The sequence below is a fragment of the Prionailurus bengalensis genome, chromosome C1 (genome assembly GCF_016509475.1).
Source record: "Prionailurus bengalensis isolate Pbe53 chromosome C1, Fcat_Pben_1.1_paternal_pri, whole genome shotgun sequence".
Taxonomy (NCBI): Eukaryota; Metazoa; Chordata; class Mammalia; order Carnivora; family Felidae; genus Prionailurus; species Prionailurus bengalensis.
The window spans coordinates 137,985,744-138,057,832 of NC_057345.1; positions in this window are offsets into that span (position 1 = coordinate 137,985,744).

A 72,089-nucleotide genomic window follows, 5' to 3' on the forward strand; every position below is an offset into this window, starting at 1 on the left:
TTTCCAGATAATTAAATTGTTAAAATTAAATCATGAGTAGGCTATGTAAGAACATGACTCATCAGGCTATACAGACCATAGCCATGCCCTATGAGAAGCAATAAGAAGTTTACTCCAACCAAAGTAATATCATATTGAATATGTATTATTTAGTAAATTTTCTGCCTAAAGCACTGTTTTTATCTGTGTATAAGTCACATTCTAGGTCTTGATATAATTTTATTGTCTTATGTAAATACCAGGATTAAGAATACTCAGTGACACTTATTTTACTGAAGTATGTATTTTTTGATAACATTTATCATAATTTCCAAGTTTAAATACTTTTTAGAGCTTGTTTTGAGGAAACAAATTACAATAAATTAATGGAAAACTAATTATTGGGAAGATGCTACTTGTTTAATTTACCTTGGTTTGAACTAGAACTTTCTATGTGACTAGCTTAATCTTAAAGAAAAACAAGAGTATTAGGGAGGGCTAATGGGGTAGAAGTTAGTTTCTGCAATACACTAAAATGAAAAATAAAGTTCTTATTTTCATACATTTTTAATGTTTTTTTTTCAAAAATAAAAATAATTGTGTTTTCAGTATGGTAATCTCCATTTTCATTTCTCTTTTATTTAGTTGCAGTTGAGAGCAAGCCTAATATAAATATTTTGATCACATCATGCTTTCACACGATTATTTTGAAATCAGCTTCCTCATTTAAAGAATAAATGGCCTAATTTATCTCCTTTATCTCCCTTAGGTCTATAGTGATGCAAGCTTTATGTAGTCTTTAAATAGAAGATAGTCACCTGAAAACAGGCATTACTTTTCATACCCATATATACCCTGTTAAGAATGTAAAAGGTACCAAGTCCATTACATCAAGAATGGAATTAAAGAGCCAAACAGATCAAACATTCAACGAATTTCTGAGAGACTTAAGGCACATAACATATTACTGTAGAATAAACCAGAGTTGAAAAAGCTGAGATCCACACATGACAAGGCTGCAGCAAAGATGACAACGGGCAAAAAAAAGAATGTATACTCAAGACAGGTAGTGACTTTATCTTTTAAGATGGGAGACACTTGAACTTGTTTAATTTTTGATGGAGAGGATCCAGCTGTAAGAGTATAATCAAATAAACCGAATACAAATTGAAAAACCATTTGAAGTCTGAGTTAAAAAATTTGTGGGTGCCACTGATATATTCTGTTACACAATTTTCTCCACTTATGGTGGTAAACTCAGAAATGGGTGCAGAAAACAGAGATAGCAGGGATCATCAGGTCTGAGTTTTCATGGAGTATGATGAAAAGACAGAAGGTGGAAGTTAGTTATTGGCAATAATGTTCTTAAAATCATGGATCATGAGACTGAAGTCACATAAAGATATGAACACATAAAGATATGAAGAAGGGGGAAAAAGGAGGACCGATGGATCTGGACAAAGCAAAAGAGTTCATGAACTGGAGGTTTTGAGTGTGTCATTGAAGAATATACTTGCAGAGTAATTGAAAATGCAACTGAGAAAGCTCCATGACAGAGTCAACCAAGTATGAAGGAAAACAAGTGAGTTTCAAATACGCGACAAGTTGGAAATTGTACTTTGCACATTTGTGCTAAAAACTTATTTGATGTCTTCCAATAAATTAACAAGGAATCTATGGAAGTCGACATCATAGGATCTAGGAAAAAAAGGGAATTCACCCAGAAACATGAAAGAATTCCCAGCTTGACAATTTGGCCACAGGTCTGAAGCATAATCAATATAAATGAGAACAGGAAACCACGGGGCTCTTTGTTGAATGTTTTCATAAAGATAGAGAAAACTTTTTCTAAAAAGTGTGATTAAGAATCTGGATGCTCTTGGGTATATAATGAGGAAGGCAACTTTCTTGTCAAAAAGTCACACACAGAGACAAAGAAATTGATTGAAATTTCAGGCAAAATGGAGTTTCCCAGGAAAATCAAATATGAATAAGATGGAAATACAGTATATTTTAAACATTTAATATATTATATGCTACTTCATTCTTCACTGAATAATATGTAAAACAATAATATAAGTAATGTATTTTTTTTAAGTATATGAAGTTAAACAGTAACAAAACAATATATATGGTGTAAAATTGGACAGTGTAACGTAGTATATATAATTGAAATTGTGTCTGGGATGAAAAGGAAAGTATGAGCGGATAGATGAGACTGTAGCAAAAAATTTTAAAAAGCAGAGGTTTAATTTATGACATAAATACAGATATAGTTATTAGAAGAATTAAAAATAGTACCATAAGTAACCAAAATTGAAGCAAGGAAGTAATGAAACTAGGCAGTAATATATTTTATCTTACTTCCTCATCCTCCAAGTAGAAAATGCATAACATGATCACCTAGGTTTCAGAGGTAAAACACTAACATGCAGAATTGTTTCTTTGTAAACAGAAAATGCTGTAAGTTTTAACATTTTTGACACAGAAAAGGAGACAAGGTGTGAATCTGAATCTTTACTTTCAATTACTATTATTTTTTATAGTCTTTGGTTATGTGTTTATAATCTATTTATTTATACTCAAGTAAGAAGATAATACACTTTCTTTTTTTTTTTCTGGTTCCTTGGAACATTTTCACTCTATTTTAGTTAACTGCAATCCATTCTTTCTACAAACAGCACCCAAAATTTAGAGATGGAAAATTGAATGAGTACTTGCTCAGTGGTTTAAGGTATGGTAAAGATCTACATTAAAGAATAATTGCCCATTTTACTCTAGACACAAATGCACAATGTAAAACTGTGTTTCATAAATCCCTAAATAACTAGGTTCTAAACTGCTTTTGAGATTAGGTTCCACACAAGGTTCACTTGAGATATTATGACTAGCTATGCTACCGGCAGTTCCCAAATTCCATCCTTAGGGGATTAGAGACAGAATGTCTCCCATGAAGGACCCTCTCTCATGACTGCATTAATCAGTATTCTCCAGAGAAGTGGGACATACATAGGACATATACACATGCATGTGTGTATGTGTGTGAAGAATGAGAGAGACAGAGACAGAGAAATGTCTTTAAATTAAGGAATGCAATTGTGAAGGACAACAAGTCCAAAATCTGCAGGGCAGGTGGTCAGGCTGAAGGTGCAGGCAACAGTTAATGTTGCAACTTGAGTTGAAGATAGCCTGGGGGCAGAATTCCTTCTTCCCTGAGGGACCTGTCTTTTTTTCTTAAGGCCTTCAACTGATCAGATGAGGCCCACCCACATTTTGGGAGATGATCTGCTTTCCTCAGTGTCTATTAATTTAAATGTTAATCTCATCTAGAATATATTTTCACAGTGCTATTTAGACTGGCGCTTGACCAAATATCTGGGTACCATGGTTTAGCCAAGTTGATACATAAAGTTAACCATCACAATGACAATTACTAGATATGACTACTTTAATTTTCAAATTACCATTTAAGATATCTACCAGAAAAGGCACAAACTAAGAGATAAATTAATTAATGCAAACAGGGCACTGAATTTCAGCAATTATCACAGACCACACTAAAATACTGCAAACATGTTGGGGTGCTTGAGTGGCTCAGTCGGTTGAGTGTCTGACTTTGGCTCAGGTCATGATCTCGGGGTTGGTGGGTTTGAGCCCCGCAACAGGCTCTGTGCTGACAGCTCAGAGCCTGGACCCTGCTTCAGATTCTGTATCTCCCCCTCTCTGTCCTTCCCCCCACTAGTGTGCTCCCTCTCTCTCTCTCTCTCTCTCTCAAAAATAAATAAATAAATATCTATTTTTTAGAATACCACAAACATGCAACTGGCATAAGTCTTGCTCATGGATCTCAAAAATGTGTGTGTGTATATATATACATATATATGTATATGTATATATGTGTATATATATGTGTGTGTATATATATATATATATATATTTATATACATATATATATTTTTTCCCACAAAGATAATATTTGCTCCACTTTTCCTGGCTTCTGGATAAATGTGTAAAGGCTATCTGAAAATGAGTAAAGTGAACAAATGGAAATTTGTCCCACTTTTTATTTCTTGTTGTAACTTTCATAAGGTTCTCATGCTTGGTTTCTCAATCTCTGTTCCTTCTATCCTGTGTAAAAAATTGGCTAGTAAAACTTTGTACTTAGATCAAGCCTACCTTTTGACTTTGTCTGTTCCTATATAATGCCATTTTTAAATTTATACACTTAAAGCAAAACAGTTGTGGTATAGTTTAACACACTTTCTAACTTCCACTGCAAAAATAAATTTTCACTGTAAACATTTTATTTCTTAATGTGAAATGAGAAAAACTATTTTAGAAATAAGTGCCTATTACTTTTTATCCACTTGGCAGTAAAATTGACAAAAATTCCCACCGATCTGCCAGATTTGTTTTACGTGCTAACACTGAAGCAGAGTTTGATTAGAGATTCTTATTTACTTTCCCTCATTGTGGACTTCTGTGTACAGTGAAATGGATGTCTTGTTCTGATTCTGGCTCAAGGGAATATAAACTTTGGGAGAGTAAATGAGAGAAAAATGTATGTGCACACAGTCAGTATATATATGCACACTCTGTGTTTTGTGTTTGTGTGTATGTGTATACATGTGTAGCTATGCTTATAACTACTTATGTAGTCTCTCCAGCTTCTACAAGACGCATGTATTCCATTTGTGTGCACATATTTGTGGAAAAATGCCACTGTTCCAAATGACTCAAGAAAATATGATATCAGTATATAAACCTCTCTATATAGAGAGGAAAAAAATAGAACAGGCACCCATCAGGTTTCTAATCTGCATATGAATTATAACTTAGGAGACAAAATTATTCAGTGAAACATTTATAAAAGGTGGAAGTTTGTAGAAAATACACAAACTATCTTGTTGAAACCATTCATCTTTAAGCCAAGGACTCTAAAGCTTATGAAAGTTGCATGATTTGTCCATAATGATACATGGAGTCAGTGGCAGGACTGAAATTAGTAGCACAATTTCTTGAAGATTAGTTCAGATCCACATCCCTATTCTGCTGAAACTCAATTTTCATATGATGCTTCATACTTGGTAGATTTCCTGTGCAAAGAGATTCAGAATGATTCTAAAAGAACTTGGTGGGGCGGGGGGAGGGAGCAACTGTCTTCATAAGAACAGATACAGTTTTTGTTCTATTCCTGAACAATAAAGAAGATTGGTCAGATATGTAAGACATGATTAATAAAAACTAGTGAAGCCATATGAAACATATCAAACAAAATATCCAAGTAGAAAGATTAAAACAAATCTTTTGTTTATGTTGCATGTTCCACTGTGCTACAGAAACAGTAATGCATGTTCTGACTCACAAAATGATATCAAACATTGTACTGAGCCATAGCCAGCTCTTCCACAAGAGCCATAAAGTTTGAGGTTCTACAGCCAAAAAGTTAGTTTAAAAATGCAGATATTCATCAAAAAGCTAAACATGTTATGATTGGCCAAGAAATATACCTTCTACTGATTTTAAGTTCTGAAAAAATCTTTCAGAAGTGACTTAATAATTACAGTTTCAAGTACACCAAGGGTCCTTGTGAAGGAAATGGGTGATCACCTGTTTTCTAAAAGTATACATAGAGCATGCATACATGTGTACATGTAGTTTTATGAATATATAATACAATAAAACATGTTTAAGCAATACCATGAAGGCTCTGTCAGTTACATGACAACATTAATAGTAATGCTTGGTATAGCTTGAATTCAGAGAAGAAAGAATATTCTGAGTTCTTCAAAACTGGAAGAGAATTTTAAAAATGGAAGAAAACCTTGGTGTGATATGGATTAAAAATGGTATGACAGAGGGGCACCTGGGTGGCTCAGTTGGTTAAGCTTCCAACTTCAGCTCAGGTCATGATCTTGTTCGTGAGTTCGAGCCTTGCATCAGGCTCTGTGCTGACAGCTTGGAGTCTGGAGCTGCTTCGGATTCTATGTCTCCCATCTCTCTGCCCCTCCCCTGCTCACACTCTGTCTCTGTCTCTCAAAAATAAATAATAAACATTAAAAAAAGAATTTATTTTAAAAAAAATGATACGACGGATACCTGCTTGAGATCCTTTTGACTCTACGACTGCCCCATACTTGAATAGTATTATATCTCAAGAAGTGCTTTTCCAAGATCTCAAATGGAAATTAGATTTTGTGTGAAATGAGGCAAGTTATTAAAACTCCTGGATCTCAGTTTTTTCTTCTGTAAAACGAGGAAGTCAAGCTAGACAGGGATTTTCAAAATGTGTCATAACCAACTGAGTTAAGATTCACAGACTCTCCTTTACCTCTACAGTCTGATCTTAGCTGCAAAAACTAAAAATTCGCTTTTAGTGGCAGCAAAGTACAGTGAAATCAGTTCTGATTCCAGTTATGACCTGGATTCAGGTACAGTCTAAAATGGGACAGGAGCCTTAACCTCTCTGAGTCTTGGTGTCCTCGTCTATCAGTACCTATAATAGCATCTCTCGAAGGCAAAATGCCATAGCAAACGGAGAATCTCCTTACCTCTAGCCTTACCGTCTGTGGTACATTATTTTTGCTTCTCTTTTTGCTGGAATCACTATCATTTCTCCCAAATGTGTTTTTATCCCAACTGAGTAAAGCAACAAACAATCAAACAAACAAAAAAAGAATGCCATCCTTCTATGATTACAAGACCTGGACAAACACTGTTTGTTGGTATAAGAATATATATCCAACCATGTTAGAACAGCTCCAAAATACAGTCTTTGAGGTACTCTGGGACCAGTGCAAAGTAAATCTTTGAACTAACTATCATAAACATTTATTCAACTATAACACAGCTATTATACATATTATATTACTACATTTTGTCTGTGTATATATGTATACACATATGTATACCTCCTTATTGTCTCCCACCTTATTTTCCTACTTATTTCTAATTTGCTTAAAAAGCTAGACCTCAATTTTCAAGTACTTGAAGCAAAAGGGAAAGTAGACAGGGAAAAATGTGTATTATTGGTAATAGTGGGAACCCCAAAGGTACCTGACTCACCCATCCTTTGTATTATGTTTCTTCCTACCTCCAATCAGCTCTTAATGACTACAACTTGTGTTTCACTACAGGTCATCTACAGCCTGCTCAAGCTTTAGGGAGTTATGAGTAATTACTGCATGTATTATCAAGCATGGATTAAACATACACACTAAAAGCTGTGACTCACATGTTAAGTTTTAGGGAAAAAAAATTACTCAAGCATTTTGCAGAAGGCATAACCATTCTGAATAACTCCAAAAGATCATCATAAAAAACAACCAATGAGGTGTTTTACCCCCCAAACCATGAAGGAAGATACTTAATAGAATAGAAAATAATCAGAGATAACATGTCTTGAAGGCCTAAATGAAACAGCTTAGTCCAGAACTCCTAAATTTTCAGGAAGTGTAATAGAAGTCATCGTCCTTGGGACAAGCAACAATGGGATCTCCACTGACTTGGGATTGAATTGTGATTTTATCTCCCCGAGAGGGGCCTTTCTACTAGAATTGTAATAAGTAAACTAGAATTTTTATCTGTTTCGATAAATGTTGTAGTTCTGATTGTGTGTGTGTATGTGTGTGTGTGCATGTGTGTGGGTTTAGGACTGAGTTTATTTTATTTTATTTTTTTTTATGATTTTTTTTTCTGAAATTTATTGACAAATTGGTTTCCATACAACACCCAGTGCTCATCCCAAAAGGTGCCCTCCTCAATACCCATCACCCACCCTCTCCTCCCTCCCACCCCCCATCAACCCTCAGTTTGTTCTCAGTTTTTAACAGTCTCTTATGCTTTGGCTCTCTCCCATTCTAACCTCTTTTTTTTTTTTTTCCTTCCCCTCCCCCATGGGTTCCTGTTAAGTTTCTCAGGATCCACATAAGAGTGAAACCATATGGTATCTGTCTTTCTCTGTATGGCTTATTTCACTTAGCATCACACTCTCCAGTTCCATCCACGTTGCTACAAAAGGCCATATTTCATTTTTTCTCATTGCCACGTAATATTCCATTGTGTATATAAACCACAATTTCTTTATCCATTCATCAGTTGATGGACATTTAGGCTCTTTCCATAATTTGGCTATTGTTGAGAGTGCTGCTATGAACATTGGGGTACAAGTGGCCCTATGCATCAGTGCTCCTGTATCCCTTGGATAAATTCCTAGCAGTGCTATTGCTGGGTCATAGGGTAGGTCTATTTTTAATTTTCTGAGGAACCTCCACACTGCTTTCCAGAGCGGCTGCACCAATTTGCATTCCCACCAACAGTGCAAGAGGGTTCCCGTTTCTCCACATCCTCTCCAGCATCTATAGTCTCCTGATTTGTTCATTTTGGCCACTCTGACTGGCGTGAGGTGATACCTGAGTGTGGTTTTGATTTGTATTTCCCTGATAAGGAGCGACGCTGAACATCTTTTCATGTGCCTGTTGGCCATCCAGATGTCTTCTTTAGAGAAGTGTCTATTCATGTTTTCTGCCCATTTCTTCACTGGGTTATTTGTTTTTCGGGTGTGGAGTTTGGTGAGCTCTTTATAGATTTTGGATACTAGCCCTTTGTCCGATATGTCATTTGCGAATATCTTTTCCCATTCCGTTGGTTGCCTTTTAGTTTTGTTGGTTGTTTCCTTTGCTGTGCAGAAGCTTTTTATCTTCATAAGGTCCCAGTAATTCACTTTTGCTTTTAATTCCCTTGCCTTTGGGGATGTGTCGAGTAAGAGATTGCTACGGCTGAGGTCAGAGAGGTCTTTTCCTGCTTTCTCCTCTAAGGTTTTGATGGTTTCCTGTCTCACATTTAGGTCCTTTATCCATTTTGAGTTTATTTTTGTGAATGGTGTGAGAAAGTGGTCTAGTTTCAACCTTCTGCATGTTGCTGTCCAGTTCTCCCAGCACCATTTATTAAAGAGGCTGTCTTTTTTCCATTGGATGTTCTTTCCTGCTTTGTCAAAGATGAGTTGGCCATATGTTTGTGGGTCTAGTTCTGGGGTTTCTATTCTATTCCATTGGTCTATGTGTCTGTTTTGGTGCCAATACCATGCTGTCTTGATGATGACAGCTTTGTAGTAGAGGCTAAAGTCTGGGATTGTGATGCCTCCTGCTTTGGTCTTCTTCTTCAAAATTCCTTTGGCTATTCGGGGCCTTTTGTGGTTCCATATGAATTTTAGGATTGCTTGTTCTAGTTTCGAGAAGAATGCTGGTGCAATTTTGATTGGGATTGCATTGAATGCGTAGATAGCTTTGGGTAGTATTGACATTTTGACAATATTTATTTTTCCAATCCATGAGCAGGGAATGTCTTTCCATTTCTTTAAATCTTCTTCAATTTCCTTCAGAAGCTTTCTATAGTTTTCAGCATACAGATCCTTTACATCTTTGGTTAGATTTATTCCTAGGTATTTTATGCTTCTTGGTGCAATTGTGAATGGGATCAGTTTCTTTATTTGTCTTTCTGTTGCTTCATTGTTAGTGTATAAGAATGCAACTGATTTCTGTACATTGATTTTGTATCCTGCAACTTTGCTGAATTCCTGTATCAGTTCTAGCAGACTTTTGGTGGAGTCTATCGGATTTTCCATGTATAATATCATGTCATCTGCAAAAAGCGAAAGCTTGACTTCATCTTTGCCAATTTGGATGCCTTTGATTTCCTTTTGTTGTCTGATTGCTGATGCTAGAACTTCCAGCACTATGTTAAACAGCAGCGGTGAGAGTGGGCATCCTTGTCGTGTTCCTGATCTCAGGGAAAAAGCTTTCAGTTTTTCCTCGTTGAGGATGATGTTAGCTGTGGGCTTTTCATAAATGGCTTTTATGATCTTTAAGTATGTTCCTTCTATCCCGACTTTCTCAAGTGTTTTTATTAAGAAAGGGTGCTGGATTTTGTCGAAGGCCTTTTCTGCATCGATTGACAGGATCATATGGTTCTTCTCTCTTTTTTTGTTAATGTGATGTATCACGTTGATTGATTTGCGAATGTTGAACCAGCCCTGCATCCCAGGAATGAATCCCACTTGATCATGGTGAATAATTCTTTTTATATGCCGTTGAATTCGATTTGCTAGTATCTTATTGAGAATTTTTGCATCCATATTCATCAGGGATATTGGCCTGTAGTTCTCTTTTTTTACTGGGTCTCTGTCTGGTTTAGGAATCAAAGTAATACTGGCTTCATAGAATGAGTCTGGAAGTTTTCCTTCCCTTTCTATTTCTTGGTATAGCTTGAGAAGGATAGGTATTATCTCTGCTTTAAACGTCTGGTAGAACTCCCCTGGGAAGCCATCTGGTCCTGGACTCTTATTCGTTGGGAGATTTTTGATAACCGATTCAATTTCTTCACTGGTTATTGGTCTGTTCAAGCTTTCTATTTCCTCCTGATTGAGTTTTGGAAGAGTGTGGGTGTTCAGGAATTTGTCCATTTCTTCCAGGTTGTCCAATTTGTTGGCATATAAGTTTTCATAGTATTCCCTGATAATTGTTTGTATCTCTGAGGGATTGGTTGTAATAATTCCATTTTCATTCATAATTTTATCTATTTGGGTCATCTCCCTTTTCTTTTTGAGAAGCCTGGCTAGAGGTTTGTCAATTTTGTTTATTTTTTCAAAAAACCAACTCTTGGTTTCGTTGATCTGCTCTACAGTGTTTTTAGTTTCTATATTGTTTATTTCTGCTCTGATCTTTATTATTTCTCTTCTTCTGCTGGGCTTAGGCTGCCTTTGCTGTTCTGCTTCTAGTTCCTTTAGGTGTGCTGTTAGATTTTGTATTTGGGATTTTTCTTGTTTCTTGAGATAGGCCTGGATTGCAATGTATTTTCCTCTCAGGACTGCCTTTGCTGCGTCCCAAAGCGTTTGGATTGTTGTATTTTCATTTTCGTTTGTTTCCATGTATTTTTTAATTTCTTCTCTAATTGCCTGGTTGACCCACTCATTCGTTAGTAGGGTGTTCTTTAACCTCCATGCTTTTGGAGGTTTTCCAGACTTTTTTCTGTGGTTGATTTCAAGCTTCATAGCATTGTGGTCTGAAAGTAAGCATGGTATAATTTCAATTCTTGTAAACTTATGAAGGGTTGTTTTGTGACCCAGTATATGATCTATCTTGGAGAATGTTCCGTGTGCACTCGAGAAGAAAGTATATTCTGTTGCTTTGGGATGCAGAGTTCTAAATATATCTGTCAAGTCCATCTGATCCAATGTCTCATTCAGGGCCCTTGTTTCTTTATTGACCGTGTGTCTAGATGATCTATCCATTTCTGTAAGTGGTGTATTAAAGTCCCCTGCAATTACCACATTCTTATCAATAAGGTTGCTTATGTTTATGAGTAATTGTTTTATATATTTGGGGTCTCCGGTATTCGGTGCATAGACATTGATAATTGTTAGCTCTTCCTGATGGATAGACCCTGTAACTATTATATAATGCCCTTCTTCATCTCTTGTTACAGCCTTTAATTTAAAGTCTAGTTTGTCTGATAGAAGTATGGCTACTCCAGCTTTCTTTTGGCTTCCAGTCGCATGATAAATAGTTCTCCATCCCCTCACTCTCAATCTAAAGGTGTCCTCAGGTCTAAAATGAGTCTCTTGTAGACAGCAAATAGATGGGTCTTGTTTTTTTATCCATTCTGATACCCTATGTCTTTTGGTTGGCGCATTTAATCCATTTACATTCAGTGTTATTATAGAAAAATACGGGTTTAGAGTCATTGTGATGTCTGTATGTTTTATGCTTATAGTGATGTCTCTGGGACTTTGTCTCACAGGGTCCCCCTTAGGATCTCTTGTAGGGCTGGTTTAGTGGTGACAAATTCCTTCAGTTTTTGTTTGTTTGGGAAGACCTTTATCTCTCCTTCTATTCTAAATGACAGACTTGCTGGATAAAGGATTCTTGGCTGCATATTTTTTCTGTCTAGCACCCTGAAAATCTCGTGCCAATTCTTTCTGGCCTGCCAAGTTTCAAAAGAGAGATCAGTCACGAGTCTTATAGGTCTCCCTTTATATGTGAGGGCACGTTTACCCCTTGCTGCTTTCAGAATTTTCTCTTTATCCTTGTATTTTGCCAGTTTCACTATGATATGTCGTGCAGAAGATCGATTCAAGTGACGTCTGAAGGGAGTTCTCTGTGCCTCTTGGATTTCAATGCCTTTTTCCTTCCCCAGTTCAGGGAAGTTCTCAGCTATTATTTCTTCAAGTACCCCTTCAGCACCTTTCCCTCTCTCTTCCTCCTCTGGGATACCAATTATGCGTATATTATTTCTTTTTAGTGTATCACTTAGTTCTCTAATTTTCCCCTCATACTCCTGGATTTTTTTATCTCTCTTTTTCTCAGCTTCCTCTTTTTCCATAACTTTATCTTCTAGTTCACCTATTCTCTCCTCTGCCTCTTCAAGCCGAGCTGTGGTGGTTTCCATTTTGTTATGCATTTCGTTTAAAGCGTTTTTCAGCTCCTCGTGACTGTTCCTTAGTCCCTTGATCTCTGTAGCAAGAGATTCTCTGCTGTCCTGTATACTGTTTTCAAGCCCAGCGATTAATTTTATGACTATTATTCTAAATTCACTTTCTGTTATATTATTTAAATCCTTTTTGATCAGCTCATTAGCTGTTGTTATTTCCTGGAGATTCTTCTGAGGGGAGTTCTTCCGCTTGGTCATTTTGGACAGTCCCTGGCGTGGTGAGGACCTGCAGGGCACTTCCCCTGTGCTGTGGTGTATACCTGGGGTTGGTGGGTGGGGCCGCAGTCAGACCTGATGTCTGCCCGCAGCCCACTGCTGGGGCCACAGTCAGACTGGTGTGTGCCTTCTCTTCCCCTCTCCTAGGGGTGGGATTCACTGTGGGGTGGTGTGGCTCGTCTGGGCTACTTGCACCCTGCCAGGCTTGTGATGCTGGGGATCTGGCGTATTAGCTGGGGTGGGTAGGCAAGGTGCTCGGGGGCAGGAGGGGCAGGCTTAGATCGCTTCTCCTTAGGTGATCCACTTCAGGAGGGGCCCTGTGGCAGCGGGAGGGAGTCAGATCCGCTGCCGGAGGTTTGGCTCCGCAGAAGCGCAGAGTTGGGTGTTTGCGCGGAGCGAGCAAGTTCCCTGGCAGGAACCGGTTCCCTTTGGGATTTCGGCTGGGGGATGGGCGGGGGAAATGGCGCTGGCGAGCGCCTTTGTTCCCCACCAAACTGAGCTCTGTTGTCAGGGGGCTCAGCAGCTCTCCCTCCCTTTGTCCTCCAGCCTTCCCGCTTTCCGAGCAGAGCTGTTAATTTATGACCTCCCAGACGCTAAGTCGCGCTTGCTGTCGGAACACAGTCCGCCCGGCCCCTCCGCTTTTGCCAGCCAGACTCGGGGGCTCTGCTTGGCCGGTGAGCCGCCCCTCCGCCCCGGCTCCCTCCCGCCAGTCCGTGGAGCGCGCACCGCCTCGCCGCCCTTCCTACCCTCTTCCGTGGGCCTCTCGTCTGCGTTTGGCTCCGGCGACTCTGTTCTGCTAATCCTCTGGCGTTTTTCTGGGTTATTTAGGCAGGTGTAGATGGAATCTACGTGATCAGCAGGACGTGCGGTGAGCCCAGCGTCCTCCTAAGCCGCCATCTTGCCGCAACTCTAGGACTGAGTTTAGATAAATTTCACTAATAATATCTGATATAGGACAATCTTAATTGGATAGTCTCATTTCTATGAGTTTGCTACCTGGATCTGAGGAGGAGAAAGCATTTCCAAATTCTGGCTGATAGTTCAGCTAGAAGGTCACTTCCTTAAACGATTTCAAATTCAATAAACCATGTAGTCCTCCTTTCAGCACTGGAAAACTCAGAGCCTGGCATATGGTAAGTGTTTAAAACATAATTGTTTCAGAACATAAATAATTATTATTTTGCTAAAGTTTTAGATTATCTGTCCTCTACAAGAATCCAAAGCTAATTTCATTACATATAAACTATATAACAACATCACAAAAAAAGTTTGGAAAATAGGAAAGAATCCTTCAAATTTTGTTTAGAAAACAAAAGTAGTACACTTTTTATTTGAATCTCAGTATTTTTTCATATGACTGTTTCCAGAGTTTAAATGATAACACAGTGATACTTTGTATTTCCAGCTTCTCATTTTGTGACACCATTTCTCATACTATCATTTAAATTTTATATTATGTTATAGATGAGTATTAGCATTATTTATTTTACCATTTCCAACAATTTTGCCAAGGATACATATATATCTTTAGCTTTTCTTATCTTTATCTTATCTTATCTGGTTTTTCCATTGTATATATTTATAGAAGTGGCATTATTAGATTAAAATGTTTAAAAATTTACATGATTAATGATATAAATAACAAAATTATTTTAAAAATGTTATACATTATTCACCAGCAAATACTGAAATCCCAATTTCATAGCAATTTCACATGTACTGAAACTAACTTAAACTTTATTAATGTAATTGGAAAAAAATGCACTTTGTTATTATAACTCTATTTCTTGGATTACTGTAGTAGAAAATCTTTTTTACTATAAGTTATATTTTGTCTATGATAATTTATATGGGCTGGTTATATGTGTGTTTATCAGAAAATAGTAGCTAATATTCATAGCTAAGAGTTTTGCATGTATTACCTCAACTAATCCTTACACAACCCTATGAAGATTGCACTTTTTAAACTCAGTTTATAGATAAAGACACTTAGCCTGAGGGACATAAAGTCACATAGTGCATATATGCTGCAGCTCAAGTAATCAGAATGATCCAAGTATAGAAACGGGATGAATGAGGACACACAAACTCCCTGTGGAGTCCTAGAAGTCTCCTGACTGGACTTTTACTGTTGTTGCTTTGCTGCAGTTGGTGTTTGTTAGCTTCACTGTTTTAAAATTCCTCTATACTCTACTACCATCTCTTGAAACTGACAGGTCACTTGACATTCTAAAGAAACCAATATGCAAAAGTCTCTTCACCCTCAGAACCAACACTGTAATGATCTATAATATCTTGTAGGTGGCGGAAACCTCATGGGATGGTTAAAGGTCAACACAGTTACAAATTTGCAGTTGAGTAACTTTAGAGCAAACAGGTCAAGAGAATTGGCCCAAATCTCAGTAAGTGGCAGAGCTGCCGCCTTTTGTTACCCCACATTTCCTTGTGTTAGCTTGCTGTTGATTCTTCTTTATATGGAAATGTTTGCCTTGATGATGGCAAACATAATGTCAGAATCCTTTCTCTATGGTTCGAATTCAATTTTATACACTTTTCTAAGTGAGCTGCTAAATCCCCATTATTCTATGGCCTCACCTGTGCATTAAATCCTCATGCAGAGGCAGAATATAGGAGTGTAATACATGCTTCCAAGGAGACAATTAACCCCATCCCTATTTGTACTGCATGTCACATGGTCACATTAAAAGATTTTATTGTTTTGCAGATAAAGATTGTTTGAGGCATCCGACGTTCATCTTGAATTATTCATGAAATATCATTATTTATTCATTAGTTCCTGAGCAATCTTGCTTAGCCCAAGTACCTATACTCTTTTGTTTCTTATATGATGTGTCAGGATATTAGCCTTATAGGAGATGTGCTATATTATAGGGCAGCTTCTAAACATTTAACGTGGCACGGGCACTTAGAGACAGGGCTCACTGATAAGGAATATATACAGAATTAAGATATGGAATGCTAATCAGAAACAAAGTCAAATCTTTTTGCACTGACGGGCAATTGTTCAAATGTTAGTGTCTCACAATTAATGATGCTCATTTCAAATCCAGTATCAGATTCTCTGGAAGGACTAAAGAAACTCAAAGTACCAATTTTTGACAAGGGAAGTATTCAAAACCTTAGTTCAGAACGTATTTAAGTGCTCTCAAATAATGTCTTATCAACCTGTTGACTTGAGAGTAGCATAAGGACTTTTGGGGGAGAATATAAAACAGTTTTATGAAGGATGCTATACCAAGAAGTAGTCTATGTGAATGAGAAATTGAGCAGTTAGAAGGAAAAAGATACAAACAGAAATACAGGAAAAATAAGGTAGGAGGGACTTAAAAAGGTGTCCATACGTTAGAAGATACCTCCATTTATGAGACTTAAGATATGACTTAAGAAAACTCACAAAAAAATAGGCATATGTGATTATAGATGGAATAATCACATAGTATATTTTCCAAACTGGTCCCTTTTAAAAATGAAAGGGAGGTTCTCTATTATCCTGGGATAACAGGCATAAACTAAGACTGTAAATCAAGGCATGTCATTATACTAAACAAAGAGGACTTAAATGAATACTTTCAATAAATAGTATTTTGTATTTATCATGCCACACTGGAATCTACTGAGCACGTTCAGGGTACCATACTTTAATAGAAATAATGCTCAGCAGAGTACATTTAAAGCAAAAAGTCTAGGAAAAAAAATATATATATATATGTGAAATGCCTGAAGGAACTTAAAACATTTAGCCTGGGTTAAGTAAAGACATGAAATAAATAATCATCATAGTCAATTTTTTATACTTTGAAGGCATATCACACTATCTTTGCATGAGATTTACTTGGCCTACACACATAGTCTAAGACTGGAACCAATGCCTGGGTGATAAATGAAATATTCCAATACAACATAAAAAAAGAGCTTATGATGTGGTGTCATATTTTAGGGAGTTTGAACTTACTTAGGTTGGAATCATAGCTTGGCTATTAATTATCTGGATGACCTTAGGGAAGTTACTACCTCTTTTTCTCAATTTTCCCATACTAAGGGAGTGACTGCTCTAAGGCTATGCATGTAGCCTTCTGCTCATATTCTCCACTACTAACCACATAGGGAAAATCTTTACATAAAGAGACGTAGTTACAGCATCAACGCCCCCACCCCGCCTCAATATTGGTTAACAAGATGTCACTGGGGCATCTCTCTCTAATTAAAGTTACCATCACTCCTCCTTAGAGTTGGACACATTGCTTTTCCTTTAATATTTATCCCATGTGGAGGTAAATAGTCCAGTTGGTACAGCCTGGACATCTATGCAAAACTTGAGTAAGAGGTAGATGTTAACACAAGGAAGAGGGAATAACATAAAACAACGTAATCTAGTTTTTAGTAAATTGGATATAGGTTCAACTTGGGAGTCCTGCAGTAAAAAGTTCTCAGTCTGCCTTCATTTGACAAGTGCCATCTTTAACAACACTAGGTCTACCCTCTGTCAGTGGTCATTATTTCAATATATTATAAGACAGAGTTTTATACACTTTTTCAACCAAGTGTCCCTGGGAGAACAAAAGACTAATGGGGTTATGTGCATGTGTAAGTGTGTGTGCATATGCAAACTTTGGTGGAAGGCTATATGTAATGGTACGTGCAGTTGTGTGTGTTTATGTTTTATCAGGCTGATATGGTTTACAAAAACATAATATTTTCTTTAAAGTCTTACATATTTTTAAATCCATAAAAAATATTGTATGTATTCTATATCTGTCTTGTTTTCAAATACATGATATAAAATAATGTCTATGATGCAGGAAGATGTGCAGTTTTTCCCAGGGAATCTCATATACTTTATATTCCTTACAACTTGCATAATATCTGCTTAGTCAGTTAGGGCCCTTGTAACAGAATACTATAGACAGAGTGGCCTATAAACAACAGTTCTCACAGTTCTGAAGGCTGGAAAGTCCAAGATCAAGGCCCCAGGTAATGGGGTGTCTAGTAAGAGTTCATACCCTAGTTCATAAACAACTGACTTACTGTCTACTCACATGGCAGAAGTAGGGAGGGTGCTCCCTAGGCTCTCTTTTATAAGGGCACTGAGCTCATTCATGAGAGCTCTACCCTCATGATGTAATCACCTCCTAAACACCCCATTACAAGAAATCTTACATTCTGATCCTCTTGGTCAAGGAGTCTCAAAATTCCATCTTAGAAGTATTTTCTTCATTCTTGCCAATACATGCCAGTTTAAATCTTTCAATTCTTTGAAGATATAGTCCTTATCCTCCCTTATCAAACCCAACACATCCTCAGCCAAATTATGCTGGGATTTAATCCTACTTTTTGCCTGGCCACCATGAGAGCACGTGAGAACAGCTTCTGAGGGGACTATCTTTCACCTGTGGCAGAGAGACTACTGTAGCATACTCCAGCACAGTTAAGTGCCAAGTCATACTAAGGAAGGGTGGACTGACTATTTCTGCAGGCCTTCGGGATCCAGGAAAGCTGAAAAATCAACATTTTTAGGGACATCCATACTTATATGTCCACATATTTCAAGATATTAGATTTCCTTCACTCTTTACAAAATAGATCTGTTTTCCTGAGCAGGCAAATGTCTCTAGAGTGCTACAGTCCTAATAATTAGGTCTTCAGTTCACTGCTCATGTGTGTCAACCTGTCCACTATAGGAGATAATGCCCTTTGTGACTCTTACATTAACTGCTAGTTAAAAGCTCTCAGTCTGTCATTATCCTCTGCAGGCCTTCAACACAATGTAGCAGTAACTAGCCAACTGCACTATCTCTGTAGGCATTGTTACTCTCATAGGTTTCAACTTTCCACAACTTTATACCTCCCATTGCATTCCCTTCATGGGGCAACTTTCCCAGATTACTGTTGGTAAAAATTTCAACAGTTGAGCCACCACATTTTGCTTGGTAATATAAATGCCTTACCCAATAGCCAAGATGTCATCTTGCCTGTTGAGCAGTGAATGAGTCATTCCCCAATCCCAATCTTGTAGTCTGTTTCCTCAGACTATCCCAGGAGCTGTGTTAATCTAAGCCTTTCAAGTAGCAGATATAACGATGGGATTAAACACACAAGGATTTCATTAGAGGAAATGTCTGTGAGAGAAAACAAGGATAAAGTTTAAAAAGGCTGGGAAGACCAGCAGGCCACACAGTACAATTCTGGTCCTGAGTCAAGGAGAAAGGAAAGTAAGTTTCAGTGGAAGCATCAAATATTCCAGGAAGTTTAGGAATGATTTAGCAAGTCTATCAGGAAGAGTTTAAGCCCAAGTCTACCACCAGAAAATGTCTCCTGTTTCCAAGACTGATCCAGTGTTATCATTGATTTTTACTGGGCTTAATCATTGGCTGGTAAGAGCAGTGGCTGGTGTGAAGATTGGCCTTGTTGGAAATGAGGCGGCGAATTTAGATGGCAGCAACTGAACTTTTAGACAATAAATCTCCCTTGTTGGTGGTAGTCTTTAGGCAGTCTCATGGCTGCCAATGGTATCATCAATTCAAGTCTAGCAATTGATCAAATTAGATTTATTATAGAGGTATGAGAGTATTTCAACTCCAGATAATCTATTAACATAGCTAATTAAATCAATAAATTAAAGAAATAAGAAGTCATCCATGCCAACATTTCTTAGTATAACATACACTGTAAGAATAGGAAAAAATGTATATGGAAAATAATTGTATATGTCATTTTCATAGAGAATAGGATTGACTATATAGATTACTAGACTAGTAGTTAGACTAGATTACTAATAAGAAAATTTAGCTCCAAAAACATTTTCACAGAAATAGAACAAATAATCCTAAATTTTGTATAGAACCACAAAAAAAAAAAAAAAAAAAGCTGGGGACATCCCACTCTGATTTTTTTTTTCTTTTTCTTTCTTTTTTTTTTTTTTTTTACCTTTCCTCAGTGGGACTGGCATGAAATAAGGCTTTAGTGGCAGTTAGAAATGATTTGTTATTCCATGTTGTCCACATAATACTAATATTTTAAAGAAATTTAAAAGGCTTTCTGTAAAAGAATGGGTAATAAGGGGATATCATGACTTGTGGCAGAACAGGTGGGGCAATTATCTTAAGGGAGGAGTTTTATGGCATTTCTCAAGTAACATTTCCAAGGTGGCTTTCTCTTCTACTTATTCCAGCACACATTCCTTGATTTTAAACTACAGTATGAAGCTATGCTAATCCAAAGAGTACAGTATTACATTTAAAAAAAAAAAAGACACATAAATCAATAAAACAGATCAGAGAGTCCAGAACCTATGCTATATGGTCAGTTAATTTTTGACAATTGGTCCAAGAATATTCAATGAGGAAATGACGGTTTTTAATAAATTTGGATAAGCTGGACAGCCACAGGCAAAAGAATGAAACTAGACTACTGTCTTAACACCATACACAAAAATTAACCCAAAATGGATTAATGACTTGAATGTAAGACCTGGAACCACAAAACTCCTGGAAAAAATCATAGGTGGTAAGTTCCTTGACGTCAGCCTTGGTGGTGATATTTTTTTTTGGATTTGACTCTAAAATCAAAGGCAACAAAAGCAAAAACAAAGAAATGGTACTACATCAAACTAAAAAACTGTGCAGCAAAGGAAATCATTAACAAAATGAAAAGGCAAACTGCACAATGAGTGAAAATATTTGGAAATCATATATTTGATAGTGGGTTAATATTCCAAATATATAAAGAACTCATGCAACTCAATAGCAAAATAAAAATTAAAAAAAAAACACCCAAATCTGATTAAAAATAGGCAGAGGGTCTGAATAGACATTTTTCCAAAGAAGACATACAGATGTCCAACAAACACATGAAAAAATGCTCAATATCATTCATCATCAGGAAAATTAAAATCACAATGAGATAACACCTCATACCTGTTAGAATGGCTATTATCAAAAAGACAAGAAGCAAGTGTTGGCAAGGATGTAGAGAAAAGAGAAAGCTTTTACTCTGTTCGTGGGAATGTAAATTGGTGAAACTACTGTGGAAAACAGAATGTAAGTTCATCAAAAAATTAAAAATAGAACTCTCATATGATCCAGCAATTCCACTTCTCAATATTTATCCAAAGAAAATGAAAACACTGAGTTGAAAGGATATATGCACCCTATGTTCATTGCAGCATTGGTTATTTATAATAATTAAGATATGGAAACAACCTAAGTGTTCATCAGTGCATAAATGCATAAAGAAGATGTGAGCTATGTATCTCTATCCCTATCTATCTATCTATCTACCTACCAACCTACCTACATGTCTACTATAATACATTTCAGCCATAAAAAAGAGTGAAATCTTGCCATTTGTGACAACATAGATGGAACTTGAGGGCAGAATGCTAAGTGAATAAGTCAGAAAGGGAACCATAAATACCATATGATCTTACTTATATGTAGAATTAAACAACAACAACAACAACAACAACAAAAGCCAAGCTCATAGATACAAAGAATGGATTGGTGACTGCCAAAGGTTATGGAGTGGGCAATGGGCAAAATGGGTGAAGGGGGTAAAAAGGTACAAATTTCCAGTTATAAAATAACAAGTCAAAATGATGTAGTGACTATAGTTAATAATATTCTATTGTATATTGAAAAGTTGCGAAGATAGTACATCTTAAAATATCTCATCACAAGACAAAATTTGTTGTGTAAATTTATATGGTGACATATGTTAACTGTACTTATTGTGGTAATCATTTGTGATATATACAAATATCAGATTATTATGTTGCACACCTGAAACCAATATAATATTATATACCAGCTAAAGCTAAAAAAAAAGTTAAGAAAATTTAGCAATTTTCTATTAGATCTATGATAAAAAAAAATTCAACCTGTTCCCTTAGACAAAAAATAATTAGAAATTATAATTTAAATGCATGTAAAATTTCCAAAACAATTGAAAATATAAATAGAAAATAAATACTAAAACATTTCAAAAACTTTTACAAAGAAAATTTTACTTCTATTTTTATTAAAAGATAAGAAGACCTAAATAAGTAGAAATGGAAACTGTGTTCACAAATAGGAATACTTCATATTTTTAGATTTCTCAAATTAATCTCAAACTAAATGTAAGTCCAATAAAAATTACAACAGAAATTTTTATGAACATAGGAAAGCTAATTTTAATTAAAAAAATTTTTTTAATATTTATTTATTTTTGAGAGAGAGAGACAGAGCACAAATGGGCAAGGAACAGAGAGAAAGGGAGACACAGAATCCAAAGCAGGCTCCAGGCCCTGAGCTGTCAGCACAGAGCCCGATGCAGGGCTCAAACCCATGAACTGTGAGATCACGACCTGAGCTGAAGTTGGGCACTTAACTGACTGAGCCACCCAGGCTACCCTAATTTTAAATTTTATATAAAAAAGAATAGATTTATGATTTAATGAAACTAATTAAAAAAATAAAAGTCAAGAGAATTGCTCTATTAATATACTAAATATGTTTATAAATCTATAGTGGGAAGATAGTGTGGAATTTGTGTGGTGATACATAAATGGATCAGTGAATTGGAACCAAAAACCAAAACTTTAAAATGAGAGATCTTCCACTTCTGGCTAAAAAATAGTAACAGGAAATGGATTCATGCTCTAGTCCTAAAACAACTATAATACTGGAAAACACATGAGAAAACCATTTTCAGATATTAGGTAATGCAGGATAGTGATCCTTGAGAGAAGAGAAACAAAACAGGTGAGCCTTTGATTTCTCACACTTAATGCCCAAAGAAAATATCTAAGCGACAGAGGCAGCAGGAAGAAGAAGACCCTGGTGGAGAATAATAGTCTCCTCAACTTGAAAAAAAAAAAAATTGTGAGTCCTAAGGGGCTGAACAGCCTGAATTGATAAGTCAGAAGACCAGAAAAAAGAGAGCCACACAAAGATAGAGTTCTGTAGGAATACAGAGGATCATTCATTGTTTTCCATAAGCCTGAATGGAAAAACCCAGTAACTCATGAAAAAACAGGTAGCATATGTAATTATATACCTCACTAGTGAGTCAAATTTAGTCCTAAACAAAAAGGCTGTCCTGATCCTGATCCTAACAAAAAAACTTAAATGCAAATCTTGAAAGGAGCATACTGGTTTCATGTAATTTAACTGCACACCAAGGAAAAGCTTAAGGATATAGGAATTAAAAAATACCCAGTTTAAGAATATAAGAATTGAAAAAATATCCAGAATATAGGAGTTAAAGAATACTAGCATCAAATAATAAATTTCAATGTGTTCAAGGAAACAGAACAATGCAACCTATAATAAAGAGAAAAATGATTCAACAGAAATTATTAATTAGTAGACAAGGGCATTAAGACAAATTATATGAAGTATATATTCCGAATGCTCAAGAATCATGTTAAATATAGACATGAAATATATGGAAAGCCAAATGTGTACAGATGAAAAGTAAAATGATTGAGATGAAAAGCACACAGAATAAGATTAACAGCAGATTGGACTTGCAATAGAAAAAATTAGTAAACCTAAAGACAGCAATGGATAGTGTTACAATGAAACAGATAAAAGGGCATGAAAATAAATGAATAGATCCTTATTAAGCTGTGAAACAACCTCAAGCAGCTTAACATACATGTAATTGGCTTCCCTGAAGAGAAGTAAAAAAATATGAAGTAGTTGTCTAGGGGCAGAGTGGGAAAGGAAAGTTTAGAGGAGAAATTACAAAGGGACATGAAAAATTTGGGGATCTATTTTTCTTTTTTTTTTTTAACGTTTATTTATTTTTGAGAGACAGAGAGATAGAGCATGAGCAGGGGAGGGGCAGAGACAGAGGGAGATAGAATCCAAAGCAGACTCCAGGCTCTGAGCTGTCAGAACAGAGCCTGATGTGGGGCTCAAACTCACGAACTGGGAGATCATGACCTGAGCCAAAGTCTGACGCTTAACCGACTGAACCACCCAGGAGACCCTCCGTTTTTATCTCTTGACTGAAGTGATGATTTTATGACTGCATATATATATGAAAACTTAGTTATGACAAAACTAAATGTATTTTGTTACATTTTATTAATACCTTAATACAACTGAAGACTTAGTGGAGAATAAATGGTCTAATGATTCTAGAACACCACGTCATAAGAAAAATAAAGATTTACTCACTACCTGACTTATTCAAAAAGAAATATTAGGTATATTTAATATCTAAGATTGAAAGCTAAAATTTGAAATATCAAGAAGTAAATATATTTGGATAAAGTAGAAAAATTTTATTTTTATTTTATTTATTAAAAATTCTATTTTTAATAAAACTTAGACAGTGAAAACTATAAGAGTGAAAGATTTTTACATTGACTTTTTGAAACATAAATATTCCATGCATCAAAAGACTTCATAAAAAGGTAGAAAGAAAAATAGACTGCAAAAAAACTATTTACAAATGCAGAGGATGAATGCACAGAATATAAGACAAAGAAATTACACTTACTAGGAAGAATAAGGAAATATTAAAATAGTTGATTCACAGAAGAAATTAAATGTCCAATAAATATAGAAAAGTTCCGGGGAGCGTGGTAGCTCAGTCAGTTAAGACTTCAGCTCAGGTCATGATCTTGTGGTTTGTGAGTTTGAGCAGCATGTCAGGCTCTGTGCTGACAGGTCAGAGCCTGGAGCCTGCTTCAGATTCTGTGTCTCCCTCTCTCTCTGCCCCTCCCTTACTCATGCTCTGCCTCTATAGGTCTCATAAATAAATCAAACATTAAAAATTTTTTTAATATATAGAAAAATTCCTCAACCTCAGTAGTAATCAAGGAACTATAAGTTAAAATGACAGTGAGATTCCAGCTATATTTCAATAAGTATGACAAAACGTTAAATATCCTGATGTGACACATTATGAAAAGAATTTAGGAAAATGATAAATGACATTACACTGCTGGGGGGGGGAAATTAATTAAAACACTTCACATTGCAATTTTTTGGATATTCATTAATGTAAAAAAAATATAATACATATACATTTACTCGAAATTCCACACCTAGCCCTATACCATAGAAGAAAATTCATATATAATTTATCAGAAGACACTAATTACAAATGCTTAGTTCAGTAATGTTTACATTAAGAAAAAAATAAAAACCTCGATGCATATCAGCCGTAAATGGATTTTAAAAGTTGAGTTTATTTATACAACAAAATATCATACAATAGATACAATAGATGAACTGGTTATATAGATAGATGAACTGTATCTATACAATAGATGAACAAGCAGCACAGAAGTCTTGAAGACATAACAAATTCCCATAAATCAAGAAATACAAAAATATGCAACTAAAATAATAACTAAATAATACTTTATATTTTCCCTTTATTTTTTGAAAACTATATTTCCTAGGTATAGAGTTTTAAATTAACCTTTTTTTAAACTTTGGAAATATAATTTTTTTAATGTTTATTTATTTTTGAGAAAGAGAGAGACAGAGACAGAGTACGAGCAGGGAGAAAGGAGAAAGAGGGAGACACAGATTGCGAAGCAGGCTCCAGGCTCTGAGCTGTTAGTACGGAGCCCAATGCGGGGCTCAAACTCCTAGACTGTGAGATCATGACCTAAGCCGAAGTTGGACACTCAACTGACTGAGCCACACAGGCAACCCCCCCTTTTTTTTTTTACTTTAAATGTCAATTCATTGTCTTTGGGTTTGCATAGTTTCTGAGGAGATGTTAGCTGTATTTCTTATTTTTGTTTTCTCTCTGGCTCCTTGAAAGATGTTCCCTTTAACTTTTTTTAAAGCAATTTGAAAATTCAAATATTATGGGCATATAGTTGTGTTGTGTGCTTTCCTATTTATCTTGTTGGGTTTCCCTGAGCTTCTTGGTTTTGTGGTTTCATATCTTTCATGATTATTAGAAATTTCTTAGCTATTATCTCTCAAATCTTTCTTCTTGCATATTCTTTCCCTCCCTTTCTCATGAGGCTCTAATTACATATGTGTAAGATAATTTGACATTTTATTACAACTTGTGTGTTTTTCTAGGTTTTTCATACAATAGCTTTTGGATCCTGGTTTTCTTTATTTGTGATTAAGTTTTGATAACTTTATTGGCTAATTTTGTATTTTAATTACTTTCCTCAGCTATTTTGAGGGTGAGCTTTTTGAAGGCACTATTATTATTATTATTATTATTATATTATTATTATTATTTGCTGCTATCACCTGTTCCTTTCATTTGTATTATTTTCATTAATTCTTCTAGTTCTACTCTCTCTGTTGAAATTCCCCATTTGTTCCTACATGATACCCATCTTCTCTACTGGACCCTTTAACATATTAATCATGATTATTTTAATGTTCAATCTGATAATTGAAACATCTGGATCATATCTGTGTCTGAATCTATAAATTTTCTCTTTAATATGTGAGCTTTTCCTATTTTTCTTTCTATTTTGTCTTGCAATTTTTCACCTAATATGAGTCATAATGTATAAAGCAGTAAAGACTGAAGAAAATAATATTTATGCCTGCAAATGGTCATATCTTCTTTAAGGATGGTAGTATAAGGTTCTGGCTGTTTTGTTTATCTATCTATCCATCCATCCATCCATCCATCCATCCATCTATGTATTTTGCCATCAGCTGACCTTAGAGTGGGAGTTGCATAGTGATAAGGATTATCTCATGGTTCTTCCTCCATTCTGGGTTTTCATTCTCACATGTGTGTGCCATAGATGTAGTATCTCCACTCTCTTTCTTTTCCTGTGTGATATTCTGCTGTTGCTTTTTACTGGATGATTGCTCAGTTGATGGTGTGGTGCAGGGACTTGTATCTATTGCCTTGGCTCAACCTCAGTGTAGGCAGGCCTGTATTCTTATGACTCAAAAGGGCGGTTTTATATTTTGAAATATATGACATAAATACTACATGTTGTTTATTGACACATATATATATTTTACAATGTATAGCCATACGTGAGATGGATTAATACTAAATATGCAACTGTAGTGTACTTTGCAGAGACGATGGAGAATAAATGTGAGCAAGGGACACAGAAATATCAATAGTATGTATAATATATTATTTCCTAAGGTGGTTAGTTATTACAGGAACATTATTATATTATTATATTTTTATGTTTATTTTATGTGAACTTTATGCAAACATGATTTATATTTAATAAGATAAAAATCCCTTGCTTAGCTTGAAATTTTATTCTGGTTAGCTTTATTTTTCCTTTCTGCAATGACAGCCACACATTATGCATAGACACAATAATTCTTTGATGCAATACTTGTGTACAGAGATCACTGAGATTTTTGTAATGGGATAATTAATAAAATATAAATAAAACAAAACATTTTAACCATCTGCAAATGAAGTATATAACTGCTACTTCTCTGCAAAATTTATGATTGTATTAAATTGAGGTCCATTAATTGAGAGTCATAATCTCCACCAAAAAAGAAAAGAAAACTAAAGAAAAGAAAAAGGAGAAAATTATGATTTGTTAATAAGACTAGGATACAAAAAAAAAAATAGACCAATCTAAAGACCATATATATTTGAAGAATGACTTTTAAAGTCAGCCTTAGCCAGGTTAAAATTGCACATTACCCCTTGCTGGTTGTATAAACTTGTGAAAGTTAATTAACTTTAACATTTTCTTTCCTAAAATGTAAAATGAAGATACTATACCTACCTTGAAACAGGGATTAAATATACAAGACACTTATCATGATTAATTTTTTACTTTGTATAAAATAAAAATAAGTCATCAACTAGTTCTGTGATTTTAGAAAGATCACTTCCCTTTTATGTGCCTAAGTTTCCTTGTTTACAATTAACTATAATAACATTTTCCATCTACTTACACAATAAAATAAGGATAAACAAGATAACATGTAAAATTTGCTCAAAAGTATGTTACCATGCAAAGTTAAGTCATCACAGTGAGTAGATGTCTGCTTTCGTTCAGACAAATGAGTACTAAAATGGAAAAGCACTAGACTGAGAGAGGTTAGAGACTTAACCATTCTTCAGTGGCGAGGTGAGCACATAGTAGCATGTTTATCAGCCCAAAGGAAACAAAGCTGTGGACAATACATACATAAGTACATACATACACAGCAAAATAACAGAAATGTTGTGTTTTGTTGCTTTTCTTGACTTTTATTTTAAAAACATGATTTTACTTTTTGTGAACAGAATTCATATCATTTTCAGTTGAACGGCAGTATGATGTGTGTGTAAACATTTCCATAATAACTAACAATCATGTACATGGGACTGCTAAGTATAGGAACGACTTCTAATACATTGTAAACTTATACATTTTTGAGCATCTGGAAACTTATTTCTTCTTATGTAAGTTACATCTTTATTTTTTTTAAATATAATTTATTGTCATTAGCTAACATGCAGTATATACAGTGTGCTCTTGGCTTGGGGGTAGATTCCCGTGATTCATCGCTTATGTACAACACCCAGTGCTCATCCCAACAAGTTCCCTCCTCAATGCCCATCACCCATTTTCCCCTCTCCCCTACCCACCCCCACCAACCCTCACTTTGTCTCTGTATTTAAGAATCTCTTCTGGTTTGCCTCTCTCTCTGTTTGAAACAATTTTCCCCCTTCCCTTCCACCATGGTCTTCTGCTAAGTTTCTCAAATTCCACATATGAGTGAAAACAGTTGACATCTATCTTTCTCTAATTTATTTCACTTAGCATAATACACTCCAGTTTCATCTACGTTGTTGCAAATGGCAAAATTTCATTCTCTCTTATTGCCAAGTAATATTCCATTGTCTACATAAAGCACATCTTCTTTATCCATTCATCAGGTGATGGACATTAGGGTTCTTTCCATCATTTGGCTATTGTTGATAGCGCTGCTATAAACCTTGGGGTACATATGCCCATATGAATCAGCACTCCTGTATTCTTTGGATAAATTCCTAGTAGTGCTATTAGTGGGTCCTAGGGTAATTCTATTTTTAATTTTTTGAGGAACCTCCACACTTTTCCAGAGCAGCTGCACCAGTTCGCATTCCCACCAACAATGCAAGAGGGTTCCCATTTCTCCACATCCTTGTCAACATCTTTTGTTTCCTGAGTTGTTAATTTTAGCCACTCTGACTGGTGTGAGGTGGTATCTCAATGTGGTTTTTAATTGTATTTCCCTGGAGCATCTGGAAAGTGTTGCTTGTATGGACTCACCAACAAATATAATTTAGAAGCAATATAAATATATATTTCCTAAACTTTAATCAAGGAATAAATTATTGCTTAATAATTTGTGAAAATTCTCCCACCTTGCAATCATTCCATTATATTCAATCCCAACAGTATTTAAAGTCTATCCCATAAAACTTTTTTTTTCTTTTCCCCACTTAAAAAACTAAAATTATTCTCATAAATCCATATTAGCATGTATACAGAATTTACATATTTTGTTTGCCTTGCTTTGATGTTTGGCAGTTGTCCAGTAGTAGCTATTCTGACTAATCTCAATTCCGTTCTACCCAAGATCATTAATGATAGTGCTGAAAGAGCTTCATGAAGCACATTGAGAGAACTGTTTTCATTTTCTTAAAAAAAAAAAAAAAGACACTTGGGATTTCACAAGATGATAGTATTGGTCATAACATGAGCTCATAGTTTCTCCTAAATGCAAACAATACATGTAATGACTGACTTGGATACCATTTTTTAAAGAAGAGATAACATTTGATTGAACCTTAGATCACATTTCACACCAATCTGACTTATCCGACAGCAGAAATAACCTGACTCTTGAGGGGAAGAATTTAGTTTAATTATCTACCACTTATGTCAGGGGAAAATTATTATGAAAAATTCGAACCTGTTTCTAAAGTTCACCATGAGGCTACAGTTGTAACAGGAAGAAAGCATTAGTGACTCGAAGCTCAACTTACTTAGTTTTCACTTTTGTGGGAATATGTGCTGAAAGTTGAGACATTTGTTAACCTTTCAACGAAATAACTGAGGTGCTGGCTTTTTGACCCTATTTGGGTACCCAGAGATGGAAAGAAGAAAAATGATTTCACATCAGAGCCTCAACATGTGAGTGTGTTTTTCTCCTTTCCCTTTTTGGTTAGTGACCCTCAGGCATCAAAAGCATAAGGTATCTTGGCCTCTTCTCTTCACAGCATGAAAGTCAGTAAAGCTTTCAACAATCTCCTGTCCTTAATAGCTTTCTTTTCTATACACATGTATATATATTTTTCCCAAGCCCCAAAGCAGCCATTAAAAGTCACCATCATCTATCCAGTTATGGAAGCAGCACAGAAAAAATGCTGAAGAAAACTGCTAGTCGTTGGCACGGAGCCAGGAATTCAAGCCTAATTTTGTGCATCTATTTCGTGAATTAAAGAAAATATGTCTCCAAATAATTGCAGCTTAAAAGGACCTCCCAAGCCACCACATAGAGATTTAAGGAGATAAAGAAATACATGTGAAATGAACTAAGAACTAACTTGATTTTCATATTTTAAAGACAGGTCAACAAAGACGATGAAATCTCAAAGCTCCTTTGTCCAAGATCATTGAATCTTTCAAATTCAAGTTTCATAGTGTTGCAGAATGTATCTGTACCTGCTAAAGATATACCAGATGCTGGTTAAGCATGATGACTTTAAATAAGCTCTTTACCTTCCAGTTGGCTAAACAGCAGCTCTTCTAAGTCAGATGAATACTTAGTAGTCTAAATTACCACTCTTCAGGCATAAGATAAAATTTGAGGGCTAAGGTTGACAAAAGGGGCTCTTAAATATTCTTCAGACTCCCTAAAGATCTGTGCTTCTGCAGTAAACCTGGCTGCATTTCCTGTCAAATTTTTGCTAATTTTTTTAGGTGCTGAATTTACATTTCCTCAAAATATGCTTCATTTGGACTCCCCTATCTCTGAAGTCTATTTGTTCTACAGCATCATATGCCAGACATGATCTTACTGTATTTTATTTGTGTATGTATGGACATATGTGTATATGCATGTGTTACTGTGAAACCTCCTCATGAGCTTCCTGAGTATAATCTAAAATCAGTCTTCTTATAAGTGGGCAAGGAAACCAAGGAAAGAGGCAGACCAGCCAAGATCAGTAGATGGCAGGTTTAATAAGCAAGAGAACTTCCTTGTCTTGAGGCTTGCTCTGGATGGCCACAAGACTAAGTAGATTTCTACACCTGCCACTAGCATCAGTTCAGCAGAGTCCTTAACTGACTTCGGTTATGCACCCAATCCAGATTGTCTCAACACCACATTTCTATGTCAAAGCTATATTCTTGAAGCAGTTTCTGGGTGGAGGGAAGGCAAGAGGAACACATATTTCAACAACAGTGAAAGGGGAGAGGAGCCTCTAATTGCTGGGGTCCAAGTTGTGGGTTAACTGGTGGTCATGTCTTTTTGATGACCTCTTCCAGTGGTAGGTGTGTTTTATTGGCCTTTCCACTAACTAGCAAATATGACACCTTTTTGAGCATAAGATAGGAGAAATACGGTGCTTCAAAACTTTGCATTTATAGCTATTTTTCATGTTTTAAAAAATAGTGTGATCACATTACTTGTTATAAGAAAAATAAGTTAATTCTAAACTAGGTATTTTGTATTAAGGACCAGTTCCTTGGCATGTGATCAGTACTAGTCTGTAAGGGAAGATCTCAGACTGCCCAGTCTTCTACGAAAAACTACTACTAATTTTCAGCCAGCATATACCAGTATCGACTCTGATTGCCCGTGCTTTTTTCTACTGATTGTTTAATATTGTGATTAATCTCTTAGAAATACTCATACTCCTCTACTATTCCCAATTCCTGGGCAAAAACTACTTGTTCCAAATATCTTTAGCCCATTTGATCCTGGATTGATCCAGCATCAAATATATTGTTTAGGGGGTACAAAGGGGAGTTTTACATAATGTTTAATCTATATGGTGACATTCAGTAATAATTAATAAAATTCACAAAAGAGGAAATCAAGAAAAGAGATGAAAAATTATCAAGCAGACCAATTTTAACTTTATCTTTCAAATAGGTCCAACATTCTATACTCCAGGGAATATAACTTTGTAACATCAAATTATTCAGGCACAACTACTTATATCACCCAACATGAGATTTGCATCATATGAAAGAATGTGGATTTAATGGCATTCTGGCCCCTTGTTTCTGAGCTATAACCCTAAGAAAGGTCACACTGTAGATTTTCGTACTTTTGGTCATATGCTTCATTCATGTGTTGTATCAGGACTTGTGTGATATCAGGGCTAATATAAACTACATTTTCATTTATTTATTTTTTTAATTTTTTAAATGTTTACTTTTGAGATTGAAAGAGACAGAACATGAGTGGGGGAGGGGCAGAGAGAGAAGGAGACACAGAATCTGAAGCAGGCTTAGGACTTCAAGCTGTCATCACAAGGCCCAATGCAGGGCTTGAACCCACCAACTGTGAGATCATGACCTGAGCAGAAGTTGGACACTTAACCAACTGAGCCACCCAGGTGCCCCTAAACTACATTTTTAAAAGAAGAACAAAACTTTGCATGCAGTGGGGCAAATCTTTTTCTCAATCACTTTATCATAATTAAATGGATGCTTTAACTCACTATGAAATTTAATTGGAAGGGTGAAAATATTTTTAAAAAATTTAATGTTTATTCATTTTTGAGAGACAGAGAGAGAAAGAAAAAGAGAGAGAGTGGGGGAGGGGCAGAGAAAGAGGTAGACACAGAATCCAAAGCAGACTCCAGGCTCTGAGCTGTCAGATCCGGACGCAGGGCTGGAACTTACAGACAGCGAGATGATGATCTGAGCTCAAGTTGGAGCTTAAACGACTGAGCCCCCAGGCACCCCAAAATATTTAATTGAGATATTTCTTTAATTGAAAATACTTCAATACATGATATAATCTTAAATTTTCAGAATATTTTCAAGTATTGAATCTATCACTTGATAATAAAAGAGAATGAGGAAGCTAATTCGATGAACGCAAATCCATCCATGCAAAATGATGTTTATAAAGCTTATTTTTCTTCAGAAATTAAGGCTAAAAAGTAAACCTTTCTACTTTATTTAAAAAGCCATTACAGAAGTCTAAAATCAAACCAAACCAAACTAAACAAAAACGAGAAACAGACACATAAATGCAGAGAACACACCAACGTTCCCAGAGGACAGGTGGTTGGGGGATGGGTAAAATGGGTGAAGGGGAGTGGGATATACAGGCTTCCAGTTATGGAAAGAATAAGTCATGGGTGCCTGAATGACTCAGTCAGTTAATGACTCTTGATTTCAGCTCAGATTATGATCTCACAGTTCACGAGTTCGAGCCCAGTAACCAGCTCTGCACTGACAGCACAGAGCCTGCTTGGGATTCTCTCTCTCCTTCTCTCTCTGCCCTTCCCCTGCTCATGTGTATTCTCTCCCTCTCTCTCAAAATAAATAAGTAGGGGCGCCTGGGTGACTCAGTCGGTTAAGCGTCCGACTTCAGCTCAGGTCACGATCTCGCGGTCCCTGAGTTCGAGCCCCGCGTTGGGCTCTGGGCTGATGGCTCAGAGCCTGGAGCCTGCTTCGGATTCTGTGTCTTCCTCTCTCTCTGCCCCTCCCCCCGTTCATGCTCTGTCTCTTTCTGTCTCAAAGATGGATAGACATTAAGAATAAATAAATTAATTAAATAAATAAAAATAAATAAATAAATAAATAAATAAATAAATAAATAAATAAGTAAACTTAAACCCAATAAAGAATAGTCCTGGGAATGAAACAGAGCATAGAGATTATAGTCAATGGTATTTTAATAGTGTTACATGGTGATAGATAGTAGCTACACTTGCGGCAAGCAGAGCATAGTGTATAAACTTGTTGAGTCGCTGTGTTGTGTACCTAAAACTAATCTAACATTAATTAATTAGTTAAGCTAGAAAAAAAAAATCAAAAAAGTTAAAAAACAACTAAAGTTGGAGGTGCACATATCAAATTATGATTGAAGTTGTTAATATTTGGAAGTTTATTAGTTGCTGCCTAAATGTGTTTTATTATCATTAACTTGTTAAACATGTAGAATAAACATCAGAGAACTCTTTTTAAAAAAGTAATTACAAAAAAACAAAAACAGAGCCATTACAGGAAATTGATAAATTTAACTGTTCTTTATAAAGGCCTCATTTAAAAAAATTAACAAATGTAATGAAATAAACCCAGATCACCAAGTAGAAACAAACCCACTAAGACCAAGAAATGTCTCATCAAATTCTGAATTCATGTTTTCTTCAGATACTGTCAGTTATTTCCAATATGTATGTTCCACTGCTTTCCAGAAAGTTATATGATAAATTAAAAAGATCACAAGCAACTAAATTCTAGTGTTTTTTGTTTGTTTGTTTTATGTGACATATTTCAAACACATGTCTTGAAGGTAATGAGCTTAAAGTAGGGTGGAAAAAAATTAGAACAATTCCCTAGAACCAACGTTTCTTATATTCCAACCCCAATTAAAAGTTAATGAGTCTTATTCTTAGGGAATTGGAGTTCAAGTAGTGGGTTAAAAGTTCACAGAAGGAACAAAGTTCAGGGAAAAATTGGAAGGCAGTCAGAAGAAAAATGAAGAGGGGAAAGTGAAATAGAAAAGTCTAAAAGAAAAAGATATTCTGAAATATACTGCACACACTTAGAACTAGACTAAAAACTTTCAAAAAAAGGAAAACGAGTCATTCCCCATTGTGTTCCATGGCAAGTGCTATTGATAGAGGTTGCTTAGATGAATATCAAAAGCAATTATATTTTTCCAATGCCCTCTTCTGTTAACATGAGCAGTCACCTCCCTCTAATAACATTTTAGAAGTAATTATACCTGTTCATTCAGTTGGGGATGAACTGACCATTGTTTTGTTTTGTTTTGTTTTGTTTTGTTTTGTTTGTTTGGTTTGGTTTCAGAGAAGACAGAATGAAAATAAAACTATAATTTCTAAGTATTTTTTGCATAGAAACATACACAGGAGTTAGAAAACGTAAATTAACAAACTACATTTTTAAATTTTAAAATTAAGTATCAGCACAACTCTCTGTTCTTTAACTAAAAATATTTTCATTGATTGTTCTACTGGGCTGAAGGTGCTGGTTCCTCATCTTAGTGTTGGATCTTGACTACCTGAAGAGGTACGAGGGCAGTGCCATGAGTACTGAATTAAGCCTTGTGTTAGAGTTCATTGGTTTCAACTTGTGTACAGGCTGAGTCAAAGGAAATTAATTACATGTGAGGAACAGCTCTAGATCACTGTGACTGATTTTTAATAATAATTTAGATTTCACATATCTAGATCAGTGTTATCTTCTTAAAAGTTTTGGTTATATGTTTTTTCCAGTTATCTTGCTATTCTTCAAATATCCTAAGACCTTAAGGAATTGAGAGAACGTTAATGCCAAAAACTATAACACAACTGAATTGTGATCATAGGAATTATTTTTTTTTCAGATAAAGATACTGAAACTCTGTTAGGTTAAAACCTGTATTTCTCCACCCCATAATGCTAAGGAGCACTGGGAACAAAACTCAGCTCTGTGACAGACAAGAACAAGAGGAAAAATTGCTAAAGGAGATCAGAAGAGATTTACAAATGAAATTATAAACACTTCTTATAACCAATGATTGTAGCTAAGTATACTTAAAATATCTACATTAATGAGTAACCTTGGGAAATCTGTATGTCTTTAAAAAATCATCATTGCTATTTTATAGTTATACCTATTCAAGTATCAACTTGGCAAAAATCATATATTTTTATTGTATCTGAATATTAAATGTAACTTAAATCTTCATGAAGTAAAATAAAACAACCTAAAGTTTCCCAGTGTACACAATGTACCATTTGTTTAAAATTCAGGTATTTTTTATTCAAGAACAAAATAATTTTTAAGCAGCATTATTAGCCTGACTTTCATGGACAGTTTTCAATATTGTTCTTGCCCACTGTTAACCTGGGACCATTAAAAAAATAATAATGCAGTTTCCATATCATCCCTGACTTTCTTATCTCTTTGTCTTATAAAATAGTACTTACTGGAATTATATTCATGTACTTTAAGGAATGCCAGGTACTGAAATATCTATTTGCTTATTCTGACAGATTGGCTTACTGTCTTCAGATCTGCTGAGTGGAATACTGACCTGAAGTGAACTAAACTTCAACGGATAGAATAATGTGTTCTCAGCAAATGAAATAATTCTGTAGATTTCAAGAGGGCACTGCATATAATGAAAGACCTTAGGTGGTCCTAAAGCAATCAGTGTAAGTGTTGTAGAGACCTTCATCTAGGTATCAAGTCAAACTTGATACTAAACTTTTTAAATTCAAATCTAGGAAGGTTTCAGCTCTAGGACACCAAATCATGAAGAAACAACCTGGACATCAGCAAGTCCAAAATAACCCACATGCTATCCAGAGATCAAAGAGTCACAGATTTTTAAGTCTTTATGATCAACAGATGTTATGAGAATGTTTTAATTATGTAGAATTTTCAGAACATCTCATTTTGGAAGTTTCACACATAAAACATGCAGACCACAGACACCAGGATAAAACTTGCATTAAATACTCAGTTCATTGTTGCAGATGTAAAATCTATTATTTATGAATGCAAAGTAATATTCACCCACGCCCATAAGTTCTATGACTATCTGCAAGCTATTTTCCATTGTAACAGAAATGGCTTCTTTCCCCCTTGTTCTTCAAATAAGCAGAAATCTGGTCTTTGCAAGACAGAAGAATTAAACACCTTACAGACATTAGGGAGGTGTCTCAGATTCATCCACTCCATATAAAAAGAGTTATTTATAGACATGGGTAAGTGTGGTCTACAGCCTTTACCTTGTGATTTGGAGGGTGGCCGTTTCTTGCATTCACGTAAATTCTAGAGAAGGTTGGCCTCTATCTACCTCAGTCTTTGCTTGATAGAAGTGTCCACTACTTAGACACTTAGAAGGATCCAAATGTATAGGACCAATATTTACTTCTGAGGTGGGGAATTACAAAATTTGTCCCAGATAGAAGCAATCTGAGTTTTCCAGACACTTAAACTCAGTGTTAAGTCTGTATAGGTAACTATCGTTAGCTGCCTAAATGCATTATCCCGTTAATAAGGTCAAGCAGTTTGATTTTGTATTTTTGGCTATTCAAGTTTTAAACTTATTTGGTCAATAAAATGGCATTCAGATCCATTACAGGAATTATAATAATTATTTAATGTAACACCTTCATAGTTAAGAATTAGATACTATGTTAAAGTACACTATATTGAAAAAAATACTTATTGTCATAACAAGTAGCATATCCCAATAATTGTTAAATATTTTTATAAGGATAAATTTTTAAAAAGTTAAATTTTGGCATTTTGCAAATAATAATAAACTGGATAAGAGTCAAATGAAAAATATAGTATGAATTGTTTCAGAGAACTATTTCCCTGTTTACTTAATTATCTAAATATCTACAAATGTCTTTGGAGGTGTCAGTTTAACTATATATCTACAGATTAAAATAAATATGTGTGTCACTTAAAAACAAAGAAGGAAGAAGTTAGTGTGCCTTATCTCTTATTCACCAATATATCTTGAATACCAACCTAAACATGATGATCATTACCATTAATCGACATCTCGACATGTGGACTGATTTCAGATTTTCAATTTTGCCAGATAAATTCATAAAATAACAAAAAAGGAAAGAGGAAGGCATTAATTTGCACTAAATAGATGAGAATTCTATTCAGCTAGTACATCCGTGGAAATTCACATTAATTCTGAGAGAAATCCATTTGTGACATATGTTGTCATGGGTTTTAAAACTTAAGTTTGAAGATGGAGTAAAGATTAGAAAAGACCTCATATTTTACCCTAAGTGACATGACATGTTTCCTAGTTCAAGGCTACTATTAATTTCCTTGCTCCTAATATACCCAGAAGGAAACTATAATCTAAAGGAATGTTTAAAAAACATTCATCTCCAATACAAATGCAGAGAAGTAAACTGAATAATCAGTGTGAGGAAAGCTCATACTATCCACAAATATCACTGAAACTCCAGTTAATCAAGGCATCAAAGTAATTATAACATTTATACAGGTTTTATTGAAAATAAATCAGTTTATTGTATACTGAAATGTATTCATGACTTTCTCGTAGAGATTTTTTCTTGGTCTTCTGTAGTTTTTTTTATAGAGTATCTCCTGCCCTCTTTAGTCCAGATTTTATAACTACATTTAGGAAAGAGATATAACTCTACAGCATTAATTCTGACTTCAGCTTCTCCTATTGCTTGGTGAAAATAGGTCATTATTAGCCATTTCTGGCAGAAACAGTTGACAGGAAACAGGACAGGAAATGATATAATGACTCCAGAATTGTATATTTCCCCTATGCCCTGCTGTTTGGGGAATGACCTTACAGTTAACCAGGAAATTGGGAGGTGGTACTGAACCTCAAACACTCATACTATTGAACTCCTTTTTTGTCCCTTGTTACTCTTAAAGAAATAGATTAAAATTCTAGGACCAACAGAGGTAAAGATAAATTTAGCAAAATATCTGCCAAATTATATATATTTCTCGATTTTTGAGCAAACTATTCAAAGCACACTTTAGTCTCCAGTTAGCTAACACAGCATATACCAACACAGCAAACTTCTAAATGTTTCATATTTATGTATTTTAACTAGTTTTTCATGAAAATGAAACTTTGCTATTTATTATTAAATACATGGCTTTTTATTTACAGTTAAATCACTATGTTTTAAAACTGTTTTTATGTGTGTTTTCATATGCCACATAATGATAAATTACATTAATATGTGGTCCAGTCCTCTTTTTTTTTCCTCTAAGATAGACGATATCTCCTGGATGAAATATACCCAATAAAAATGACATGACTTAAGCTCACACAAACACATAGGCACAAGGACACATAGCATAAAATGCAAACTCCTCCATTTAAAATTGTATGCAAATACAGTGTCAATAAATTCCGTTTATACTTTTTGTCTTGTTTAAAGTTACTTTATATCTTTAAAAACAGATCTCCAATTTACGACCTCACCCAAGAAAACTAACTGCTCCACCAACAAAAAGTGCAGAATCCATTACACAGGTCTGATGCTTACAATGTGATCTAAACCTTTTTTGTTACTCCAGTGTGGTATCAAGCCTGTTAATATTTTAAAACACTTAACTATTTTATTTACATTCCTTTAGTCATTAACTTCAACCTGTTTTAAATTTATGTCACTGGAGGATCAAGAATAACAAAGCTGTACAAATTTAACAATTAGGCTTACTATGTAATTGCTTAGAATAAACATACTGATTAGTCAAATCACTATTAAATTTTAATCAATGTGAGTGGGTGTTTCTATTTTTGATTGGGGATTCCACATGGATTTTCTAAGCAACTCCTTTTTGTATATGTAGTTGATGTTTTCTCTCTTCACATTATGTCTAATGGATTGTATCTCAATCTTACATAATGCACCATTAATGAAGAGTCAAAGACATTTTTCTTTAATATGAGCTTTTGTTTTATGATTTTAATGACATAATTTTCCTTTTCTAAATTTATTTTCTCTTGATTTTTAAACAAAGGTGTGTATAGATATTAAAATGTGACAGTCTGTCATAAAGGCAGCTTCAAATTTTAGAATTTAATTTTATGCAAATATTTTGTGTTATTTTTAGATAAAAAGGACCTTTTTTAAAAGGAGCAATGCTAATTATTTGGAATATAAGAATTTATTTTTTTTAAAAAAGAAAGTATGCCATTATTTCACCCACACAAAATATGAGAAGATAAGAGATAATATGTAACAACTCCTAAAATTTAAAAAGTGATTTTCTTCCAGAAATTTTGATTTCATTAAATAGGCATATGACTGTAGGGTTGCTTTTGTTTGTTTGTTTGTTTTGGCAGGGGGGGGGGGTGTGGGGAGGTGGTTGAAAATCTTCCTATCAGAAACAACCAAATAGCATAAAATAGTATTTTCTGTGTTTAATATTCTGCAGACATCATTTCCATGGATTTCTTTAATGAATGCCCATGAATTCTTCAGGTATTTTTAGATGAATATCTCATTTCCTATATATTCTCTTATGCCATCATTGTGAGAACATTATCTCTGAAGTGAAATGTTCATAACCACTCAATCTCTTTTAGCATTCTCTTCTAATTCAATATATTCTACCAGGGGACAAGTAGAACGGCTTTTGGAGTAACATGCTCTATTATAATCAATTCTGTAAAACAACAAGTTTTTTTTTCCAGAAATGTATTTGGTTAATAACTTAAATAAAATAATAAATATACAAACATCACACTTATGAAAATAAATAAAATGTTTTTTCTGAATCACAGGAATCATACTTTCTAAATGCAATCTTTGTATAGTCCTTGTCTTTTATAACACTGACAGTTTTAAAAATGGCATTACTTTGAAACTTACTACTGAAATGACATTCTCCTGCTTTGTTGTTCAATGTATACTTTGTGTTCCACAATTTCCATTTAGTCTGTTTTTCTTAATTAAATCATTATTCTGCTTTTTGAAAAGTTACAACTTTGATATGTGACTATGTAAATCTTTAGATAACTAAATGTAGCTCCACTGTAATTTACCATTTCTAAGAAACATTTACAAGGGGACAATAGAAATCTCTCTCTCTCTTTCAATATAAGTATGACAAAGTTGTAAAATTATATTACTTACTAAAGTTGATGACAAGTTTAAATGTGCCATTTGCTTTTTGTTTGTATCATTAAATAGTTAATCCTAACAAGCATGGGGGGGAGGAAAAGAAATTAACTAAAGTAAGGCCCTTGTGATACAATGACACTTGCTCTATGCTCTTACAGAGAAAAAACATGATGATAAAACAGCACAAAGTGGAGTGTTATGAATTTTATTAATGACTAGGAGACAGTGTGCAAAACATCAAAGGTCTGTGGAAAAGATTAATGACCCCGTGTGAGACTGTTTAATTACCTCCAGCTAATTAGATTCTTGACCAAATTTTTAATATCTGCATTCCTTCTACAGCCTAATTGAGATTCCACATTATTTATCAATCTTTCAAAAAGCCCTTAGTGGGCTGCTTTTTTAGTTTTTCCCTTTGCACTTTGACTCCATTTATGGTCAATTATTAAATAAATAGCAAAGTAACTATTCCCCACAAATTGTATATGCAGAACACTTTATGCCTGTTTATTTTGACTAGGAGACTATCATTGGCATCGTTTATACATAATGAAGCACTGCAACTAATAAACTGACTAACTCCACTGTAAACAACGTGGATAATATTTTTGTTATCTGTGCTGTCTGTGCTCAGAACTCCTCATGTGGTTTCTGTAAATTAGCCTTTGCGATAGTCAGTTAATCCTTATTTCAGTTTACCTTGGTCGGGGCCCAGAGACCATGGAATGTCATCATGCAAACTAGAGAGAACAATTCAATCAATTCTTCTTTTCCTTTTTCTTTTCTTTTCCTTTCTTTTCTTTTCTTTGCTTTGCTTTGCTTTTCTTATTTCTTCTTCTTCTTCTTGTTATTATTATTATTATTGGTAAATTTAGATTGCTTTGTTCAGAATGTCCTAACTGTACAAAAATTTGTATTAACAAATGCCAAGAAGTTCTTTATGAAATCCTGGAAACCCAAATGCAGTTTGTTAGATATATATACAATACACTACACATTGTGTATTCTATATAATTATATTACACACCATTTCTGAAGAAGAAACATTTCATATAGCATCACAGTGGAATAAAAGGCACTGCTATGGAAAACCTACAGACCATGGAGAAAACACCAATGATGTGGATTGTCCTTTATACACACTGAACAAAACAGGAAGTCCAAACTGTGCAGAGACCTGTTATCTTTGTCTAGACAACCCCTTCTGAATGATACATAAAATCTTGGCTTTTAAATTCAAGTATTTTAAGTAGAATAAATTCATTAGGAAGACAGGTCAAATATTACACTATCATTTACCTACAGAACCAATGAAAGGAAAATAAAAGCTACTGTAATTTAAACATGTTGATAATGTCAACCATGTCAACTTGTGAATCTAACAATGTGATGCTATTGAGGGATTCCATGTATATTTCATCTCTGATTTTAAAACCTGGAAAACATCTTTACAATGTATAGAAACCCTCTACCATTAATTATCATCATCTTCTGTATGTTTCCTAGTATTGGTCTTATGTTCAAGAGAAAAAGAAGTAATAAGAAAATAAGTTATCAATTCATCCCATGTTTATAAAGAGGACAGGGTAACTTTCACTAGTTATTTCACAGAAGCTGTAACTCTCCATCAAACATGCAAGGACAACCAGAAGAGTCATTCACCACTTCTTTTCCTCACCCTCAGTACTTGGTACAGTCCATTGTGCCCAAATGTTCCATTTATTCATATGGTTGATCATCTTTAAAATGAGAAAAAAAAATTGACAAGATGATTTCTAAGATCACTCCCAGTTCTAAGTCCTTTGATTCCAAAAGATTCTCACATCCCTACAACTCAGATACTTCCTTCCAGTGTCCTAGCAGGTTTCATGTCAATGGCTAAAGTAACAAATCCCCATAGTAACTTCAGGTTAGGCCTTATACTCCTGCCAAAGATTCACATTTAGGTTAGATCAATATAAGAAGTAATGAAGGGAGAACCAAATATCTCTGAAATTTTATGGAACTGAAAACAAAAATAGGGAACCTGTTATATCTCCTAGGAAGATAGTGTCCAATAACGGTGATGAAATTTGGGGAAATCCAAGGAGGGTGGACTACGTGACCTAAATAGCAAGGGGCAGAGATAATCTCCCTGCGGCACCTGCAGAGCTGTAAGATACGAGATCAGATGTAGACCAATGAGTGAACAGGCAGCAGGCCAAAAACTTAACATCAGTTCAGTTAAGTCTCTGAATCCCAATACACTCTCACACTGAAATCATGAATACCTAAACTTCCTCACAGGACCTCCTTTTTTGGCAAAAGGCAAATGAGAAAAGGGAAGAAGGCTCTTGTATATGCTAATGTAAAAATGACTATGGTATAGGCAAAATTTAACTATATAGTCATTTGCACAATCATAAAACTGAAATTTTCAGATTCCTTCTCAAGGAGATTGGCCACCCAGATTCAAAACATGGGAAGGTAAGCAAGAGATAAAGTAGAGGATGCACCAAATTAAGACTCAATTTCTTCTTTATAACTTTGATGAAGACTGAACCCAGCAGTCTCTGGTATTCCATTATGGCAGAGGGGAGAGGTATAATTGCACCATGCCTCAAGCAGCTCCCTTTATTGTTAACATACTGATCAGATGATCGAGTCAGGACCTTCTAGAACATTTTAGAACAATAGAGAAACCTCAGAACAGTCCCACATTCTTAGTTCTGGCCTTAGTTAACAGTATTCACTTAGTCTACATGTTCACTCATTTACCAACTGTTTTAAATAAGCATGTTGTAAGTGCCAACTATGTATACATGTAATGACTAATCAACCATGGCTCCTGTGTTCCATGAGTTTGCAACCTAGTACGTTCTTATGTAATATCCATACATTTAAACAGATCTGGAGTGAGTCTACAAACTACATCCAAAAGAAATGCAGAGAGATAGTAAAAGTGAGAGCTCACTTTCTTTTCCTGGAAGCCCCAGGAAGTCTTACTCATGTTTTTGACACTGGATTTACATTCAATTGCATGTACCATTGAGATTCTCCTATTTTTTTAAATCAAAGAAAAAAGGCATTTGGCCAGCAACAAAGTTCAGATAATTTTGACATGACAGCGTGGATAAAAGCCCCCCTTCCTCAATCCTACATCCTTGTGGAAAAAAACCTGTGGAGGACTTCATAATTAAACCAGATCATCTAAGTCAACTTCCAGATCATTATGGGACTCCATGTTATAGCATCTTCCTAGGTTTTCCTTTCAGAGTGGCACCTCCCAAGAGGTAGACCACTTCAAGTGACATTTTCATACATAGTTGTAATTCTGCCATTTGTGCTTATTTATTGGGCAGCAATTATTTAAGCACCCTAAGTTTTTTCATATAATTGTTATAATTATAAGTTCTTATAATTATGTTCTCACAACCTGAATGGCTAATCTGGGAATCATTTCTCACCATTAGCTTTCTAGCTGCCATGCTTTTGCTCCATTCCGATCCTCTCAATAGTTTACTGGAAATACCAATAGATTTTTGGTGAGAATTAGATTGAAACTCATAGCAAGAAGATTTATTTTCTACCATCTAGTGCACATTATGAGAGGTAAAGTTATCAGTAAAATCATCTAAATAAGAAATTTCAGGGAAACAAGGACTCTTACACACTGTTGATACAAATATTGTATTGAGTAATTACTTCATATGTAACAAGAACTTGAAAATTTCCATGTCCTTTGGTCCAATATTTCCCATTGATAAAATTCAATAAGAAGAAGAAGAAAAAGTAGGAAAAGAAGAGTAGTAAAAGAAGAAGCAAGAGGAGGGGAAGGAGAGAGGAGAGGGGGAGGAGGAAGAAAAGGAGTAGAGGAGGAGGGGGAGAGGGACAGGTTAGAGGAAGAAGAAAAAGAGGTACTTCAACTGATAACCAAAATTATGAAAATGTTGATTTCTAAATAGTGCAATGGACTATTATGAGTTAAAGAAAATTTCATGAAAATATTACATAATGATAAGAAATTACTCTAGTTATCATGGTAAGTAAAAAGAAAAGCATACAATCTTATAAGTAACTATGATTCTATACGTTAAAAATACAAATAGAATAGGGGCTCCCAACTGGCTCCGTTCATGAAGCATGTGACTCTTGATCTCAGGGCTGTGAGTTCAAACCCCGTGATGAGTATAGAGATTACATAAAAATAAAATCTTTAAAAAAATACAAAAAGAATATGCTTACCTACCAGTCTATATATTTTGTTTGTTTTTAAGGGAGAAAAAAAAGGTTTCAAAGTGCATGTATAAAACAGACCCACTTCTTTAAAAATACTTAAATACAACTTATGATATACTTTTAATCCATGAAAAAATATGTAAAACTATACAAGCTATTAGTTATGGAAATTAAATATTTAGAAATATTTATTTTTTCAACATAAGTTTTTATTATGTTTTAAGTCTTTATAATAAATATCTATTTATATCCAAAAAAACACATATATGGATAGAAACATTAAGCTAGGAAAGATAGAACATTAAGATGTTAGGAGGATTTTATCTTTCATGTGTCCAACAAAACCATATTTTATTTTATAATTATAAAAACAATAAAATAGGGGCGCCTTGGTGGCTCAGTTGGTTAAGCGTCTGACTTCAGCTCAGGTCATGATCTCACAGTCTGTGGGTTCGAGCCCCACATCAGGCTCTGTGCTGACAGCTCAGAGCCTGGAGCCTGCTTCTGATTCTGTGTCTCCCTCTCTCTCTGTCCCTCCCCTGCTCATGTTCTGTCTCTCTCTGTCACAAAAATAAATAAAAACTTAAAAAAAAACAAAAAATAAAATAAAATAAATTTTAATTGGGATAAAACTATCCAAATAAACATGTCAAATGGATTTATGAATTAACATCTACCTTCAGATAAAATGAAAAAAACTTTTAAGTAATGAAGTACATATTTGTTAACACCAAATGTATAATACTAATATAAAATACAGACTTTTTTCCCCTGAACCTATTATATATAACTTTTAAAGACTTCATACCAGTAAGTTTGCACCACTAAAACATTAGTCAATCAAATTGGGAAAGATGTGCTTATGAACATATAGAGCAGTCAGACAAGTTTAGATCTTTTTCAAGACTTGCTGGAAGTGACTTAACATTGAATGTAAATTACTCCTAATATATGAAGTGTTCTATTAATTTTAAATTGCTCTAGATCATGCCTGTTCAATTTATCAATTTTCCTATACTTTCCCTTAAATATATATAAAACACTAAAATGCACCCTTGCAACAAAGCAGTATACTGTGTTTAGATCACTAATGTTGTTGACTTTACTATTTAAAAGACTCAAAAGGAAGATAACATGTGTGCATGGGACTGTGTAATATGCCAGGTTTACATGGGTTGTTACATTCCATGGAACAAATCTTTAATTCTATAAACAGAAAGAGCACAAAACCTTAATCAATAAACTTGATAAAATTCATGTCAGTTATTTTATACTATTTGTTCTCCAGTTTGGATAATTGCTGCTACCTGTAGCCTAAACCATTAACCTCTCAACCTTAGTAAATTGAGATTTCCTAGCAAAAAACCACACTACCAAAAGGAAGCCACAATTCCAACAGGAGAGAGAGATCGGTTTGTTAATCAAGAGTCTGTACCACACTGCATTTGAGAGTTCATGAAAAATTGTGTTGGCGTTTTGTATTTTCTTTCAAAAACAGCTTCTTATAAGCTCCTAAATGGGCTCTCCTTATCCCCAGCCATGAAAAACAGCAGCATTTCCAACTTTTCACCTTTCAACCAATGTGTCCCTGAAGTATTCACAGTACTAATGAAAGAGATTCTTGACAATGTCACTATGGACCACCCCAGAAGTGGAGTCCTGCCAATGTAAACCATTATTACAGTACTGACCGCTCATCTCTTGCTGTGAGGTCATTCAGAAACTTCCCCTGCTTCCCTATTGCTCACACTGTCTCTGAAGAGTGACATCCTCCCTTGAACCACAGACATTGAGGCGAGCCCCCTGCTACTGATTCCCATCCAGATCACTATGGACAACATCCACACTTTGATGCTACTGAATGGACTTTCTTTCTTTCGGGGGAGAATCAAAGAACATTCAAAGAAAAACAAGTTGGTAATCACAAAGAAATGCCCACAAACTGATGCAGCCTTTGCTTTGGAATTTTCCTCACATCCCGAGCCTGTAACAAGCAATGAAGCTTCTTGAGCATAATTATTTAATAATAAAAGCACCAAATAATATAAGAGCTATGTTTTTGCCAGAATCACATTTAACTTCTGGGAATGAAAATGATTTGGATACAAATTTAGTCTACAGTGACTGACACAGGAGGATTTAAATAATATGGATTATGGGAATGAGGACTATTAGTCTCTATTAAATAACTGTGACCTGTCACACACAATTTGTGTGAAATGCACAGCAAGTTTAGGTTGCTATATTTTGAGAAATTGCAATGCAAAGAAAGGGAACATGGACAAGCCTTCAATATTTCTAAGAAACAATTCATCTAATCATTGTTGTCCAAACAACCACCAAGTATGAGACGTGTTCAAGTAAATGTCCAGACCACACCAGGTTGCCCTTATGGAGTCAGAGAAAAATGTACCCTTAGTCTTTAGTGAAAGTGCCTTCCTTTTCTGCCTTATTGGAGAACTTAGTCCCTCATACTCCCATCTTAAGGCTTTGCTTTTTAATTTCCTGTCCTTATTAATCAATAGTTCAAGGATGAAGGGCTGTCCACTTCACTCATCTGCTAAGAGATGAACTCAATTTGGGCTCAGCAGTTCCTTTCATTCCATCTATAGAGGATAACTATTATGGCTTTGGATGGAATGATTCACAAGAGAGTATATCATCAGGAGAATAAAAATATTTTGTCCTTGCTCTCATGGAAATAATCACTACATAGAAAAAGTGCAAACTATAACGAGATATATAAAATGCAATGGGAAGAATATTGATACAAATTGCAAATAATTATTTCTGTCTATAATTGGAGAGGAATTCACAGGGAGCTGATGCATAAAAAAGGTTTTAATAAACAGTTTTCTTTCTTTCTTTCTTTCTTTCTTTCTTTCTTTCTTTCTTTCTTTCTTTCTTTCTTAGTAGGAGTTTTCCAATGGAGGAAGTAGAAAGACTATTTCAGTGTGGAAGGATGGACAAGAGTGCATGCTAATGTACAAAAAACATGCAGAGAAAAAAGCCCAGCAGGACTTGGATGCAGTGATGTGCTGGTAAATGTTTAACAATCAGCTCTTTGGAAACAAACAAACAAACAAAAATCATGACATCAGTGAGTACAGAGTTGGGAAGACACACACCATTTGCTCCTGTGAACCAGTTAGGTGCCAGCTCCAGCACATCATTTGAGCGGGGCAATATGGTAGGTCCCCAATCTTCTTATTTAAAGGATACAAACATAAATGAACATTTATGAAACTACTTAATTTCACCAAGTAGTAATTCTAAATTTTTAGTTTTTTGTTTTGTTTTGTTTTTTTTTGGGATTGGTTTTTGGTTTTTTTTTGGGGGGGGGGGCAGTTGGTTGTTTCCCTTAAGCATCAAAGTGTGTTTTGTCACTTATCTTTTACAACTGTGCTAGTCTTTAAAAAAAAAATTTCTACTTTGCTCTGGGCTGAATAAAAGATAATCAAGCTTGCTGAAAGTATTATGGTAATTAAGAGTCACTAGGACCCTCACTTGAGGTCAAAAACATTACAATCCATGACTGAAGGGCAGAAGTTTCTGACAGCTGTTCGCAGGGCCAAGGCCTTATTTGCAGATTCAGGACTATGATCTGAATGGTAAAGGTGTCCTGAATACCAATTCCCTGATGAGTAGACTTCCAATGTATGGATAGAAATATCATAAACAAGTAGATTATTTTTAGGAGTTAAGCTCCAAAATATTGGTTAGCTTTTTCATGTTCAAAAGAAGCAAAAGCAACAGGTCTGCCATTATTTTATTAATAGAAATAAAAAGCTACTGAAAAATGATGACTTATTTAAGTAAATTGCTCATCTCATTACTGCAGGAGCCCCAAGCAAAATCTTTATAGTGTCTAGCAGGTCACAGAAGTGAATACAATAGGGCCAACTGAAATACAGCAGAAATAAGGCAGAGTATCAGGGACTGTGATGGATTGCAGGAGGAGTGCTCCCACTCACACACTGTTGCCATGGAATACAGGCCCCTTTAAGAAAAACTAGGATTTCATTTAAAATTTTCTGATTCTTAAAGGTTGGCAAGTATTTCATATTTTAAACACTCTGTGTGGGCCAAACAAAACATGTCAGTGGGCAGGATTTTGCCTGTTAGCCACCAACTCGAGACCTTTGCTTTCATTCATTCTAAACAGTGCAATGTGGTTTGTATTATGTGGTATTGGCAGGCAGGTAGTATGTGGGGCTAACATGCCTGGATTTATTTTACTTATTAATTACTTTATATCCTGCCTTGTTCCCAGATGTATTTGAGATAGCTATTAAAAAATTGTACAATAATATGATAGACTAATTGAGGTGAAGGGAGAAAGGACTAAAATATAAGAAGAGTCCTAAGGAGAAGTAATATAAAGAAACAAAGGACATAAAGTGTAATAAAATTATTTAAGATGAGATAACAATGCTTCACTGAGCTTCACAGCAGCCAAAGCAAAGAGAAGGAGGAAAAAGAAAAGTCCCTGCATTTATTTACATCATGTGTGAAGTAAAATACGCTAGATAATCAAGAGAAATGTAGCTTTACAAAAGACTGAGGTCAGAGAAAAATTTCTGCCAGGAGTCTTTATATTTTCCAGAACTGGAAGAAATTTTCTCCTCACACAAATCCTCCGGTCACCTCCTCTCCAATAACTGATGGCAGTGAAATCACAGCCCATGTTTAAAGCACACCATTAACACTAACAATAATGTGTAATAGGGGTCTTTGTCAAGGAATACTACCTCTTCCTTCCTGCCCATACAGATTTACAAACAGAGGAAACTATCCCTGCCCCTACCAAAGGATTCACCCACCCTTAGTGTCAGTACACGTTGTGGCCAACTTTAGTTAAAGCCAGGACAGTTCCAAAAATTAAATTCCATTTAAGATTTGTTGAACACCTACAATATGTCAAATATGGTGCTAAGCTCTTGGCAATTTACAAAGGTAAATAAAAAGGGGGAAAAAAAAGTTACCTGGTCTTAATAAACTTCCCTTCTAGAAAATGAAACAAACAGGTTTTGAAACAAGTAAAGATAGTGTGCTAACTCACATTAAAATATTTATATATATATAAATCCCAGATGTAACAGACAGGAGCATAATTATTTCTCTCTTGGAGGTATGAGAAAAGCTTCCAAGATTATTTTGAATGATGATAAGAAGTTTGAAGGTGTCTTTGGGAAGGGCAAGAGATCTCTAGAAATGCAAAAATAGCCCAGAAAGACTTTCTACCAGTCTCTCTCAGAGATGATTACACGATTAGTAGCATCTCATTCTCAATTGTATCCACATCACTACATTTAACAATACATTCTGGTCCCTCCCCTGCATTATTTTGATTGCCTCCACATGACTCATCCCTACCACCCCATATTTAAAAATTCTATTCATTCCCACAAAAACACTAATTTGAAAAGGTATTTGCATCCCTATGTTTATTATAGCATTATTTACAATAGCCAAGTTATGGAAGCAGCCCAAGTGTCTGTCCATAGATGAATGGATAAAGAAGACATATATATATATGACAGAATATTATTCAGCCATAAAAAAGAATGAAATCTTGCCATTTGCAACAACATGGATGGATCTAGAGAGTATAATGCTAGGAAAATAAGTCAGAGAAAGATTAATACCATATTACTTCACTCATATGTGAAATTTAATTTAACAGATGAACAAAGAAAAAAAAAGAGACAGGCTGAAAAAAACCAGACTCTGAAGTATAAAGAAAAAACAGATGGTTACCAAAGGGAGGTGGCTGGGGGATGGGTGAAATAAGTGGAAGGGATTCAGAGTACACTTATCGTGATGAATACTAGGTGATATGAATAGAATCACTATATTGTATACCTGAAACTAATATAACACTGTATGTTAACTATATCAGAATTAAATTTTTTTAAAAATTGTATTCATTTCAACAAGTTGTTATCCCTCTGGCATATATATTGTTCCAAGAAAATTAGTACTTTCTATGCTGGCTTCCATACCCTATCCCTATGGCTTCAAGTTACATGGTGTATGTAGGAGTGATACTCACTCTAATACCTTGGAAACGTGGTCCAGCTGTAACTATCAATTCACTAGGGGTCAGATTTTTTGGTCAGATTTCCTAGCTGTTTTGGTCAGATTCACTGACTCTCTTTTGTTCTCTTCTTATATATTTATAGTTTGGGGCATTTTTTTCCCCCTTACTATGTCTTCCCTTCTTTATGGCCAAACTCTGTTATACTCCCTTTAAAAGCCAATAACATCAGGAAAATCTAATTACTTCTTTGCAAATCCTCTACTTTCCCAGTAGAAAAATGGATTGATCTTACTCCTCTTTGGGAAACACTGCATCAGTTTTTCATGAGACTTATAGTTTAACCAAGCAACTATTATTTTCCAAAATAGTATTCTATGTATTACTTTAATGAACCCAGTATTGCCATACTTACCTCTGTAGTATAAACTCTGCTTATGGAAGAAGGTACTCTCAGACAAGAAGAAAATATATTTTAATATAGCACTCAACTGCATTGTAACTCCACATCCTAAGAGAAGGAAAACAGATGTAGCAGAAGAGTATTAGAGATACCTCTGTGATATTTACATATATGAGATTTGCTGTATATACATATTGAAATCCATAGAGAAAAAGAATCAGAAGAGCAAACAAGTAATAGTAGACCAGATAGGCAAATAAATTCAAAGTCTCAGGCAGGAATATAACATAAATTTTGAAAAGAAAATAAAAAGTATGATCATAGAGGCACAAGTTCAATTCTATAACCTCTTTTTGAAGAACCAAGGAGGGTTGCATTCTAAATGTTAGTTTTGAGATCTGCTCTGAATAAGAGGCACAAGATGTCACAGGTATTTTTTTTTTAATTAATGTTTATTTTTTAAGGAGAGAGAGGCAGAGTGGGAGTGGGGCAGAGAGAGAGGGAGACATAGAATCTGAAGCAGGCTCCAGGCTCTGAGGTTTTAGCACAGAGCCCGATGCCAGGGCTCAAACTTACAAGCTCTGAGATCATGAACTGAGCCTAAGTCAGATGCTTAACTGACTGAGCCACCCAGGCGCCCCTCACAGGTATTTTTAGACCTGAAGAGGCAGAACCTTGAGGAGCTGATATATTTCAATTTTTGTCAGGATCAAGGATCTAAACTTAACAGCAGTATCTTTCCTTAAAAGCAAAACTTAGAGAAGCACCATGCTCTAGTGAATAATACATATTTAAGTTACCAGTTTTTGTATCTCTTGATTTGGATTTGGGTTCCTTATGCATTTTCGCTAGCTGTCCATTAGAGTAGTGTATGTTTTTTCCATGGAAAAAAAAAGTCTCCAAAGAGGAAGTAAGTTTCTGAAGAGGACGAAGTTTGTAAGAAACATCAGGGAAGGCAATGGGTAATTTCTTCTTCCTCAAAGAAAGGGATCAGGAGAGGGAGATTCAAGGAGTTAGGAACTGCAGGAGAGTATAAGATGCTCATGTATAGAGGAAGAAGATTCCTCATGAAATATTAGATAATAAAACAAAATTATAAAGAATTCAAGCAACAGTAAAAGAGTCCAGTACCCTTCCATAGTTATTTTGCTTTTACTAGGAATTCATTCTTACTCTCATAACAAAATCATGTATTTCTGTCAAGGTCAGTGCCAGCCATTTCATATAGAGTAAGAGCCCAAGGGGAGCTACAATCTTTGAGATAACAAACACCATGGTTATGAACAGATTAGCCTCAGATCCTAGACTTGCACCCTTTTGGTAAGGAAGTAGGCACCTCAGCACTGTTGTTCCAACAACTTCAAAAAGAGCTGAGGCACAGAAAAATTTGCTGAGTCAGAGTTAGGAGAGACATGTAAGAGGGTTTTATTGATCTGGGACTTAGCATATTTTTTTTTTAATTGGTTAAAAATAAACCCATTAATTTAGGTCTCTAAGAACATCTTGGGTCTTAATAATAGATTTGGCAAAGCTGCAGTGAGAGAAACAAAAAGAAATAAACTTAGTTTTCCTTTTAACATACAATTATTGTCCTATTAAATGTAAATTTAATCCCTATTTGAGACATGCAATTTAAATTGTGACCAAAAATATTATAGGCATGCTACTTCTAATTACATCAGGTGGCCTTATTTTAATGAAGGCAGAATTTGGAGGCGGGACCAATTGTAGTAACAAGCGGATGACTGACTTGTTTTTCACAGTCAACGTATCATTAGCATTTGAACCCCAGAAAGAGAGTAATTATTTTTTTAAATAAACTTTTAAAATTAAAGACTAGGTATACATAACATAGTCCACCCCTGAATTGCTTTTTTTTTCTTTCCTTTTTAAGTGCTATTTAAAATAGACATAGACTAAACAAATTAAAATGTGCAAAAACACACCTGGTCCTTATCTGACCAACAGCTAAACCTTGGTATAAGAACCACATAAACGTATCAGCTGCTTCCTTTGCTTACTTAGCATTGTCTTCTGCGTTTATTTTTTAAGAGTTGGGATATGCATGGTAACCACTTAAACATTTAAGGTTTTATTCAGCTTTATGGAATAAAATATAAATTGTTTACTGACTCGGGGTATGGAAAGGAGAACTAAATTCTCTTACTTTTAATATTTCTCTTTGATATCTGCCCTTCTGGACAGAAATTCAAGCAACAGTTCCCAGAAAACATATGGGGAAGCCCACTGGAAACATGGTAAGGTAAATTAATAATGGTAGATGCCGGCACGTCTGGATGTTGTTTATGCTGAAGAGTTCTGCATTCTTTATGTTTTGAAATTATTCTGTTGTAACAATTTTCAGATTCGTTTAGTTTGGCAATGTATTCTCCTCTCCAAAGGTGTCTGCATTTATTTGACTACAGAAAATATTTACTTTAGTAAAGGGCAGCTTAACCTTTGTTTAAATTTGAGGTGAGTTAAAGGTCACTGTAATTATTTGCTGTATTATTTGTGTCAGATTTGAATTACTATGAATACAGCACATGCATTGCCCTTTATTATAAAATAAGCAAAAAGAAACTCAACTTCTGCATACAGCCAGCATATTTTATGGAACCAATCAGTGTTGCAGAACATTTTCAAGGTTCTCTCTTGGACTGTGATTGACTGAAAGTGCTTGAGGTTAAGGTCCTTTCCCAGAGGGAGGGAAAGAGGCGATTTAACATGGCAGCTCACTCTCTCCCCCCACCCCAAGCTATGTTTTTGATGGCTAGCAGCCAGCATATGGACAGAGTGGGGTTCAAGGCTATTAGTGAAACACTACAAGCAGTCACACTGGAAAAAATATACAGACAGGGGACCAGAAGGGTGGAATTGCTGAGCAGAGGATGATTTCAGAACAGATACACTGGAATCCCTGCATTTTCAGTGAGGGAAAATTCAAAGTTAAAACATGAATATTGGAAGACAAGAAGTCAGTAGAAAACAAGGGGAATGTGATGGAAAAGTTTTGAACTCAGATAGGTTAGGGCATAAAAGTTGGTGAGCCTTCATTATTGGTCTTTACCCTTCAATTATAGAGAGAAAATGATGTAATACAACATGTTAACCCCACCTTTAAACCCCCAACTCCACACACACATACAATCAACCAAAGATATTTATGTATGATTCTGGTGACAAAGAAATATCAAAGTTCAATTAGCAACTGAACTATACTAATAATATGGGGTTTGTTTACTTGAAAGAATATCTGATAGAAGTAGTATATTCAATATAGTGAAAACAACAGGATTTATAATTATGAATTAGATGCAACAAGTAAAAAGTATACTTCTTTTCCTCATAGAGAGTTAATATTACTTCTCTTTTGTGTTATGTTTATTAAGAAGGCTAACACATTTAGAGTACATAGAAATTGCCTGGTAGACAGTAAGAACAAAATGAAAATTAACTATATATTGTCACTGTCAGTCATTATTATTATAACTCAAATATTTAAGACTAAAATGCACATACGCAGCAAATGCAGACTTTTGGCACAAGCTAAAGTGAAGGAAAAACTGAAGTCAACTGCAATCCTGTACAGCAAAGGAATTCAATGAATAAGAAATGGTGAAAAGTCATATTCAGAATATGGGCAGAACATACCTACCTAATTAACAATATCATCACAAAAATGGGGAAAATACAGCCAAGGCAGGAAGCAAAAATTCCAAAGAGCATTCAAAAGCATTTGTAATGTTGGTAAGAGTGATAATGATTAGACTCCAACAAATCCTAGCCAGGAATGCATTTAAGTTCCAGGATAGATACTCTGTACTCAGTTACAGCAAAACTTTCTCCTTTGCAGATTCCTCATTTACCACACCCTATCACAATAAATAAATTCTCCAAAGCTAAATTAACTGTCATTAATAGTTCATATAATTTTTAAAGCAACTTTTTTAGTTTGCTTGTTGTTTGTTTACAGATAACTCAATGATTTTTAGTATATTTACAGACCAATGCAGTCATTCCCTCAATCCAAACATTTGAATGGCTTTATGGAGATACAGGCTACCTACTATATACTTCACCAACTTAAATTTTATAATCCAGTGATTTTTGGTGGCCACAGAAAGAATTGGGCAACTATCCCCACAATCTAATTTTAGAATATTTTCATCATCTCAAAAAGAAACCCTGAACCCATTAGCAGTTACTCCCCATATCTCCCAAATTCCATTTCCCCTACTCCTAGGCAACTATTAAAAAAACATTCTGTCACCATGTATTTGATAATTATGGGCATTTCATATATATAGAAGCATAAAATGTGTTGTTGTTTGGGACTGGCATATTTCATTTAGTATGTTTTCACAGTTCATTCATGTTGTAGCATTTTGTCAGTACTTCACTCCTTTCTACTGCCAAGTGATATTCCATTGTATTAATATATCACATTTATGCATCCATCAGTTCAGGAACATTTGGACTGTTTCCACCTTGGGCTATTAAGAATACTACTGCAAAGGGGCGCCTGGGTGGCTCAGTCAGTTAAATGTCCGACTTTTGATTTTGGCTGGGGTCATGATCTCATGGTGAGTGAATTTAAGCCCCGCACTGGGCTTTCTGCTGTTGGTGTGGAGCCTGCTTCGGATCCTCTGTCCCCCTCTCTCTGCCCCTCCTCCACTGTGTTCTCGCTCTCAAAAATAAGCATTTAGAAAAAAAGGAATACTACTGCAATGACTCTCTCCTAATAAACTTAATTTAAAAATGTGTAAAAAAAGGGTACAGCTGCAATGAACATTCAAGTGGAAAATTGTTTGTGAACATGTATTTTCATTTTCTTACATAGATACCTAGGAACGAAATGGCTGAGTCATAAGGCGACTTTATGTTTCATGTTTCAAAAAAGTGCCAAATTGTTTTCCACAGCATTTATACCATCTTATATTCCTATGAGCAGTATACGTATGAGGTTTCCATTTCTCCTTGTCAATACTTATTTGTTTGTTTTTTAAGTCCTTTTTTGTAACAGCCTTTCTACGGAGTGTGAAGTGGTATCTCATTGTGATTTTGATTTGCATTTCTTTAGAAAAAAATTTTTAATGTTTATTTATTTTTGAGAGAGAGCAAGAGAGAGCATGCATGCAAGTGGGGGAGAGGCAGAGAGGGAGACAGAGAATCCAAAGCAGGCTCCAGACTCTGAACTTTCAGCACAGAGCCCGACATGGGGCACGAACCCACAAACCACGAGATCATGACCTGAGCTGAAGTTCAGTGCCCAACTGACTGAGCCACCCAGGCACTACCTTGATTTGACTAATGATGTTGAACAACTTTTCAAAACATGGTTTTTTTTAATGTTTATTTATTTTTGAAAGAGAGAGACAGAGCATGAGCGGGGGTGGGGGGGGGACAGAGAGGGGGATACACAGAATCTGAAGCAGGCTCCAGGCTCTGAGCTGTCAGCACAGAGCCCCAAGCAGGGCTCCAACTCACGAACTGTGAGTTCATGACCTGAGCTGAAGTTGGACGCTGAACTGACTGAGCCACCCAGGTGCCCTGATGTTGAGCAATTTTTTATGTGCTTATTGCCATTTGTATATTTTCAATGGAGAAATGTATATTCAAATCTTCTGCCCATTTTTAAACTGCACTGTCTTTTTTACTATTCACTTATCAGGTATATAATTTGCAAACCTTTCCTCTCATTCTTGGGTTGGCCTTTCACTTTCTCTTAATGTCTGCTGATGTACAAAGGTTGTTAATTTGAAGAAACCCAAGTGATCTACTTTTTCTTATATTGCTTGTGCTTTGGGTTATAAAGAAACCATTGTCTAATCCAAGGTCATGGAAACTTTTACCTATGTTTCCTTCTAGGAGTTATACTCTTTGTTCTTTCTTTTAGATCTATCATCCATGTTGGGTTATTTTTTGTATGGCATGAGCAAGAGTATCCAACTTCATTCCTTTGCACCATTGAGAGCCAGTACTATTTATTGAAAATATTACCCCCCCCACACACACACACACAGTGAATTTTTTTGGCATCTTTGTTAAAAATTAATTAGCTATAAATGGAACAGTTTATTTCTGCACATTCAATTTGTTCCATTGTTCTATTCTTCGTCACTACCAAATCATTTTGATAAACACAGTTTGTCCTAATTTGGAAATTAAGAAATACGAAAACCCTATTGTGTCTTTATCTGAAGATTATTTGGACTATGCGGAGTATATTGCATTTCCATGTGAATTTTAAAAACAGATTATCAATTTGTGCAAAAGAGAGAGAAAGAGGGAGAGAATGTGCAAGCTGGGATATTGTTAGGGGTTTTAATGAATCTTTAGATCAGTTTAGGATATGTTGCCATTTTATCAATATTGCCTCTTACGACACATCAACGTGGGATGTTTTAATTTATTAATTCCCTTTTTTAATTGCAGTTTTTAGAGTATAAGTGTTACATTTCTTTTTTTTTTTATTTTGCCGAATATAAGGTTGTAACTATTGCTTTCTTTTTCTTTTTTGATGCTATTACAAAATGAAATTGTTTTCTTAATTTTATCTTTGAATTGTACATTGCTAGTGTACACAACTAAGCTTTGTACATTGATTTTATACTATAAAGCTGGTTAAACATGTTTATTAATTTTAATAGATTTTTAGCACATTCCTCAGGATTTTCTATCTATAAGATCAAGTCATATGCAAACGTAATTTTACTTGTTCCTTTCCAATATAAATACTTTTTATTTCAGCTTACTGCCTAATTGACTTGACTATAACCACTAGGACATTATTGAATAAAAGTGCTTAAGAGGGGACATACTTGTTTGTTCCTTATTTTGGAGGCAAATAATTTAGTATTTCATTATTAATTATGATGGTAGCTGTGGGTTATTTTTAGATGTCCTTTACCAGGATGAGCAAGTTTCCTTCTTTTCCAAGTTGGTTCAGTGTTTTTCACCATCAAATAGTGTTAGGTTTTGTCCTTATACTGTTGATAAATTGTATTATATTGAATGATTTTCATGATTATCCAATATCTTGCATTCCTGGGATTAATCCCATTTGATCATGATATATAATCCTTTCTATGTAATGTTTAGTCCTTTCTAATATTATTCTGTGTGTTGCTAGATTTGATTTGCTAATATTTTGTTGAGGAATTTTTGTGTCTACAATTATAAAAGATATTGTTCTGTAAGGTTTTTGGCATGTCTTTGGTTTTGATATCATGGTAATAACAGCTTCATAGAATGAGTTGGGATATGTCCCCCCTTTCTATTTCTGGAAGAGTTTGTAAAGAAATATTAATAGTTCCATACTTATTTGGTAGAATTTACCACTAAAGAAATATCAAACTTGCTTTTCATTGTTTAAAGTTTTTTTTTTTGTAATTACTAATTCAATCTCTACTTATTATAAATCTATTCTTATTTTATTTCTTCTTACGTCTATTTCAGTAGTTTCTGCCTTTGGATAAGCTTGTCTTTTTTATTTATCACTAGTGATGTCTCCTCTTTCATTCCAGATTTTAGTAATTTGAGTCTTCTCTCTCCTTTCTCCTCTCCCCCTACTTTGCCCTCCTCTTACCCCTTCTTATTTATTTCCTTATTTCTTGTCTATCTAAAGATTTGCCAGTTTTGAGGAACTTTTAAAAATTTCAGATTTCTTTTTTTCTATATTTTTATTCTTTATTAGTTATATTATCTAATCTAGTCTTTATTACTTCCTTTTGTATCATCTAGGTTTTGCTTTCTCTTTATTACCCATTTATTTAAATGAAACATTAGATTATTGAGTTCTTTCATTATCATTTTTATAATTTTTAACAGACATTTAAAGCTATAAATTCCCCTCTAAGCAATGACTAAGCTCCATCATAGAAGGTTTTATATAGTGTGTCTTTTCTGCTCACTTCCAAGTATTTTTTAACTCCACTTGTGATTTATTCCTTGACTCATTGGTTACTTAAGAGTAGTATAATGTTTAATTTCCATGCATATGTGAATATCCCAAATTTTGTCTATTATTGAATTCATTTCATTTCATTATGGTCAGAGAACATACTCTGCATAATTTCAATCCTTTTAAATGCATTGAAGCTTGTTTTATAGCCTAACATATGTTCTATCCTAGAGAAGATATGCCCTTAAGAAGAAAGTGTATTCTGCTGTTTTTTTGGAAGGAGTATTTATAAGATGTCCATTAGGTGTGGGTGCATTATAATAGGTTCGATTCTTTTATTTCCCCTTTTATCTTCTGCCTACTTGTTCTACCCATTATTGTATGTGTAGTATTGAAGTATTAAACTATTATTGTTGCATTGTCTTTTTCTCACTTCAATTCTGTCAGTTTTTGCTTCATTTATATTAGGGCTCTGTTGTTGAGTGTATATATTTATAATATTATAAATATTATATCTCCATGATGGAGTGACAATATTTTTATCATAAAATGTTTCTCATTACCTCTAGGAACAATTTTTTAAGTCTGTTTTTCTGATATTAGTATAGCCATTCCAACTTTCTTATGGCTACTACCGAGTGATATATTTTTCCCATCCTTTTACTTTTAATCTCTTTGTATCTTTAAATATAAAATTAGGAGGTTGTCTGATGTAGATGACTAGAGTTGGATCTTTTTTCTCTTTTTAAATGCAGGCCACAATATTTTCATTTTGATAAGATTGTTTAATACATTCACTTAATGTTATAGATATTTGAATTTATGTCTTCAAATTAACATTTTTTTCAATATGCTTCATTTTTGTTGTTGCTATTGGTCCCCTTTTCCTCTCTTACTGCTTTTTTTTTTTTTTTTGGTGTGGCGGGAGGTAGGTGGATATTTTCTAGTTTGCTTTTTTATTTTCTTTTATAAGTTCTTAACTATGTTTTTTAATGTTATTTTCAGGAGCACTGGGTGGCTAAGTCACTTAAACATCTGACTTCGACTCATGTCATGATGTCACAGTCTGTGAGTTCAAGCCCCACATCTGGCTCTGTGCTGACAGCTCAGAGCCTGGAGCCTGCTTTGGATTCTGTGTCTTCCTCTCTCTGCACCCACCCCCTGCTCTCTGTTTCTGTCTCTCTCAAAAGTAAACATTAAAATTTTTTTAGCAAAAGTCGTTTTCTTCGTGGTTGTTTTAGGACTTACATTATACATCTTATCACAATCTACTTCATATTTATAGTAATCTAATTCCAGTAAGATACAGAAATGTTATTCTTATACAATTCTATTCTCTCTTCAGGCCTTTGATGTTATTATTATACATATACATATGTTAACAAACCCAGAATTACATTAGTATAATTATTATTTTATATCATGTCTCTTAATGAAGCTTAGAGAAAAAGGGAGAGGAAGTATGTATTATAGTCTGTTATATTATTTACATTTTTTTTAATTTGTTCCTGTGGATTCAATTCACCATCTGGTTTGATTTTCCTTATTCTAATACAGCTTTTCTCCTATTTGCTTCCTTTGTATTTTTTTGCCAAATATGTGTGTCTTAAATTTCTACATTACAAGGCCAAAAATACAGTTATATACACATTATTTTATATGATTGATTTTAAATCAAGAAGAAAAAGGATATATATGTTATATTATCTGTTTTAAATGCCTAATTATATTTAATGATCTCTTTGTTACTTTTGTGTGTGTATGTATGTGCATTCAAATGATCACCTGGCATCACTTGTTTTCATCTTGAACTTCCTTTAGTCTTTTAGTCAGCTAGGAACAAAATCTCTCAGTTTTTGGTTTTTGGGAGTTTTTTTAAATTTTATTTTCACTTCTCAAAGATAGTTTTGCTGGATACAAGATTCTTGATTGACAAGTTTTTTTGTATTTTTTTTTCTTTCAGTACTATAAATACATCAATCTTCTGGTTCCATCGTTTCTGGTAAGAGTTTAAGGCTCAATTCTACCTGATGAGTTGTTTATCTCTGCTGATGTTCTCTCCCTGACTTTATTTTTCTACATTTTTACTATGATGTTCAGGGTTAAGCTCTCTCATGCTTCCACTATTTGGAGTTTGTTGAGATTCTTGAATGTATACATTAACATTTTCATCAAATGTGAGCAGTTATTAGTCAAATAAAAGTCAAATACTTTTCTTCATTTTTTCATATTCTCCTCTCCTTTCACTATTTCCATAATGCATATGTTGATGCACTGAATGGTACCGACACTGTTCTGAGACTGTTCATTTTTTTCTTTTCTTTCCCTTTTTTTATGTTCATCTTTATGGACATATCCTCAATTTGCTGATTCTTTCTTACATCAGATAAAACCTACTATTTAGCTCCTTGAGTAACTTTTTATTTTGTCTGTTGTACTTTTAAACTTTAGAATTTTCATTTCTTTTTTTAAAGAATTTCTGTCTCTTTAATATTCTATATTTGATGAGACACTGTGATCATACCCTCCTTTACTTCTTTAATCACAATTTCCCTTAGTTTTTTTTTCCAATATATTTATAATAGTTGCTTTGAAATCTTTGTTAATCTGTTATTTACAGAGTGCCTGGGTAGCTGTCGGTTGAGCAGCCAAATTTGGCTCAGGTCATGACCTCACAGCTTACGAGTTCAAGCCCCATGTGAGGCTCTGTCCTGACAGCTCAGAGCCTGTAGCCTACTTCAAATTCTATGTCTCCCTCTCTCCCTTCCCCTCCCACACTCATGCTATCTATCTCTCTCTCAAAAACTAAATAAACATTTAAAAATGTATTTATAATCTGTTATTTGCACCTTTTCAAAGGTAGTTTCTGTTGGCAAATTTTTTCCTCTGTGTCATAATTTCCTGTTTCTTTGCATGTTTTGTAATATATATTTTTTAATCTGGACAACTTAAATAACATATCAAAGCAACTCTGGATACTGATCCTCTATTTCCCACCTCAGTGTGTAGTTTCTCCTCAGAGGGTGAGGCCTTGTGCAGTCATCCAAGAAGGACAATGATTTTAGCAGGATTCTTGACCGTCTGTTTCTCCCTCTTTAAGTTTTGCATCTCCTTTTGTTATCATATCCATGTATTAAGATGTGATAACACTAATTGTGGCTAATTGCTCTATTGTTTTTGAGAATCGCCTGGGACATTATTGCTTTACAGTCTGACCCAATTAAATTTGGGCCTCTTTGTAGAAGGAATATTTAAAGAGGGCTCTTCTTAACTATCTTTTCCCCTGGTTGTATTTTTGGTGACTCATGGTTTATCTTGTTGCTCTATATAAGTTAACAGCCTTCTCTTAATGTTACCGTCATATTCTCCATTATTTTCAACACTACATTTAGGCTTGAACTCCCCCCTCCCCCAATTCTGCTCAAAACAAAGTCAATTGCTTTGGGTAGAATGTCAGAGCTCTCTGTTCTTACTGTCTATTTCTTCCCTGCATTAAACCTGTGCAGCACTGCTCTTTCTCTATGGTCATGTGAAGCATCCCACTTCAGTAGGAGCAAGATCTTTGTTCCATCAGCAGGGCATTGTTCTGACAGATGGGGGGAGCCTCCTGTCTTCTTGATTTTCTTCTCCCGCATTAAACCTCTGCACTGCAAGCAAGCTGGGGTAAAGGCAATAAGAACCATGGTATTCTCAGCCTGTTACACCTGATGTAGAGTTCTTCCCTTCAATTTGGAGCTGAGGGGAAAAGAAAGCACTAGATCTCTCAGATGCTCTTGCCTGTGAAAGAACATCTGTAACCTGGAGCTAGGTGGATGAGAAATGCTTTGTCATCTCTTTCCTTGGAATATACCTCAGCTGTAGACCAGGAACTGAAGGGAAAGAGAGCTTGATGTTCTTGGATGAACCTGCCAAGAATGGAATTTCTATCATGCTGAGCTGGGAAGAGAGAGGAAGGAACTAGTTGTGGCTTGAATGCCATAAATTCTTGCTGTTATTTCTGAGATTTAGTATATTTTCTTGGTGAAATATTTCATTTTCTTTATGACCTTAGTAAAATTTCCAGAGAGTTTGGTTATCTTTAAAAATAATAGTTATGATCATAACTATAACTAATAAACTAGTTATGATAATTTCCCTAGGGAGAGCAACTGCAGACCTCTTCACATGGCCATTCTGTAAGTAATCCTTCAATTAGTACATATTGCTATATATTTAATCTTAAGAGAAATGTTTATTCTGATGAAATAGAACTTTTTGTTGGAATAAAGCTCACAGAAAGTCAGGCAAGAAATTATCACAGTTAATTACAATTAAGGCGGCCATGGTCACTTAAAATCAATATTGTAAAGCAATGTTCTTTGCTTCAACAATCATCTAGTCTTGTGTGTGTGTGAGAAGTCCAGATTTTTGACACCCACTTCCCTTGCTACTGAATCAGTAGGTTTTAGAAAGATTCCACAAATTTACATCTTTAAGTCAATGTCCTAGTTGATATTGAATGATGTGGTCAAAGGATTCCACTTTAAGTACTATGGAATTAGGAAAGAAGTTGAAGATAAAGAGCTGGATTCAAACATCTAAGAGATATGTAAAGGAAAATAAGAAATGAATTAAAGATAGATGAATTTCTAAGAAGATAAGAGAACTGTAAATATATGGAATTTTACTTCATCAATTAATAACCAGCCCTAGAACTCAAAGAGTGAAAGAACTGGCCTGATTTAGGATATCTTCCATTAAATGATGGACCCTATGCTAAACTAAAATGTAAAGTGTTAGGCATACAAAAAAATTATATATATATATATATACACACACACACACACACACACACACACACATATATATCAAAACAAAACAAAAGAAAATATATATATACATATATGTATATATATATATATATATAACAAAACAAAACTAGGAATGCCATCACCAATCCAGAAATATATTGTGAGGAAACTGAGTTTGTGATGTAAATCAGTGACCAAAAGATCAGTCTGACAGCAAAAAGAGTAATGGTCTTAATATGATGAGTAAGCCAAAAAAAAGAAAAAAAAGTTCTACATATAAGTTATTGATCAAGCTAGAAATATGGAAATCAATGGGAGTTCAAATAGAACTACATCTTTACAATTTTAATATTAGAGGAGCTTTAGATATTGTCTAACTGTTGTGATATTTCTATAATTGCATTTATTTATGTACCCATCTAATAAAATTTCTGGCCAGGTACTAATCTAGGGCCTTAAAGTATGTCACTGAACTAAAGGAATACAGATCCTTCCCACAGTGAAGTTTAAACCTAAGGGCCATAGAAAAATAATAAATACCTATTAGCTAATTATTGGCACACGAAATGGTAGAACACTAAATTATAAACACTAATTCAGTGTTCTAGTACCAGAGAGAATCGACAGAAAATGACAAAGACACAAAATGATAAGGATGTTATAATAGTGAATATTAAACATTCTGAAACTCAGGTATTAAGTTCCAAAAAGGACCACCAGGAAGAATAATTCAGAGCTCAACTAAAATTGTGTTACTGCTGATACAATACTGGGTAGAAGTCACTTCCTCAATTACATAACAAATAAAGGATTAGTGGACCAGAGCAGATAATCATAATCTCTTGAAACAAAAGAAAATAATATAAATTCTGTTTGGGCACTCACTGGCATTTCTACACATGACAAGTCATTTTTCTTAAGGAAATGGGTGCTCCAGAAGCTCCTTGGCAAACAATGATAATAATCTTAGTTTAATATTTATTATTGAGTACCTACTATATGTCAAGTATAGTGATCCAGAATGTACATATATTACCCTTTTTAATGCTCATAGGTGTCATATGTGCTGTGGAAGAGTATTTCTCTAACTTTACCAGTACAGAAGCTGAGGTTTAGTTTCTCCCGAGTCACACATAAACTCAGTGGCAGAAGTAGGGCCAGGTTTTCGAGTACTGCTGGCTTCACCTCTCCACCATCCAAAGCATCATTATATCTAAATGCATCGTTCTGTAATCCATACCAGGGAGAAAGTAGAAATATATGAGAGTAGAAAGCAAAGAAACAAAAAAACTAAACCTTTAGGAAATAATAGAGTGTATGCAAAATGTCCTAAAGTCACTAATCCATCTTAGTGACTATATGAACATACAGAATAAGTGTGGTATAACAGAAACAGCTCTATAGTAATGATATGATTATCAGATGCCCCAAGAGTGAATATGAATTCAAATGGTTAATAATTATCTCCTTTACACTTCCTTAAATGCCTTATTATATGGAGAAAAAGATAAAGATCTATTCTCATACTGGTAAATATTCATAATTGATTAATAATGATTGAGCAGTCACTGGACGAAGCTAAGTAGTAGATTTCAGACCCCTGAAGCTCTGTTCAGTTTATTAAACCATACTTCCTCCTCTGCTTTGTTTTTTCATAAACTGAAAATTTGAGCCCCTAAATAAATATGAGGCAATTTCAGATCCCTTAGCACTGAGAAAATGACATCTATCTTGAGCTAATTGCGGTCTCTTTGGGAAGCTGGGTGAGTGCTATGCCTTATTTAATATTCCTGAGCTTAAACTAAGACTGCATTTTAATAAATGCTCGCAGAGCAGATTAGCAAGATTTGTCATATACAGGTGGGAGCATTCCATTCCCTTGGCTAGAGAAGGATATTCATTCCAGAAAAAAGAGATCAGTCAATTCTGTCAGAGGCTGCATGGATGGCTCCATTTCATAGCAGTCCTGGCTGGAAATGGAAGATAATACCATTGAGAAAATGTCTTCTTCTGATAAAATCTATCTTTGTAATTCTACTGAGACACTAAACATTAAGACAATGTTCCTGGTTTTATGCTTGTCATTTTTAGAAGGCTATGTTGTACAAAGCTACTGATTTTTCTACCAAAGGGTGAAGAGCATATTTAGAGACTGGAGAGGAAAAGGGCATTGGGAGAATGTGTTAGAATAAGACAATGGCATCCCCATATCAGCATTTCCGATTCATGTGTTTTCTCTACCTTGTAACCCTCAGTACAACTACAATGTTTAATAGCACAAAGTCACATAATAATTGTGCCCTATTAAATTTTAGGACATAGAACCAAAACATAAATTTGCCTCAATGTACTGCTGTAGATGAAATGGGGACCCAAATAGATTTAAAAGTTTCCTCTTCCTAGGAGAGGTCACAGCACATTTAACAAAAATGTGTATCTTTTGTGCTACAGTTAAACAAATGCTTAACTACAGGAAGGTTTCTCCCACTATACACCAAGGTTTGTTAAAATAACAGTAACAACAACAACAACAACAAAAAACTTTGCATTATGGATTGGAATTCAAGGTAAAGAATAAAAAATAAACATGTTATACAGCTTTTAGCAGATGGAAGCCCATTTTGAATTTATAAGGATGCCCAACTGGTGTAAAGGGAGCAAAAATGATAAACTCAAGAGACCCAGCTGTTGTTTTATAGCCAATCTAGTGAAGAGAAAATAACCCAGTTTACTTTGTAACTTGGGGGTGGGGGGAGAGAAGGCTAGTAGTATGAAGCACTGAAATTATAGAACTCTTTATCAAATTATTTCTCTAGTGCATAAGCAGGTTGTTTAGTGCTAGGAGATATAACAGGAAACATAGGACCTTATTAGGTAAGCAAATTATTAGCCATTCCAATAAGCTCATTTTAAGTCTTGTGAACTGAAAAAAAGGTCAAAAGGTTACACCAAAAACAGATTATGTCTTAAAAACAATATCAGACGTTTACAGTGCTGCTTAACAGAATTTTTTTCTCTCATTAAAATTAACAAAAGAGACCCACAGAACACAGACTTTAAATCAATTTGTCCAGCCATAAGGAAATGGAACAAGGTAAAATGAGAAAATGAGTCAAAATGCAACTTGTACATTAGCAATAACAGAAAACATTTCTTGCTAGACGATTAGATAGTCATGAGGTTGGCAGCTGCCATATCCATACTTTATGTTATAGCAATTATTCCAGAAATTAGATAATAATTATAATAATCAGATTAGTTGATAGAATAAAAAATCTGGAAATGAATATAGCCTGGAAATTGAGAAGTCATTTTCAAAGTCGCAGAGTTATAACTGACAAGGAATCAGAACACTGTATCACTTTCTCAGCCTTCACCTGCTATTCACAGTTTTCTTTTCTCAACCAGTGAGAGAAACAAAAGCCAACAAAAAAAAAATACAAGCCTTCTATGTCTCTATTCACCTCTGAGTGGATAAAGGGTCTGAGCTTTCATCCTGAGGTTTCTTCTGCCTGTACCAATTCTCTTACGTTCTTTAATTTGGATAACTCTTGCATTATTAAACATTTAGTTCAAACACTGTATCTTATAGGAAGTATTTTTTGGACTCCACTGTGCTGCATGTCCCCACTCTAGAAATCTTCTTCACAGGGTTGTCACATTACATAAAAAATTAAATGTTTGTATCAGTCTTTAGAGCTAGTCATAGGAGCACCTGGGTGGCTCAATTGGTTACGCGTCCAACTCTTGGTTTCAGCACAGGTCATTATCTCACGGTTCGTGAATTTAAGCCCCACATCACGCTCTGTCCTGGCAGTGTGGACCTTGCTTAGGATTCTCTTTCTCTCCTCCTCTCTCTGCCCCTCCCCTACTCTCTCTCAGAATAAATAAATAAACTTAAACAAACAAACAAAAAAAGTACTAGCCGGGACTCTTGAGGATACAGGATGGTACTCCCTAGGCACAAGTATTTGTCATATTATTGGCCTTCAATAAATATTCAGTGGATTGTACTGAAGTTTAGAATAGTGTTTGGGGAAACAACTAATCCTATATTGAAGTCTTAGAAAAACATTAGGACTGATGTGAATTTTTAAGACACCTGTTTGAAAACATTTTGGTTGCTGACAATGGGAACAATACTCTGGGATTCATTTTCAGCACCAAAAATTAGACTATCACGGTAAAAGCATTTAACCTCTCTGAGCCCCAGGTTTTTCATCCATGTAATAGTGATAATGATAATACTTAGTTTACCATGTTTCTCATAAAATAATCATTACAACGCCCTTATGTGACTCATAGTAAGCACCTATTAATTAATGGCTGCTTTTCTTAATATTTGTATTGTTAGAAATGGTAGTCAATGTTCCACAGGTAGTAGTATTTAAGACTTGGAATCTACAAACATCCTGTATACATTCAAGATGGCTAATGCAGTTATTTTAAAATTTTTAATCAACCAAAATAAAATAGTATTTGCCTTATAACCTTTTTATTGAAAGTTTTGAGAGGTAGCTTTCCAGTTTCTTCTTTCAGACTGAGCATAAACCCCATCCTCTAGTCACCATAAAGTCACCAGGACATGTTTGACCTCTTTAATGATTTGACTTGTTTATTTTAGAAATTTTGAAGTTAAAAAAAATCTAGTTGCTATCTTCAATATCTAAACCTAACTGTAAATCTATAAACATTGTCCATTCAAAATTTAAAGAAATAAAATGAAAACATGTTGAATTAAATATATTCATATGAGTCAATATTTGTATGGGAAGCAGTAAGAATTTCATGAGCTAAATGAAGACTGCTTTAGATTGCTACTTATTTGGTTAAAACAAAACTTTTTCAATTAATAATTCTCTTAATCACACAAGGATTCCAGTCAATCTGTGTGTGAATATTCTGTAATTTATTACTTATGGAAATATTTAAAAAAATGCTTGTCAAACATTAAGGTATATCTCCCTTTAAAAAGTTATTTTTCAGTACTTAAAGGATATTTTAAAATTAAAAACACATTTGATTTTCCCTTTCTTTATGATAAATCCATAGATAAAATCAATTTTCTTTTATTAAAATATTAAAATATCTACATGAAGAATTTCAAAATTGCAAGTGCCTATTAAAACATCTTAGGCAAATTGCATCCCTCTATAACACAATCTGCTTAAGTGACATAGTGTTTATATTGCTAAGATTGCTATAAATCTAAGTGACTCGATGGCCACTATATACTCACAGTTTGTGTATCATACAAGACTAAATTATCTATCATTGGTTTCAAGCATATTGGAAAATGGCAATTTTGTGCTTAACTGTAAATTTATTTTATTTGTATTAATCGCAATTGTATGTTCCTGTCTATCTAGTCTTGGAAGATATAAACTCAATGAATTTACATCCTGTTTCATTCACAAATGAATTGTGTTCCTGAATTTTAACATGCTATTCCTAAAACTATTAGCTGTGTTTCTGCTTTATGGGATGTTCCTACATAAGCTGGCTGTTCATCAATTTGGTGTCCATACATTTCTTTGAAAGCTATATTATAATTAGAGTTTAGGTTAATACTATTCAGTAACCATAAAACAGACATAAAATAATTATAACTCATTTAGTGAAATTAGAAAAGGAGCAATTATTAGACTCCCATTGTGAAGCTTTGCTGTGAGGGATAGATAATCTATCTGCAAGATGTACTTTAAGAACACCATTTTCAAAGAAATAAACTAGATAGATTACTGCTTTGTCTTTGTGCACTTGAGGCAGAAGGGGTGGAACTGAAAACTTGTGTTTTATGTGCAAGTTTTCTGAACTTTCCTGAATGTTTATAGGCAAATTAAAAAAAAAAATCTAGAGATTGTAAATGCTTAAGATTCCTGTTCATTCTAATATTTGTAAACCTGAGAAACTGTGTCACATAAATTAAGCTGTATCTGTAAGGTACATTTCCTACAGATTTTTTAAAAAATCCTTTTTACAATCTAAGGCACTCAAACCCTCTCTGAAAATTTTAATGATCGGTCTTTCCCCCTTCCTCCCCCGCAGTGTGTTCCAGAGTGATTGATCTGCTTGAGTGCCAACAGAAGTATATTGGGCTTTATCATTTCCCTTATTTTCCAATCATCCACCTCTTGGGAAAGGTATGCTCATCCATTCACAGATAAAGGAGAAAAGCTGATGTCTAAGACCAGGAATTTCAAAGTAGAAAAAGTAAAAGAATTTCTCTGCACTCCCTTTCATTAAATCATGTTTCATCTAAGTAGTTTTACAGTGAGATGAGACCCCCAAAGTCTAAGAAAAATAGAGAAAATATAGAAAATAATACGCTTAATAGAATAATAAGTTTTAAAGAAAATAATTCAGACAAAACTAGTATATCTATGCATTTAATTTCTTTCGATTGTTGCTGAGAAAACTGGTGGCAAGAATTCATATTTCTAGGCGGGGTGAAATGGAAAATTCTATGAAATCAAAGGACCTGGTGATATATCCATACTAACCCCACGAGGCACCGAGAGGGAAAATAAAACCTCTTGGCACTGGCTTTAAGAGAGACAAGACGAAGGCCCATTCTTTTTTCTTGTTATCCTCAACGACCTGTTATAATTTTCCTTATGTTATAATATCATCAAATCTAAATATAATCCCAATAAAACAAAAAATTAAACTTTGACACATATTGCAATTCAGATGGCACTGAGAACAAAGGCAAGGAAGGAGGGGAACTGTTAAAAAAAGAGTTGAGAGTTCATCACTAATTTTATCTGTATAATGACATGAAATTCTGTTTTGGTTCTTGTTCAATGAAAGCAAAGACATAACCAGAGAATTTCTCTGACAGCTATGAACAAAAAGAAACAAAGAAAAGGTTTCCTTCTGAGAGTACTTTTCTGTCATTTAAGCTGTTTACATGTTTCTTTACTTTTACCTTTCTTGCTTGCTTTCTGGCCACCAGGGATGCAATGTTAGCACAGGGTCACTGGGGCTCTGTCCAGCTCTAGACAGATGTTGCTATAGTCAGAGTTTTATGATGACAGAATGAGATTTCCAGAATGCACTGGTGACTTCTATGACAATTGTTAAGCTTGTCATTTACAGGAAATAAAAGGAAGTCATTGATTACTTTCAACACTCACTACCTTTTCTTTGAGGGTGTGAAATGCTTTTGTTTTTCCCATCCAAAAATAACAGCTAGACAGCAGTCCCCCAAAATAGGCCACATTATTCATAGTCCAAGACTCTCAGGCATCATAATTTACACTGAGCTGAAAGGAATTAAGACTTTTAAGAGGAGTTCAGTCTTGCTAGACAAGTAAGGGGAATTAATTGAATGAAAATGCAAAATTAAACGCAAATGATGAATATGGCTAATTTCTTCTACTTCCAATGTTCCAGTATATTCCTCTGACCATTCTCCAGGAACATTGCTTGAAATAACAGCTGTGAATTATAGGTTTCCAGTAAAGTATGGAGTTTTTTTCTTTTTAAGGAAAATCATCTGATGAACAGTTGCCTCAATGATTTAGAGGATTCATTTCAGTTTTTAATAATCCCATGTGGCTTTAAAATATTTTAATACTTTTTTCTCAACATGTTTCCCACTGTACAGCTGTGAAAGTAGTAGGACAATTGAAATGGGGAGAACAAGACTCTTATTTCTCTGTATCACAAATATTTTTAGGTATCAGGTAAAAATTTAATAGCAAAATAAAATTAACATGTGTATAATACTTTGGTAATTCAAGCAAATGGATCGAGCCTTTATTAAAAATAATCAACTTGTCTGATTTCTTTGATTTTTAGAAATCAAACTCACTACCTGTATTTGAAATATCAGTTTGGTTTCTTCAAAATCATCAAACAGATTACAGTAAGAAAATAACACTCACAATCTGCCTTGTGTTTACCATGGATGCTTTTCCTTTCATATTTCTTTTAAATAAACAAGATAAATAATGTTTTAATATTGATAAAATTTAATTGTCAGGTGGAGAGGAGTTAAAAAGAAGGGAGAGAGAGATTATATTGATTATTCAAATAGATTTATTAATAACCTCATATAAATCACTGCTAAAATCCTTTAATAAGATATCTAAATTTAAGTATCTACAATAACTCACATACATGAGGCATGAAAGAAGGAAAGAGGAAAGAATGAAAGCAAGAAAGCAAGGTCGATATTAGAAAACTCAGATTGCAAAAAAGCAAAAGGTTCCATAAAGTATTTAAAAGATAATTCTTATTATAGGTAAAGCATTTATTATGTTATGGACT